Genomic DNA, 72,089 nt, shown 5'->3' on the forward strand with positions numbered 1-72,089 from the left:
TGACTCTGACCCCTGAGGGGCCAAAGGGGGGCATGGCCCCATAAGGGAAATAGAGGTAATTCCTTTAAATCGCTACTAGTCATGAAGTTATGAATGGTTTTTAACACAATTTAGTAAGAAACATCCTTTGGGAAAAGGAAACAGATTTTGCATAAATGGTGACTCTGACCCCCAAGGGGCCAAAGGGGCGGGGCCTAATGGGGAAATAGAGGCAATTCCTTCAAATCGCTACTAGTCATAAAGTTATGAATGGATTTGAACCCAATTTAATAAGAAACATCCTTTGGGGAAGGGGAACAGATTTTGCATAAATGGTGACTCTGACCCCCAAGGGGCCAAAGGGGTGGGGCCTAATGGGGAAATAGAGGTAATTCCTTAAAATCACTACTAGTCATAAAGTTATGAATGGATTTGAACCCAATTTGGTAAGAAACATTCTTGGGGGGAAGGGGAACAGATTTTGCATAAATGGTGTCTCTGACCCCCGAGGGGCAAAAGGGGCGGGGCCCCATATGGGAAATAGAGGTAATTCCTTTAAATCACTACTAGTCATAAAGTTATAAATGCATGTTGTAAACTCAGAGAGTCTGGACTTCATTATTTCTTTAAAGCAGTTGGGATCCCCACGCTATAACCATAAATAGCATTGTTTGAGGTTAACAAACAAAAGGAATTGAACATGAACATTATTTTGACATTTGGTCAAATCCAACCAGGTGAGCGATACAGGCCCCATGGGCCTCTTGTTTTTGAATGGATCCTGACCAAACTTCATATATTGGGTCAGCATGGCAATACCTCGAACGCGTCACCGCTCTTGCGACTTCATTTTTAAACGGGTTCTGACCAAACTTCATATATGGGAAAATGCTTATATATGCATTTAGATACACACATAATTATAATAACTATCAGGAAATGAAGTTGCTAGTGTGATGCGTAACCAGATACTGTTGAATGCATAACAATATATACCATATTTATCTGGCAATGAGCCGATGCCTGATAATAAGCCCATCCATGTCTATTGCAGTTCAGTGCAAATGACAACTGATGTTATTTCAATGTCCTGCAATAACCCCACCCCCCATTTTGCGTCAGAGTTCATGTGTTAGCACGCGAGGGGATTTGTATCGTTTGCGATGCCTTGTTATACGGGGCCATCTGTCGGTCCTGTGTTAACTTTTTGTTTGTCTGTAGATCTACATTTTTTACTGATCTCTTTGAAACTTTGTATGCATTATAACCATAATATGTAGTTGTGTTTCCCCAAACAGCATTTTGATTTCAGTTTTTTTCAAAAGTTACTCCCGTACTTTTATTTCAGTATTATATCTGTTATCTGGAGACCTACATCTTTTGAATGATTTCTTAAAAATTTAGTCTTTATGATCACGACATATAGCACAGGTAATTGTGTTTCCCCTAGAGGCAGTTTGATTCAACACATTTTACAAAAGTTATTGCCCTTTATTTATTTCAAGTACATGTACTTGAATATTATCCAGAGATATCTTTGAGCTTTCTTCCTTCTGTTTTTAAACTTGGTAGACTTTATAATCATGATATGTACCGGTAGTTCTGCTCAATGAATTGGAGACTAATCTCTGATTGCTTTTATTCCTCAAACTGTAAGGAAATTACACAAATAAACATTGACTAGGTACATGTAGTGAAAGATGAGAGTTATAGCATGCCACTCTTAAAGTGATAAAAATCTGATTTCAATGCACAAGATGGCACTTAACAGTGTATATGTTCCACCCTGTAGTACTCATTTTTTTAATTTCTTCTAAGGATCATGACTTTAATAGAAATAATATGAAATATGACAGAGAAGAACACTCATTTTAATCCAAATTTGAATATTTATTTCTTCAAAAGTACAAAATTTATTGGAATTCCTTCACATTTATTCTCTTAATTACCATTTCATTCCTAAAATCATACTTTTAACTTGCATGTCTTTTCTTTAACTCGTTTTTACCTCAGTCACATTCACTTTCACAGTTATCTCATGACCACTGACACATTTTTACTAAGATCATCATTTCAGTTATGAGCCTACATTGAAACTAGACAACACACTACATGAATATACTGCATTGTACATATTTCTTTGAGGGGAAAACCATTCTAACATTTTTTTTACGATTTACCAATATATGGTATATTTCACATAAATAAATACATGTAACTAAAAAGTATGAAAAGACACACAACTTATGACAGACAAAATCTATAGACAACGATAAACAAAATTTGCTTTGACTCAGATTCCTAAAAGAGATCACAGGGGCTGATTATTAATGGATTCATCATAAATGGAAGATCTCTTTTCCTGGGCCAAACATCCTTTGAATGAATTCAGGCGCACATCTATCTCTCCTTCCTCAAGCTGGAAAGATCAAAATTACAAGTTTTAGGAAAATGATTACAGAATTTCTGTTATTCCGAAATATAATGTACTAAACTGAAATCCTATAAAAACTATAAAACAGTTTGATAAGGATGTGAATAGACTCTGATATATCACAACCAATATTGGACTTCAGTGTGATGTTTTGATTATAAAAGTGTCCAAAAAAGTGTGAAAAATTACACTTAAATACTTTACCAAGTCTATTCAAATCCATTCCAACTACAGTATTATTAGGGTTATTTTAGCGAGCTGCACATTTTAGCTAATTTTAATTAGCAACTAGTTTTGAAATATGAACTATGAAATGCATAATATTAATGTCATAACACATTGTATAATGATAATCTGTATTTGAATCAAATTGAGGAAATTGTTTACTCTAATAAATGGTACTAAGAGGCAGATCCCAAAATGGGAAAAATATTTGTACTGACTTTGCTTTGCTATCACTGAAATATCCAAGTGAGTGATGCAGGCCCCATCGGCCTCTTGTCAATTTATGTTTTAAGATATTACAATAGATTTGCATTCTATTCCTCTTTTATTGATCAGAAATGAAAATCAATCTTTATTGCTTAAATAAGAACTGTATGTTAGACAATCGGTATAGTTAAACATGTTTTTATTTTTCCCTTGAAATTTGACATTAAAACACAATTTTTCACTAGCTGGAATAACCCACTATACAGTAACTATATACAACAGAATGTCATGATCCTAAAAGCATTTTGGGGGGGGGGGGGGGGGGGGGGAGGATTTTCAAGAAAAGGAAATCTTACTCATTTTATGTATGTCTGAAATATGAATAATATCAATACAATTAACAATGCTACTATACATATAGCAGTGACATTGCCATGTAGAATCACAATGACTTAAAGATTTTAGTATATCGACGGAAAAGAGCTGTCAAATGATAATTTGTTACCATGGATTTCAAACCAAAGTAGTTGTTTCACAAAACAAGGTTAATACTGGCATGTAAAGGGAATATGTATACAGTAATTAGGGCTTGGTATTGGAGATACAGGTACCCTATAGTAATCACTGTGTTTGTCTGTCTGTTCATAAACTTTACTCATGGCTATATATAACCTTGGTATTTATTGAACAATTTAAATGCAACTTGGTCAAGATGTACAGTTCACAAAAATGCACACTCAGGTAAAACGTCAAGTTCATCAGGTTCAAAGGCCAAGGTCAAATTTTGCATCGTTTCACTGATAAACATTTTGTGATGACATGATGAAACAAACTTGTTCAGATTTAAACAAGGAGTCAGTGAACACAGGTCAATGTCACTGGTTCAAAGGTCACTGTCAATTTTTTTTATCTTTTCCTTATTGAATATTTTGTTAGGTCACTAAGAAGCAATGTTGGTAATATTTTACAAGGATTTAACTGCCCAAAGGTCAATGTCACTGGGTCAAATGTGGAGTCTTTTCACTGATGAACTTTTGGTGATGATATTATGAAGCAAGTTGGAATTTAACAAAGAACTGTTTAAGGTCAAGGGCACTCGGTAAATACCATGGTCAAACTTTTTATCTTTTAATTTTTTGTTGTTTTTTTGTGATGAACATTTTGTTATGTTATTATGAACCAAAGTTGGTTAGAACTAAACAATGAGTCAACTGACCAAACGTTAGGTCACTTGGTCCAAAGGTTCATGGTCAAGGTCAGATTTAGTATTTTTCATAGATGAACATTTTGTTATGACATTATGTAGCAAAATTGGTCTGAATTAAAGAATAAGTCAACTGACCAAAGATCAAGGTCACTGGATTATAGTTTGTTTGTTGGGTTTATCACCCCCAGTAAACTGCAGATCTACTTACCGAGTCATTGCCATATAGTTCATTGTAGCAGAACTTTGATATACACTGTCTCACACATGCAGTCTGGTCAACACCATGTTGTCTCAAACACTCTGTTTTCACTTCACACACTGTCTTGGCATTCCTGTATTTTTTGTCCTGTAATCAAACAAATCATTCAGTGATAAAATTGTGAGTAAAGTTTCTATTAGATATGGTTGTTTAGAATTTGGGGACTTTGGCAAATTAAACTGAAAGAATTATGGATGTTTAAATGCATTATCTATAGATTGACAATACATTTTTATGCAATGTACACTTTTAAATCCATGTTTGCTTGTTTCATTGATTTTGAAAACTCTTAAGCAGTTTTAGAGTTTATGTAATAGATACATAATGGGTACGAGTGATGTATCGGATATATCACACGAGTGCGTAGCACGAGTGTGATATATGCGATACGTCACGAGTACCCATTTTGTATCTGTTTTATCCAATGACAGCCGAGGTTTTGTCACCCACGTGCCTAGGGGTGGAGCTATAAAATTGATCAGAACCTGTCACTGTGATATGTTTCCCGCCAATTTCTGACACGTTTTGTTTTCTGTCACAGTAGCCCATTCATTTCTAGTGAGACTGTCAACCATGACGGATCAGGTACTGATCACTGATGTCGATGTGTTCACTGACCTCGACGATATAACATTATCACAGGCCGTAGACAAGTATGAGTATGAACTGGAAGATAGTGACACGGTAGCTACTGACATTGGATTATTTGATACCAAGGAATTAACTCTACCAATTGGTGTAAATAAACTGAATGGTAATGTGAAAAACATGTGAAAGACTGCAGGATTCGAGGGAAATTACACAAACCGCTCCGGAAAGAGGACCTGCGCTACTTCCCTTTACCAAGCAGGTAAGTCTAAAATCATATCGTTTGAACAAATTGTGAAATGAAATATTTTTCGTAAATTTCGACGTTGACAATGTCACAAAATCCTTTCAAAATCTGTGAAATTATTTAAATACATCGATGAATCGGTTAATCGGTATTTTTAGCCAAGCGTCCTGTTATCATTTTCATCACTATTTTGTTTATGATAGGATTTTTGTGCAACGAAAGCATATTGTTACATTTGGCGTAATCTGTATAACCATTTTTTTTAAATGACTGAAATTTTATAATATGTATCATGTAATGTATGCGGTTTTTTACTGATCTGTTAAAAATATATATTCTACTTAATAAAATATGAACAGGATTTTATATTCTGTTTTGTCAGGTTTTGATGAACAACTCATTATGGACAGAACGGTACATCGCAGCAGGGCTGTACGTGCATACAAGGTGAAGAAAGAAGACAGAAAAAATTTAAACGGCACTCGTATTTCATTAAATTTTGTTTGAAATGCATTTCCTGTCTTTGTTCGATCATTTGTCACGCCTACATTTGAAATTGGCCCCGCCTCAAGACTGAGGCATGGACCAATCAGAAATGCCATGTGATATTTCAGATATCACATATGTGATATTTGAAATATCACATAGTATGCAATATATCGCCAACAAAAGATCAAAGAAAAACCGAGGCGTCATTGGATAAGAATAATTGTTTTCCCAACATGTTGAGGTTTTAATTAATATTGAAAGAGGGGATGGGTTTACAATTAAATGTATTCATAGATACATGTAACTCAGATTACAAACATAATGTCAAAGGACAACATAGACTTACATCTCGCTTCTTCTTGTAAGTGTAGCGTTTAAAGTTGTAAATAACACCTCCAGCCTCGGTTGAGACTTCAAACAACAGCAGTAGTGCCAGGCAACAAGACACTGCCACCAACGGCCTCATCCTGTCATCCCAGCTCCTACAACAAACAAGATCTCAATAACAAAAACATGTAATGTGGAACCCATTCATCTATCAGATCTTTGATCATAACAAATGATCAAAGAGATCTGAACAATTCAGATTATGCATTACGAAAATCCATTGTCATCTTTTCTGTTCATATTCAATATATAAAATTTAAGAAAAATCTTTCCTACATACTTCCTGTCAACCATGAAAGGAAATGTGATAGCAGTCCAGGAAAACATAGCATCTGTATTTTGTATATATTATAATTGTCGCACAATGGATGTCATTTACAGAAAAAAAATCAATGACTACTGTAGATCACGGTATTTTTCGCTTCAAATATCGGTCAAACTGTTGGACAAGAGTTGGTTCTTTTGATTGTTTATTGTTTTCAGATGAGCTTTAACAAAGATTTTCATACAGTCCGTCAAGATATATGCCTGAAATATTATATTTAAAAACAGACCAACCAGTTTGTCTGCATAAATGAACAGGACGCAGGACTCAAACCCAGGACCTCTTAAATAATAGATGCTGCACTGACCAATTAATATTAAATAGTATTTAAGTTTTTTTTTTCAATTTGGGTACCTGGTTGGACACCGTTGATTGTACAAACCTTTACTCAAGTATATAGGCCTTTTGCTGATCTGAAATATTTCAATAGAAAAAAATGTTGTGTGCAAAGAAGTTTGATTCATCATCCTACAAATTTTCTATAATTTCCAAATATCCTGAAGCTTTGGATTGTCCACTTACACGCCTTGGTGTATAATAAAAAACTAAAGAATTCAGAGAGCTTATCTAAGATGTTTTTATGTGAAACAGTTGCAATAATATCATTGTATTAGTGTTTATCTATGTTGTGCCAGGTTTTTTTTGGTAAATTTTAAACAGTTTATATGGTTTTACATAAATAACAAATAGCCGTTTTTATATGAACATTACCAATACAAGCCTGGCACAACATAGATAAACACTAATACAATGATATTTATTGTACGGTCATAAAAAATATTTTTAAGCTCTATGAATTCTGTAAATTCTTATTAATATGTACCAATTATAAACTAGGTCATTTTATTCAATTCAAATAATTTTACATTGAAATGTCTGTTTTAATGTTCTGTAACTAGCCTATCCCTTAACAAATGTACCACATGAAAACATTTGTGGATGGGTCCATCATTGATTACAAACCGTTTTGTTCTTTCTCAAATCTTGCCCGGAACTGGTGTACCTGGGCTAACTTAAGATTACACAGATATTTTAACAATAATTGCATGATGAATATATAGTAAATACAAACCCAGTAGGTATGATATAAGGACCACAGCAAGCTTAAGTGTCACTCTAAACACCTCCAAAAACGAGTCGTCTAAAACTTTATCCACATCGCCGGTCCACTTCCGCTTTCGAAATTATAGACCTGTGCAGAACTTCCGGTTGAAACATGACAACATTGAGGAACTGGGAAGGTCTTTCTGAAAAATAATGAGAACGTTACAAGGACATCCGCATGCTTCTACAGAGCTGATTTTGTCTGTGCTACTGGTATTTTTGTTAAATGTAACTGAAGTCGGTAAGTGTGATCTCTTTACCGCAGGTAGCTGTTCAATATCTGATGTGACCCATGGGTGATGACGCTCTAGATCTGACAGTCAGACACTTGCATGTCAGTGTAGGCTACCAGTAGACTGCTGCTTGCTCTTTTCCCTCGAACTATCACCATGTGAAGTTCTAAACCTTCTGACATAGTTCAATTGTCTAAAAACCAGTTACATTGATAGCTGTTATTCAGATTTTCCTGCTTAACCATTTTATTTATATAACAAAAGATGACGTTTTTTGAAGTGCCACCTCCAGCCGGTGGCAATTTATACCACAGCCATATAGCAGTTAAGCTTTGGTTTATACAGAAAAATATGCACCCAAATAATTTTGACAGATACCATGGAAGAAATTGCCTATTGTATGATGTGAAGGTTCCTGGCTTGTAGCAAAACCTTTGGAAGTCCTGTACCCTCTGTAGTATAGGTGCCTTAAAGGTAGCGGCAGACCCCATCCACAATACCAGAGTTTAGAGAAAAAGTAGAGTGGGTCATTAAGAAAACGCTATTCAACACCATAATTTCAGGCTATCTGTATTCAGCAACATCAACGTTCAAATGACATCGTTACTGTTTACAGAGTAACTCGTTACACCGCTCTCGCATAAGAACATCCAGTTGAATCCAGCAAAGCATCACCAAGGCATGTAAAACTAGAATTCTCCCTCCGCTGTCACTCTCGCCTTTTTATACAGAAATCTATCGCAGCATTCACAGGAGCACTTGGAGCAGCCCCATCCTGTGAAGAAGTGGTTGGCTCTGTTTGCTAAATAGATTGGCACCTATTAGGGCACCATGAATATTTATCTCTGCACCCAGATTGCATTTATATTGTCAATAAATACAATATAACAAGTGTTTAATTGTTATATTTACATTTATCTTTGTTAAAATCTGTATTTCTCAAATAAATGCATTCTTTTTTTTTCACCTATTTCCATGTATGTTCACTTGAAAGAATAGCATTTTTAAATCAAATTCTTTTCTGTGATTGATTTGCAACCAATCTGATACATAGTTCAAAGCCTTGCTATGGCGATTATGAACATTGTGCCAAAATGACGTCATAGTAAGTTAGTAACACAATTGTTCTTGAGCATTATCCTTACTGCATTTATTCATTTGTATAGCGCAGAATTTCCATGATGTTGATCAAAATGATATAAAAATCATGACATGTGATCTTGACTGCATCTATACGCTCATAGATGCAACCCAGATTAACATTTAGCCAATGGGCAACTGTTGTGACAAATGTAAATACAATCCAATGACTAGCTTAGTGTGGCTGTGAGGTTGGGAGTTGTGTCTACGTACTGAAGTTAAGCAGAATCAAGCATGGTCAGCTCTTGGATGGATGACCACTTCGTTAACTCCAGTGCAGGTTACATTACCCCTGGTGCATGTTACATTCAGTGGTAGCGAATGGGCCTGGTATCCTGTGGGATGCTTTCGGACAGCATGGGAAGCACAAATTATCTGTTTATAGATATGAATACTGGTGAAATGTGGTGTCTGAGGATTTTTTGGTACCTTTAAATTTGTAGAGCTTTGGCTTCAAGTTCCTTGAAATTTGTAAAAAAAGATGTAAATGCTGTGACTGAACTGCATTTTAAGCGCACCATCATCATCGTCCATTAGTCTGTCATCTGCCCATCCATCCTTGAAAATAATTGCTATCACTATTTCTTGAGAAGTACTAGATGGATCTTTCTCATATTCCAATTGTAGGTTCTCCTTGGTTCCTCCCAAGTTATGCCCTTTTGATTTTAGGATTAATCAGAAAAACAAAATGACTGACAGGTGGCCATCTTGGATTTTGTGAATGAAAATTTGTTATCACTATTTCTTGATAAGTATTGGATGGATCTTTCTCAAATTTCTTATGAAGGTTCCTTCCTCTTGGTCCCTTACTATGTCCATTGAATTTTGAGTCAGATTTGGAAATCAAGATTGAGGACAGGTGGCCATCCTGGAATTTGACAGTAGAAATATTCTATCAATATATCTAAGAGAGTTCTTGGATCTTTCTTAGACTTCACATATAGGTTCTCCATGTAATGAAATGATTAAGAGGGGAAGGGAGAAATTAGAGATCAGTCTTTCATAGAACCAATAAAGATCATTCAATGGTGGGTGCCTGCTATAGTGTTTATGGTGATATAAATCACTGCATAGAATATAAAATGTTTTCCATTGCATTTATACCACCATAAATTCAATAAAAATGAAGTCTAAACCCTATGTTTAGTTCCCATCTTCAAGGCCATAGTGCTCCAAAGTAGAGTTGTTGGATGTTTGTTAGTGTTAAGGTGATAATGAACAGGCCCACTCGATCAAGGACATCTTTATAGTGCCTCAGACTGAAATGTCATACATGGACAGAATAGTATACTAGTATGATGCCCTAACCGGCTACATTATACTGACAATAGGCTAACCTTAGTTACCTAATTGGTCTAGAGTGTAATATGTGGATGTGTGTACATATGTATATATATTGTATCATATATATCTCACTATAAGATAATGCCTACTAATAAACTCTATCGCAGTGCTGTAAAATTGCTATACTCTCCCATTTTATTTTATTTTTCAATAAACATTCTTCATACTTTGAGTGTCAAACTGATGTTTGCCCCCCTAGGCTAATTTGTATTAAATCTAGATGACAAATAAAGTAAACATATATTTTGTGTGTTTTTTTAAAACATTTCTGTGTATGAAAAGTAATTTGTTATTGTTTTTGAGTTGATTGTAATGATATTTCAATGATTTATCTTCAGAGTCTGTGTGCAGTGAAAATTGTCGCTATGGACAAGAGTTTTGCAGGGAAGAAACCTCACACTGTTTGTATGGTTGTAATGATGGCTATCTTGGGGAAGCTTGCGGTCAGGTGTGTTCAATCATATATTGTAAGGCCTGTATTTACAACAACTCAAAGGAAATATGTACAAGATGCAAAGATGGCCATTTCGGTACAGACTGTTTACAGCAGTGCAGTGACACTTGTAAAAACAGGAAATGTGACCGATTTGGACGTTGTGTTTTTGGATGTAAAGAAAATCATCATGGTTTAAGTTGTGAACATCAGAGATGTACATTTGCTGACTGCTTATCGTGTGCATACACACAATATGATTCTTATTGTTCTGAATGTGTACCAGGGAAATACTGGAATCCATATATCAATAACTGTACCAATTGCAGCGACCATTGTGTAGGCGGACAATTAGCCTGCAACTCGTCCAATGGAGTTTGTAACCAAGGCTGTGAGTCTAGGTGGTTTGGTACTTTGTGTGACAAATTCTGCCCTGTAGACAACTGCACTCAGTGCAGAGAAGTATTCCATGGAGTGCAGAAAGTTAAAGAATGTAAGATATGTGATGATGGATTTTTCACCTCACATGGAATTTGTGAGAAATGTAGTAATACATGCTTATTAGACACAGTGGATGGTAAAACATGTGATGGGCAAAATGGTAAGTGTCTCGCTGGGTGTATGGTGGGCTGGTATGGAGACAGATGTAACAAGCGATGCAACATTTCAAATTGTAGACGTTGTGAAGAAGTTAATCGGAATCATATTTATTGTGAGACTTGTGAAAATGGATTTTACTGGAGTTCCAAAGATTCAAAATGTCTTCACTGCCCACCAAACTGTACAAATGGATGTAATATTACAAATGGGCATTGTATTGGTGGTTGTAAGGACGGTTACTATGGTAACCAGTGTGATAATATGTGTGGTCACTGTTCAAATATTCCTTGTAATGATACAAATGGGTATTGTCTTCAAGGTTGTGAAAAAGGATGGTATGGAACCTGGTGTATGTCCAGTTGTCCAATACATTGTCGTAGCTGTATCGATTTTAAAAACAATACGTGTGGTTCATGTGAACCAGGATGGTATGGACCACAGTGTGAAATAAAATGTAGCGAATTTTGCAAAAGAAATTCCTACAGTAACTTCCTGTATTGTCACAAGGAAACTGGAGAGTGTTCTGAAGGATGTCGGCATAGTTACCATGGAGCATTTTGTAACATAACATGTCATGATAACTGTTTTGGTGACCTCTGTGACCTTACAGGAAACTGTTCTTATGGATGTAAACGTAATTATTATGGTCCAAATTGCAATAAACGTTGCTCAGAGAACTGTGATAATTGTCATCAAGGAGATGGTAAATGTGCTGTACCCTGTCGACAGGGATTCTATGGTGAATACTGCACTGGTGTCTGCAGCAAAACATGTCTCTTCCAGTCCTGCGATGAACAAGGAAATTGTGTGTCGGGTTGTGTAGGTGGTTTTTTTGGAAGCACATGTGAGAAAGTTTGTAACTCTAACTGCATGGATGGGATTTGTAATCTTGTGACGGGGTACTGCAGTCGTGACTGTAAATCCGGATACTATGGCAACCAATGTGACGTAGAGTGTAGCCCCAGGTGCCTGAAGGACTGCAAACGAGACCTGGGTTTCTGTCGTGGCTGTAAGGATGGTTTCTACGGTAACAGATGTGAAGAGATATGTCGGTATTGTCACAATGACACCTGTGAGCAGGGAACTGGTGTGTGTACCTACGGCTGTGAAGCGGGTCACACCGGACACAAATGTGCCAGTAGTAAGTAATAAAAATATCATGCCATCACCTAAGTTGAGTTCTGATGTAATACATCAAATAATGTTTTTGTATCTCGGAGATGAAACTGCAGAAGCAAGACTAAGGTGTTACATTTTCACTGAAATCAAGGTGAATTTTGAGAATTTTTATCAATGTTTATAAATGTTAAAGTTCACTTTCTCAAAATTGTATTTAAGTTTGTTGTATTTAAGCTTGGATGTATATACAATGACAAACAAAAGCTGGTAGTGAAAGGTCACATCTCTTTCTCATGTGACCAAAAATTCGTTCACAACACTAAGTACTTTCATTTATGATTTATTATGTTAACAGTGGTTATAATTAACACTTTCAACATTAAACTATAAAATGCTGATGTTGTAGGATGCCAGCCTGGATATTTTGGCCTTGATTGTAAAATGTCCTGCAGTAATTGTAAAGATAATACACAGTGTGACGCCATTAATGGAACTTGTTTACTGGGTTGTATCGAAGGCTGGACCAACTATAACTGTCAGCGCAGTGAGTAATAGCAATTAAGTACTTAAAATAAAGATGCTTATATTCTTTTATTTAGAAAGATTTTATTGCTTGTTTTCAAGACTAACTTGTTAAAAGACAATCTCAGTACATTGTATTCAAAAGAAACACAATAAAGAGTTGCCTACAGTTACTGGACTTTCTGACCTGAAGAGCATCACTCCAAAGTACACTGTATACATGATGTTTTCTTTATACACAGATCTGAAGGTTGATTTAGAAGTATAATTATAATAACTTAATAAGTCAATTCTATACAAAATATTGAAATTATAACTTATTTTCGAAACCAGCTCCTGTTCTTGACAGAAAGATGACAAGATTTTCAAGATTTTAGGGTAAATGTATGTAGAGGATTTTAAATGAGTTTCTCCTTAATTTGATTTTTAATAAGTCCTTAGAATTATGTATAATGGAATGATGGAATCCAATGTAAAAAGGCTAGGGGGTTCAGTACTAGAGTTGGAGGAACCCCTGCCAGCAGAAGTAGTACTTGATCCATGTAGAGGTTGATGTTCACACTATGGAATCTGCTCTAGTGAGGAAAACAGTGGGAAGCAGCCATCTGTTTAATAAATTAGGAATACACTTAGTACTCATGTGAAGCATGTTAATTTCATATACATTATATTTGCATACAATTTGAGTGTATAGGTGTGTATTGTGTATAGGTGTGTATTGAACATTATTCATAAGGAACTCATAAGGACTTGATATACGCAAAAGTGTAAAATGAGCTTTTTGATGCAACTTGTGCTTTTCACTCTCACTGTACATTAGCTATGGCAATTTTCATTGGAGCTGCAAATACACAATGTATACGAGTTTGAAGCTATATCATTCCATGTTTCCTTTAAGTCTGCTATTGTATTTCCCAATTTCATCAGGTTATGCTTAGAATATGTTAGGATTCTGCTTAAGAGTTTTGTACATGTTTAGACTGCCAAAAACCAGTGGAGCTATTGCTTTACCCCAGGTTTTGGCATCAATGGCATTAGCATCCGCAGTGTAGGCTTCTTCCATTGACTGCTAGGTTAAAGTTTTTATAAAAAAAAAATTAGGTATTTGATGTGTGTCCCCTATGGCAAGGCCTTTCCATAAGTACTACATCTCTGGACAAGATGATCACCTTGACCATGAACTTTGACCTGCTTTTAAAAAACCAATTATAAAGTTCAACCACTTGGCGAGCTATGTTGTGTTCTGACAACTCATGTTTATTAACTGAGGCAGTCACAAGTTTTAATGCATGTACCAGTAATTATCAAATCATCAAAGTTGATTGGGAATGTAAAATCACTAATGTACAGGTTTTTTCATCCTATATATTAAAAAAGTAATTGCATATATTTTCCAGAGTCACTAAGGATTGTGCATTACACACAGGAACCAGACAGTGAGAGAAGTACCATTGCTATCTCTACTAGTGCTACTGTAGGTGTCTTCCTCACCATCATTGTCATTGTCATTGGTGCTGTTTGTCACAGACGTGGTAGGTGCCCTGGAGCATGCACCCTAAAGAAGAAGAATGAAACTAGCCTTCAAGATGGCCATCAGAACTACCAGGTAGACAGCCATAGGGGCCTCTGAGGTTTAAACTGTCCCCACAAATGCAGAACCTTTCTTATACATTTTATTAATTTTGCCTGCCCAATTCTCAGTGAGAAGTTTTTCCATCTTAATTTTAGATACATTTATGCATAATCTAAAAAAGCTGTATATTTTGGTGGCTGTAAGACTGACATATTGAAAACCTGACAACAATGATACTTGTATCTACATACTGTAAACAAAGCTATTTTAGCACAATAAGATTTCAGCACATAACTAAGGTTAAATAGTCTTGTGAGATGATGAAATCAAATACCACCGATATTTGCTATAGGAGCTATCATAATATTTTGTAAGAAAATAAGTTTCATGGAGAAACATGTTAAAATATGACTTAAAAAACTTACAATTTTAAAATAGCAATGTTTTTGTTTTTGATATACAGACATCTGTAAGAAAGACTTCTGTAGAAGGAAGTGACCAGCCTATTTCCATGATATCCTCTAGTACACTAATGGGCAGTCTGACCATTGACCCCGCTGACCTCCAGCTTGGGACAACTGAGATGAAAGGGCTATTCTATATGGTCAAAATTGGTAGTCTGCAACACACACTGTCTAGGTCCACTGTGATGGTCAAGCTGCTCTGTAAAGGTAAGTCATGGTTCATTGAAAGGTTAAAGTTCTGTGTAAAAGTTCATCTGCAGTCCACTCTGATAGTCAAAAATTTGTTTTAGAATTCATGCATCCACAGTCCACTATATATAGTGATCAAGGTTCTGTGTCAAGTTAATTCACCATTCAAACTTGTGGTTATATCTAGATCTACCTCCACCAATTTAATTATCAACTTATGTGTAAAAAAAAATCCATCCAATTCTACTTTGAAGTCGAGGCTCTTGATCAAGGTCATACACCATCCACTTTAATTTAGAATTTCTGTATCAAGTCCAACTTTGATAATTGTTTCCTGCATAACCGTCTTGTGACAGGTGTCTGGTTTGACATCATTTCAATAAGTTACAAGATACTGTACTAAAAACACTCCTGATCAATTCTTACAACATTCACATACAGCACTTACTTTCTACACCCCTACTCTTACCACATTCACATACAGCACTTACTTTCTGCACCCCTAATCTTACCACATTCATATACAACACTTACTTTCTGTACCCCTAATCTTACCACATTCACATACAGCACTTACTTTCTACACCCCTACTCTTACCACATTCACATACAACACTTACTTTCTGCACCCCTAATCTTACCACATTCATATACAACACTTACTTTCTGTACCCCTAATCTTACCACATTCACATACAACACTTACTTTCTGCACCCTACTCTTACAACACTTACTTTCTGTACCCCTAATCTTACCACATTCACATACAACACTTACTTTCTGTACCCCTAATCTTACCACATTCACATACAACACTTACTTTCTGCACCCTACTCTTACAACACTTACTTTCTGTACCCCTAATCTTACCACATTCACATACAACACTTACTTTCTGTACCCCTAATCTTACCACATTCATATACAACACTTACTTTCTGTACCCCTAATCTTACCACATTCACATACAACACTTACTTTCTGTACCCCTACACTTACCACATTCACATACAACACTTACTTTCTGTACCCTTAATCTTACCACATTCATATACAACACTTACTTTCTGTACCCCTACTGTTACCACATTCATATACAACACTTACTTTCTGTACCTCTAATCTTACCACATTCATATACAACACTTACTTTCTGTACCCCTAATCTTACCACATTCATATACAACACTTACTTTCTGCACCCCTAATCTTACCACATTCACACACAACACTTACTTTCTGCACCCCTAATCTTACCACATTCATATACAACACTTACTTTCTGTACCCCTAATCTTACCACATTCATATACAACACTTACTTTCTACACCCCTAATCTTACCACATTCACACACAACACTTACTTTCTGCACCCCTAATCTTACCACATTCATATACAACACTTACTTTCTGTACCCCTACTCTTACCACATTCACACACAACACTTACTTTCTGCACCCCTAATCTTACCACATTCATATACAACACTTACTTTCTGTACCCCTAATCTTACCACATTCATATACAACACTTACTTTCTGTACCTCTACTCTTACCACATTCACATACAACACTTACTTTCTGTACCTCTACTCTTACCACATTTACATACAACACTTACTTTCTGTACCTCTACTCTTACCACATTCACATACAACAGTTACTTTCTGTACCCCTAATCTTACCACATTCACATACAACACTTACTTTCTGTACCCCTAATCTTACCACATTCACATACAACACTTACTTTCTGCACCCTACTCTTACAACACTTACTTTCTGTACCCCTAATCTTACCACATTCACATACAACACTTACTTTCTGTACCCCTAATCTTACCACATTCATATACAACACTTACTTTCTGTACCCCTAATCTTACCACATTCACATACAACACTTACTTTCTGTACCCCTAATCTTACCACATTCACATACAACACTTACTTTCTGTACCTCTACTCTTACCACATTCATATACAACACTTACTTTCTACACCCCTAATCTTACCACATTCACATACAACACTTACTTTCTGCACCCCTAATCTTACCACATTCATATACAACACTTACTTTCTGTACCCCTACTCTTACCACATTCACACACAACACTTACTTTCTGTACCTCTACTCTTACCACATTCACATACAACACTTACTTTCTGTACCTCTACTCTTACCACATTTACATACAGCACTTACTTTCTACACCCCTACTCTTACCACATTCACATACAGCACTTACTTTCTGCACCCCTAATCTTACCACATTCATATACAACACTTACTTTCTGTACCCCTTAATCTTACACATTCACATACAGCACTTACTTTCTACACCCCTACACTTACCACATTCACATACAACACTTACTTTCTGCACCCCTAATCTTACCACATTCATATACAACACTTACTTTCTGTACCCCTAATCTTACCACATTCATATACAACACTTACTTTCTGTACCCCTAATCTTACCACATTCACATACAACACTTACTTTCTGCACCCTACTCTTACAACACTTACTTTCTGTACCCCTAATCTTACCACATTCACATACAACACTTACTTTCTGTACCCCTAATCTTACCACATTCACATACAACACTTACTTTCTGCACCCTACTCTTACAACACTTACTTTCTGTATCCCTAATCTTACCACATTCACATACAACACTTACTTTCTGTACCCCTAATCTTACCACATTCATATACAACACTTACTTTCTGTACCCCTAATCTTACCACATTCACATACAACACTTACTTTCTGTACCCCTACACTTACCACATTCACATACAACACTTACTTTCTGTACCCTTAATCTTACCACATTCATATACAACACTTACTTTCTGTACCCCTACTGTTACCACATTCATATACAACACTTACTTTCTGTACCTCTAATCTTACCACATTCATATACAACACTTACTTTCTGTACCCCTAATCTTACCACATTCATATACAACACTTACTTTCTACACCCCTAATCTTACCACATTCACACACAACACTTACTTTCTGCACCCCTAATCTTACCACATTCATATACAACACTTACTTTCTGTACCCCTAATCTTACCACATTCATATACAACACTTACTTTCTACACCCCTAATCTTACCACATTCACACACAACACTTACTTTCTGCACCCCTAATCTTACCACATTCATATACAACACTTACTTTCTGTACCCCTACTCTTACCACATTCACACACAACACTTACTTTCTGTACCTCTACTCTTACCACATTCACATACAACACTTACTTTCTGTACCTCTACTCTTACCACATTTACATACAACACTTACTTTCTGTACCTCTACTCTTACCACATTTACATACAACACTTACTTTCTGTACCTCTACTCTTACCACATTCACATACAACAGTTACTTTCTGTACCCCTACTCTTACAACATTCACATACAACACTTACTTTCTGTACCCCTACTCTTACAACATTCACACACAACACTTACTTTCTGTACCCCTAATCTTACCACATTTACATACAACACTTACTTTCTGTACCTCTACTCTTACCACATTCATATACAACACTTACTTTCTGCACCCCTAATCTTACCACATTCACATACAACACTTACTTTCTGTACCCCTACTCTTACAACATTCACACACAACACTTACTTTCTGTACCCCTACTCTTACAACATTCACATACAACACTTACTTTCTGTACCTCTACTCTTACCACATTCATATACAACACTTACTTTCTGCACCCCTAATCTTACCACATTCACATACAACACTTACTTTCTGTACCCCTACTCTTACCACATTCATATACAACACTTACTTTCTGTACCCCTACTCTTACAACATTCACATACAACACTTACTTTCTGTACCCCTACTCTTACCACATTCACATACAACACTTACTTTCTGCACCCCTAATCTTACCACATTTACATACAACACTTACTTTCTGTACCCCTACTCTTACCACATTCATATACAACACTTACTTTCTGCACCCCTAATCTTACAACATTCACATACAACACTTACTTTCTACACCCCTAATCTTACCACATTCACATACAACACTTACTTTCTGTACCCCTACTCTTACCACATTTACATACAACACTTACTTTCTGTACCCCTACTCTTACCACATTCATATACAACACTTACTTTCTGTACCTCTACTCTTACCACATTCACATACAACACTTACTTTCTGTACCCCTAATCTTACCACATTCATATACAACACTTACTTTCTGTACCCTTAATCTTACCACATTCACACACAACACTTACTTTCTGTACCCTTAATCTTACCACATTCACACACAACACTTACTTTCTGCACCGCTAATCTTACCACATTCACACACAACACTTACTTTCTGCACCCCTAATCTTACCACATTTATATACAACACTTACTTTCTGCACCCTACTCTTACCACATTTACATACAACAGTAACTTTCTGCACCCCTAATCTTACCACATTCACATACAACACTTACTTTCTGCACCCTACTCTTACCACATTCATATACAACACTTACTTTCTGCACCCCTACTCTTACCACACTTACTTTCTAAACCCCTGTTCTTATCATATCCCCACAGGGGACACCACATGAACTCTGACTCAAAGAGGGGTGGGATTTCTTGCAGGACAAAGATATGCTCTATAGCCGGTTATTTTCCTGTGTATGATATTTTCGCTATTTCGTGGGCCATTGACAATTTGACATGGTCGCGTAAATTTGATCCGTAAAATAATAAGTATTAGTTAGTATTTTTCGTGACATAAATTTTAGGAAAAACGTATTGTTCAGTCATTAGCTGATATGGCCCCATACACTCACCCAAGGTTATATTTGAATTTATCCAATGGTAGACAGCCCGATAGTTACTGATCAGCTCTTGTCATGGCCTCACGATGTAGCAAATTTCTATCCAATGGTTGACAGCCCGATAGTTACTGATCAGCTCTTGTCATGGCCTCACGATGTAGCAAATTTCTATCCAATGGTAGACAGCCCGATAGTTACTGATCAGCTCTTGTCATGGCCTCACGATGTAGCAAATTTCTATCCAATGGTAGACAGCCCGATAGTTACTGATCAGCTCTTGTCATGGCCTCACGATGTAGCAAATTTCTATCCAATGGTTGACAGCCCGATAGTTACTGATCAGCTCTTGTCATAGCCTCACGATGTAGCATATTTCTATCCAATGGTTGACAGCCCGATAGTTACTGATCAGCTCTTGTCATAGCCTCACGATGTAGCATATTTCTATCCAATGGTTGACAGCCCGATAGTTACTGATCAGCTCTTGTCATAGCCTCACAATGTAGCATATTTGCCACATGGTAAGGGCCAATACCCCATGATTAGCAATTTATACCCAAAAATGAACAAAAGTTTTGAACTGCATTTCAAGTGTAGTTCATTTTCCCATTATGTAAAATATATTTACGCCTGTCCTAATAATTATTTTCAAGTTCTTGTTTTGCTATTTTTGCCATATAAAAAGTTCACAGACAGATGAGTCTCCAAACTTTACATGTGTAGACATAGTCAATTTTACACCTTTGGCTCCATGTTTGTGCAAAGTACAAGTTAGAGAATATATGTTAAACATTAATTTTCTTATCACTATTTTGTTAACAGCTACACAAAGAAGAGTTCAGGCTGACTTTCTCCATGATGTTGAAGTGATTCGAAACCTAAATCTACATAGAAACATCCTTTCCTATATAGGGCTTTGTGAAAATGAAAGTAAGTAAATTAAAATTCTGCTTAATTACGTAATTGATTTGTCAGAAGATTTTTAGGTCATCTGACCCGAAGGGTCGGGATGACCTATAGTCATCGTGCTTCGTCCGTCGTCGTCCGCCGTGCGCCGTCAGCCGTCCGCCGTCCGTAAACTTTTCACATTTCAATCTTCTTCTCAAGTTCCACCAGTGGGATTAAGATGAAACTTGCCAGAAATGAACCCGAGATGGTCCTGACCAAGTGTTGTTATTTTTCGGGTCGGTCCGAAATCCAAGATGGCCGCCATAGCCGCCATCTTGAAAAACACATTTTAAACTTCTTCTCAAGTTCCACCAGTGCTATTGAGCTGAAACTTGCCTGAAATGATCCTGATATGATCACGACCAAGTGTTGTTATTTTTCGGGTCGGTCCGAAATCCAAGATGGCCACCATAGCCATCTTGAAAAACACATTTTAAACTTCTTTTCAAGTTCCACCAGTGCTATTGAGCTGAAACCTGCCTGAAATGATCCTGATATGATCTTGACCAAGTGTTGTTATTTTTCGGGTCAGTCCGAAATCCAAGATGGCCGCCATAGCCGCCATCTTGAAAAACACATTTTAAACTTCTTCTCAAGTTCCACCAGTGCTATTGAGCTGAAACCTGCCTGAAATGATCCTGATATGATCTTGACCAAGTGTTGTTATTTTTCGGGTACGTCCAAAATCCAAGATGGCCGCCATAGCCGCCATCTTGAAAAACACATTTTAAACTTCTTCTCAAGTTCCACCAGTGGGATTGAGCTGAAACTTGCCTGAAATGATCCTGAGATGGTCCTGACCAAGTGTTGTTATTTTTCTGGTCGGTCCGAAATCCAAGATGGCCACCATAGCTGCCATTTTGAAAACACACTTTAAACTTCTTCTCATGTTCCACCAGTGCTATTGAGCTGAAACTTGCCAGAAATGATCTTGAGATGGTCCTGACCAAGTGTTGTTATTTTTTGGGTCGGTCTGAAATCCAAGATGGCCGCCATAGCCGCCATCTTGAAAAACACATTTTAAACTTCTTCTCAAGTTCCACCAGTGCTATTGAGCTGAAACTTGCCTGAAATGATCCTGAGATGATCCCGACCAAGTGTTGTTATTTTTTAGGGTCAGTCTGAAATCCAAGATGGCCACCACAGCCGCCATTTTGAAAACACATTTGAAACTACTTCTCAAGGTCCACTGTTGAGATTGAGCTGAAACTTGCCTGAAATGATCCTAGGATGGTCCTGAGGAAGTGTTGTTATTAGGTCATCTGACCCGAAGGGTCAGGATGACCTATAGTCATCATGCTTCGTCCGTCGTCGTGCGCCGTGCGTCGTGCGTAAACTTTTCACATTTCAAACTTCTTCTCAAGTTCCACCAGTGGGATTGAGCTGAAACTTGCCTGAAATGATCCTGAGATGGTCCTGACCAAGTGTTGTTATTTTTCGGGTCGGTCCGAAATCCAAGATGGCCACCATAGCCGCCATTTTGAAAACACACTTTAAACTTCTTCTCATGTTCCACCAGTGCTATTGAGCTGAAACTTGCCAGAAATGATCTTGAGATGGTCCCGACCAAGTGTTGATATTTTTTGGGTCGGTCTGAAATCCAAGATGGCCGCCATAGCCGCCATCTTGAAAAACACATTTTAAACTTCTTCTCAAGTTCCACCAGTGCTACTGAGCTGAAACTTCCTGAAATGATGCTGAGATGGTCCTGACCAAGTGTTGTTATTTTTCGGGTGGGTCCGAAATCCAAGATGGCCGCCATAGCCGCCATCTTGAAAAACACATTTTAAACTTCTTCTCAAGTTCCACCAGTGCTATTGAGCTGAAACTTGCCTGAAATGATCCTGATATAATCCCGACCAAGTGTTGTTATTTTTTGGGTCAGCCGAAATCCAAGATGGCCGCCATAGCCGCCATCTTGAAAAACACATTTTAAACTTCTTCTCAAGTTCCACCAGTGCTACTGAGCTGAAACTTGCCTGAAATGATCCTGAGATGATCCCGACCAAGTGTTGTTATTTTTTCGGGTCAGTCTGAAATCCAAGATGGCCACCACAGCCGCCATTTTGAAAACACATTTGAAACTACTTCTCAAGTTCCACTGTTGAGATTGAGCTGAAACTTGCCTGAAATGATCCTAGGATGGTCCTGAGAAAGTGTTGTTATTTTTCAGGCCTGTCAGAAATCCAAGATGGCCGCCATGGCAACCATCTTAAAAAAACACATTTTAAACTTCTTCTGCAGTTCCACTGGTGCCATTGAGCTGGAAATTGGTGAGGATGTTTAGGAAGGAGAGCCAACAAAGTGTTGTTATTTTTCAGCTTCGTAAAAACTTTGACATGACAGCCATGGCGGCCATTTTGTAACATGATTGCGCAATCATGGTTCTTCTGATCAACACCTATTTCAAACTTCTTCTCAAATTCCACCAGTGGGATTTAGTTTTAACTTACCAGAAATGATTCTAAGATGGTCCTGACCAAGTGTTGTTATTTATCTGGTCAGTCAGAAATCCAAGATGGCAGCCATCATGAAAAACACATTTTAAACTTCTGCTCCGGTTTCTCTGGTGCCATTGAGCTGGAAATTGGTGAGGATGTTAAGGAAGGAGAGCCAACAAAGTGTTGATATTTTTCGGCATCGTAGAAAGTTTGACATGGCAGCAACGGTGCCAGAAATGATCCTGAGACGGTCCTGGCCAAGTGTTGTTATTTATTTGGTCAGTCAGAAACCCAAGATGGCCACCATAGCCAACAGTGCCTCTAAACCTGCTACAGAGAATGCATACTACAATAATATAAGGGTCTTTAATTTAGAGTCAGATGACCGTTAAGGCCCCTGGGCCTCTTGTTTTTCATTATTTTTGGGTCGGTCTGAAATCCAAGATGGCCACCATAACCACCATCTTGAAAAACACATTTTAAACTTCTTCCCAAGTTCCACCAGTGCTGTTGGGCTGAAACTTGCTTGAAATGTTCCTGAGATGATCCCGACCAAGTGTTGTTATTTTGTAGATTGGTCTGAAATCCAAGATGGCCGCCATATCCACCATCTTGAAAAACACATTTTAAACTTCTTCTCCAGTTCCATTGGTGCCATTGAGCTGGAAATGGGTGAGGATGCCAAGGAAGGCGAGCCAACATAGTGTTGTTATTTTTTCGGCCTCGTAAAAACTTTGACATGTCAGCAATATGGCGGCCATTTTGTAACATGATTGGACAATCATGGTTTTCCTGAACAACACCTATTTCAAACTTCTTCTCAAATTCCACCGGTGGAATTCAGCTCTAACTTACCAGAAATGATCCTGATATGGTCCTTACCAAGTGTTCTTCTTTATCGGGTCGGCCAGAAATCCAAGATGGCTGCCATGGCAGCCATCTTGAAAAACACATTTTAAACTTCTTCTCCAGTTCCACTGGTGCCATTGAGCTGGAAATTGGTGAGGATATTAAGGAAGGAGGGCCAACAAAGTGTTGTTATTTTTTCGGCCTCGTAAAAACTTTGTTATGGCAGCAATGGTGGCCATTTTTGTAACATGATTGCGCAATTATGGTTTTCCTGAACAACACCTATTTCAAACTTCTTCTCAAATTCTACCGGTGGGATTCAGCTCTAACTTACCAGAAATTATCCTTAGATGGTCCAGACCAAGTGTTGTTATTTATTGGGTCGGTCAGAAATCCAAGATGGCCACCATGGCCAACAGTGCCACTATATACTTGCTACAGAGAATGCATACTACAATAATATAAGGGTTTTAATTTAGAGTCAGATGACCGTTAAGGCCCCTGGGCCTCTTGTTACTTTTTAATTGATAACTCAATTCACTGAAAACAAAAGTATGATTGGCCAGTGTATTAGAATTTTTTCAACAGTATTAAATATATTGGGAAAATTAGATTACTGAAAACAATATGTAATATATATTTTTATCCCAAATAAAAGAGAGTAAAACTAATTATTAATACAAAGATATTTTCATATTGTTTTAAGGTACAAGTACGGTATGACATCTTTACATACATATCGCTTATTTGAATAACCCGCTTATTTGCATAAAATTATCAGGTCCCGATTTTCTTCTTCTTTATCTTTGTATTTTAATCCCATGTATTTGCATCGACTAAAACACTGACTCCCGCTTATATGCATATTAAAATTCAAAAAAAAAAAAAAAAAAAAAATTTTAATTGATTTTAGAGTAATCCACTAATGTACTGTATTTTCTAGTCATATTTTGTTGTGAATGAACCTACCTAGGTATACTGGTTGATAAGGAACCCCCAAACAAAATACAACACTGCTGTTTGGATATATAGGGTAGCCACAAAGGTTGTACCACAAAATATCTCAATAACTAGAAACAACCAAAGAATGTACCAATGTTATACCACATATTGTAATGGTCTCCCTCCTGGTATGAGAGGACTTGTATTGAGGTGTTGTAGGGAGGGGACACATTTATTTAACTAGTTTTACGTCCGCTATTACAGCCTTCAAAGGGGACAAATCAAAACTGCAGTATTTTTATAGATCCTCAAGATCAAGTTTGGTGACTCCATTGTCCACAGGGGGAGTGGTTAAGGTGTCCCGAAGCTTTATCACTAGCCCTCCACCTCTGCGCCAGGTACTGACCGTAGGCCTGTGATTTTTCTCCCAGTACTTTCCTCCATCTCCAAAACCTGGCACGTCCTTAAATGACCCTGGCTGTTAATAGGACGTTAAACAAAATAATAATAGATAAATAAACCAAACTCCATTGTCCCCTTTGTAGGGATTTTCTATAAAGACTTGTGGTTGTTAAGTAAAGCTCTCACCATTGATGATCTGAAATACAGTAAAAGTTGTAAATAACCAATTCCAGAGGACCAGAGGAAATACTTTTGTCAAAGGATTTTAGAATATATTAATATATAAAGACTAGTATATCTTACCTGAAAATTATTTGTATATATATGTAATAGATAAATTAAAATGAAATTATAAGCAATCATAGCATACAATTTAAAGAAGAATGTTGATTATTTCAGGATTCATACACAGCGTGTTTGAAGCATGTGTTTGCGGAGATCTGAAGAAGTACTTGACCAATCTGAAGCGGTCGTCCAGTGACCCTGCCACCAATACTGTCCAGCTTTGCTATATAGAACTGGTCAAATTTGTGGTGGATGTTCTACAAGCTCTGATATTCCTACACAACAATAAGGTACATATACATTTTGTATCTCTAATTGAAATGGAATACTTTGATTTCATTTCTATTCAGTACATGTTTATGATGAAAGCAAGATTTATTCAAACATGATGGTGGTCAGCTTGAAACATCACAATCTTATCCAACTCTCTATTATAAAGAATGGAAAATGTTCAACACTTAGCCTGCAGCTTAAAACACCATTTTAGATAACTCTTGAAAATAGTAAGATGCATTGTTTTTAGATGGTTCATAGCTGTTATGTGTTTCTAGATTATTCATCGATTGGTGGGTGCCCAGAGTGTTTACCTCGACAATGACTACACTGCCAAGCTTGCCAACTTCCACTTTGCTGTCAAATATAAAGATGCAGAGAATGGAACAATTCGTGCCAAAAAAGTAACCTAATTATTTACGATACTAGATTCATTATCTAAAAGTCACATCCATATCATGTTCAGTCTTCACCATTTCATTAATTGATTAACTCACCTACCCCCTGGTCCAGTGTTGGTCTATCCAACCTTGTCTCCTTTAAGCAATTTAGTGACCTTCATTCAAGGTTGCAAAGATCAAATGTGTTGAAATATTATTTCTCAATGCCAAGAGGTTCAAGGTCATGATATTTGACCCTATGGTCCTCTTGTATTACTATAACCATTACTAAAATTTCCTTCTTGTTCCTTCAAACCAAAATTATAAAACTCCATGAATTTCATTCATAATGTGCTTTTGTAATAATTTTCCTTGTAATCTCTTGTGTCTTTTTCCAGCTACCACAGAGATACGTAGCATGGATGCCACCTGAGGCTCGAGCAGAGGATATATACTCAAATTCCACTGACATGTAAGTATTTTCCTATATACTCAAATTCCACTGACATGTATGTATTTTCCTTTATACTCAAATTCCACTGACATGTATGTATTTTCCTATATACTCAAATTCCACTGACATGTATGTATTTTCCAAAAAAACTCATTGTCACTGACATGTATGTATTTTCCTTTATACTCAAATTCCACTGACATGTATGTATTTTCCAAAAAAACTCATTGTCACTGACATGTATGTATTTTCCTATAAACTCAATGTCACTGACATGTATGTATTTTCCTATAAACTCATTGTCACTGACATTTATGTATTTTCCTATAAACTCATTGTCACTGACATGTATGTATTTTCCAATAAACTCATTGTCACTGACATGTATGTATTTTCCTATAAACTCAATGTCACTGACATGTATGTATTTTCCTATATACTCAAATTCAAATGACATGTATGTATTTTCCTATATACTCAAATTCCATTGACATGTATGTATTTTCCAATAAACTCATTGTCACTGACATGTATGTATTTTCCTATAAACTCAATGCCACTGACATGTATGTATTTTCCTATAAACTCATTGTCACTGACATGTATGTATTTTCCTATAAACTCATTGTCACTGACATGTATGTATTTTCCAATAAACTCAATGTCACTGACATGTATGTATTTTCCTATAAACTCATTGTCACTGACATGTATGTATTTTCCTATAAACTCAATGCCACTGACATGTATGTATTTTCCTATAAACTCATTGTCACTGACATGTATGTATTTTCCTATAAACTCATTGTCACTGACATGTATGTATTTTCCAATAAACTCAATGTCACTGACATGTATGTATTTTCCTATAAACTCATTGTCACTGACATGTATGTATTTTCCAATAAACTCATTGTCACTGACATGTATGTATTTTCCTATAAACTCAATGTCACTGACATGTATGTATTTTCCTATATACTCAAATTCCACTGACATGTATGTATTTTCCTATATACTCAAATTCCATTGACATGTATGTATTTTCCAATAAACTCATTGTCACTGACATGTATGTATTTTCCTATAAACTCAATGCCACTGACATGTATGTATTTTCCTATAAACTCATTGTCACTGACATGTATGTATTTTCCTATAAACTCATTGTCACTGACATGTATGTATTTTCCAATAAACTCAATGTCACTGACATGTATGTATTTTCCTATAAACTCATTGTCACTGACATGTATGTATTTTCCAATAAACTCAATGTCACTGACATGTATGTATTTTCCTATAAACTCATTGTCACTGACATGTATGTATTTTCCAATAAACTCAATGTCACTGACATGTATGTATTTTCCTATATACTCAAATTCCATTGACATGTATGTATTTTCCAATAAACTCATTGTCACTGACATGTATGTATTTTCCTATATACTCAAATTCCATTGACATGTATGTATTTTCCAATAAACTCATTGTCACTGACATGTATGTATTTTCCTATAAACTCAATGCCACTGACATGTATGTATTTTCCTATAAACTCATTGTCACTGACATGTATGTATTTTCCTATAAACTCATTGTCACTGACATGTATGTATTTTCCAATAAACTCAATGTCACTGACATGTATGTATTTTCCTATAAACTCATTGTCACTGACATGTATGTATTTTCCAATAAACTCAATGTCACTGACATGTATGTATTTTCCTATAAACTCAATGCCACTGACATGTATGTATTTTCCTATATATTTTGTACTCAAATTCCATTGACATGTATGTATTTTCCTATAAACTCAATGTCACTGACATGTATGTATTTTCCTATAAACTCAATGCCACTGACATGTATGTATTTTCCTATATATTTTGTACTCAAATTCCATTGACATGTATGTATTTTCCTATAAACTCAATGTCACTGACATGTATGTATTTTCCTATAAACTCAATGCCACTGACATGTATGTATTTTCCTATATATTTTGTACTCAAATTCCATTGACATGTATGTATTTTCCTATATACATGTACTCAAATTTAAAGTAAAAAACTACTGAAGATTTATTAAATCTGCTTAACTAGTACCCTGATAATGCAGTTTCCTATGTGATATTTTAAGTTAAGGAATATTGATGAGACTGGGGCCTGATATCCCTGATCGATACCTAATGTACCAGTAGTCACCTGTGGTACCCAAAGTTATGTGATAAGCTTTTGTTTCAATGTAAGGAGTTGTAAAATAAATATATGAAGTTGTGTTTGGAAGTGACAGGAATTACGTTAGTCCATGAAACAGCTTAAGCTTGTGATACAGCTATGTTTCATGTTGATGAAGAATATATAAGTTGTAGTTGGGAAATATGTGTGATTTCCTGTTCCAGGTGGGGAATAGGTGTGTTGCTGTGGGAAGTGGTAACTCTTGGTAGCAGCACAAATCTACAGGATGCCACTGAGCTAACCAGCCCCACAGCTAGTTCCAGTGACCAAAGCACCCCTGGGGCAAGTCCTAATCGTCATAAGACCCCTGGGGCAAGTCCTGATGATCGTCTAACCCTATGTGCAAGTCCACATGATCACAGAAACCGAGGACCAAATACTGCTCATAGAAACCCAGGACCAAGCACTGCTGATAACAAAAACCCAAGACCAAATACTGCTCATAGAAACCCAGGACCAAGTACTGCTGATCACAGAAACCCAGGACCAAGTACTGCTGATCACAGAAACCCAGGACCAAGTACTGCTGATCACAGAAACCCAGGACCAAGTACTGCTGATCACAGAAACCCAGGACCAAGTACTGCTGATCACAGAAACCCAGGACCAAGTACTGCTGATCACAGAAACCCACGGCCCGGACGGACCGGGACAGCCCCGATTGGCTACCTCACAATTCCATTGGACTGCGACAGATTTCTGTGAGTAATTAGATCAATGTTTTTACATTGTACTTAATGCTTAAACCTGTCTGGTAAGACAGCAAATCTATTTCCATGTGTAGAAAAGCATTGTGATTGTCATTTTATATTTGGAAATGCATATGTACTTTGTAAAGGTTTAAATACATTATCTATTAAAAATCTAGACCATATTTTGTGACAAGTCAATATTAGACTGTGTACACTTGTACAGTTGTCAGTTGAACCTGATTATGATATATCTTATTTTGACAATGCTTCCCTGGGTTTGTTAATGAGTATATATTGTGATATGATGTATAATTCCACAGCTCTCAGTGTATTGAGCAGTGTTGGAACACTGTCCCAGAAAACAGACCCTCCTTTACTCCAATGGTCCGCAAATTGTCAGCCTCTCTGACACGGAGATGGGTAGGTTAATTTCATTTCTTACCTCACTCTCAATATGTAAATGTAAATTAAGTATTTTTGACCATTTACCAAGAAAATTGCTAGAAACCGATTATGATGAATCGTCTTTCTAATCGTAATTGCCAACATCTGCTTCAGGACAGCTTGGTGATATATCAGGCAAGGATGTTCAAATCTGATTCTAAATTGGCTTATATATGATTAGTTTTGGTTTCATGCCTTTAAATTACTGTGGTCAACAGTCAAAACTCCTTTCCCCGAGGTGTTGGGACTGTCCCAATTAAATGTTTCCCAAGGTTGTATGCCTAAAACAACTGGGATATAACCTATCTTATTCAATATGTGTAGCCTAATGATCAAATGAGTTAAAATCTTTTAAACAACTTCTTTGTATTAACCGGGCTATGTCTTTGCAAGCTTTTTCTCACTTTGTTTTCATTGTTTTCCAGACAGGAAATGGAGAAGTGCAAATGTCTGTTAGTACTTTGGTATAATGTTCGATCAAACAATATCAAAGTGGAGCTGGTGGTTGGACAAAAATGCTGCGGCTGCTGAATCCAAGGGAATACATCATCACAGAGACATTTTATGCAGGATTTCACTTGATGAAAATGTGATAATTAATTAGCAATACTTAACCTTATTAAAAAAAGACACAGATGACTTAGAAAGGACTAAGACAGATATATAGGTCCATAAAACAAGTATCAATGTATTATCCCAACTGAACTTTTGTTCTGGTTTTACCTTAAACTCCCTTTGTTGCCATTAATATTCAGTAATTGATTGTTGTTAATGAACTGTTGTAGCAAAAGAAGATGATTTTGAATCATATTTCTGACTATACTGTACTTTTCAAATTAAAAATTATCAGTAATGTTTTGATTTAGAACATACATTTTATTGTAACTTTAGAAAATCTTTTGCTTTCCACATTCCTAAAATTTATTTGATTAATCAAAATATTATTTGCTTTAAGAAAATAATTTCATTCTTTTATTGGCTAACATGTTCCAAAAGATTGGTGAGCTTATGTCAAGGTGCAGTGTCTGTTGTCTTACTTTTCCTTAAAATCTTGACTAGTCATGTAAGACGGTGTGGATATGGACCAAATTCAGTCAGAAACATCCTTGGGTAAATGGGAACCAATTTTATCAAATAATTGGTCCGGCTCTGAATATGGTTTCACTTAAAAGATTATTACCCTCAGAGGAACAGGGCCTAATACAAAGTTTTTACCCTCAGAGGAACAGGGCCTAATAAAAAATTATTACCCTCAGAGGAACAGGGCCTAATAAAAGATTATTACCCTCAGAGGAATAGGGCATACTAAAAAATCATTACCCTCAGAGGGACAGGGCCTTATAAAAGATAATTACCCTCAGAGGAACAGGGCCTAATAAAAGATTATTACCCTCAGAGGAACAGAGCCTAATAAAAGATTTTTACCCTCAGACAGACAGAGCCTAATAAAAGATTATTACCCTCAGATGGACAGGGCCTAATAAAAGATTATTACCCTCAGAGGTACAGGGCCTAATAAAAGATTATTACCCTCAGAGGGACAGGGCCTAATAAAAGATTATTACCCTCAGACGGACAGGGACTGATAAAAGATTATTACCCTCAGAGGAACAGGGCCTAATAAAAGATTATTACCCTCAGAGGGACAGGGCCTAATAAAAGATTATTACCCTCAGAGGGACAGGGCCTAATAAAAGATTATTACCCTCAGACGGACAGGGACTGATAAAAGATTATTACCCTCAGAGGAACAGGGCCTAATAAAAGATTATTACCCTCAGAGGAACAGGGCATACTAAAAAATCATTACCCTCAGAGGGACAGGGCCTTATAAAAGATCATTACCCTCAGAGGAACAGGGCCTAATAAAAGATTATTACCCTCAGAGGAACAGAGCCTAATAAAATATTTTTACCCTCAGACAGACAGAGCCTAATAAAAGATTATTACCCTCAGATGGACAGGGCCTAATAAAAGATTATTACCCTCAGAGGGACAGGGCCTAATAAAAGATTATTACCCTCAGAGGGACAGGGCCTAATAAAAGATTATTACCCTCAGACGGACAGGGACTGATAAAAGATTATTACCCTCAGAGGAACAGGGCCTAATAAAAGATTATTACCCTCAGAGGGACAGGGCCTAATAAAAGATTATTACCCTCAGAGGGACAGGGCCTAATAAAAGATTATTACCCTCAGACGGACAGGGACTGATAAAAGATTATTACCCTCAGAGGAACAGGGCCTAATAAAAGATTATTACCCTCAGAGGGACAGGGCCTTATAAAAGATTATTACCCTCAGAGGGACAGGGCCTAATAAAAGATGAACAGGGCATAATAAAAGATAATTACCCTCAGATGGACAGGTCCTAATAAAAGATTATTACCCTCAAAGGGACAGGGCCTAATAAAAGATTATTACCCTCAGAGGGACAGGGCCTAATAAAAGATTATTACCCTCAGACAGACAGGGCCTTATAAAAGATTATTACCCTCAGACAGACAGGGCCTAATAAAAGATTATTACCCTCAGAGGGACAGGGCCTAATAAAAGATTTTTACCCTCAGAGGGACAGGGCCTAATAAAAGATTATCACCTTCAGAGGGACAGGGCCTGATAAAAAATCAGTTATTAATGTTGAGTGCTTTTCAACTTAATTTGATTTGATCATTTGCTGGTAAGTATTAGAAAGGTAAATATTAGTTAAAGGAAAGTGTTGACTGCAATGCATTGTACTGAGAGGCCCGAGCCCAAAATGGGGAAAAGTATCAATTTTGTACTGAGTAATATAACTGAAGAGTGCTTTGCCATAATCACTGAAATATCTAGGTGAGTGATGCAGGCCCTATGGGCCTCTTGTTTTGTTGTTTTTGTTATTTGTTCTTTTTTGTTATGAGAATCTAGGTGAAACCCAGAGATGTTATTTCAATTGTCTATGACATGTTATGTTTGTGTTAAGATATGACAGCCAATGAGTTATATTGTATCTGTTTAAGCTGAGCCGAGTCTTACTCTCCTAGTACATTATCAAGAGTCTCCATATCTTTGGTATGTTTAACTTTTTGATTGGAATGATGGTTTTGTTCGGTATTCTTTCGTTTGTTTGATGTGGAACAATTTCATTTTGGTGAGTGATTATTTCTTCTTGTGTCACTTAAAAAAAAAGTATACCAATAACATTTCGATTGTAACCTCAAAATAGTGCTGAAATAATTAACTTAATTGTGAGCCATGTTATGTAATTAAAATATTATTCCCATCTGTTGGAGTCACTCTCTTCTAGAGGCAATAATTATCCTCTCTTCCTGCATGGGTGCCATTGTATTCCCCGACTGTTCTGCAAGGCCACTTTGTAAGGCTCAGTAATATGAATTACTTCTGATCAGCAGATCAAAGAAAATGATTATTCCTGAATTCATAGTGAATGAAATATGTGAACATACCTGGTGAGATCAGCTAATTAGTATTATAGTGAGTTAAACATACAGGATCTACAATATATCCTAAAAAAATGTTTTAATCAATTAAACTATTTAATGTATGAAATTTTCTTTTATGTGAGAAATGCAATATATATATGTTGAAAATAGGTAAATCTTTTTGTAGTTTATTATTATTGCCAAAAACAATTGTCAAAATCTCCTTAAATACAATTATGACAATGAAAAAAAAACAATTTCAAGTATTTTTTAAATCTGTTTATTCATCTTGAGAGTAGTTTTCTGAAAACTGAATATATATTTTTCACTGGAATATTTAAGATCCTGTTTCAAGCCACTTGAACTATATGTATATAATTGATGTTGAAACACAACATTTATATGGATTCTACATGAAATCCCCTCCAATTTCCAAGCTCAGCTCAAAATTATTGTACTTAAGACAAGTTGTTTTATCCATCATTGTGTTACACTGCTGTATATGTCAGATCTGCTGTTAAATAATCAAACAACTTACCTCCCTTTATCTTAGTGAGTGGGTAGGTGGCACTGTATATAGAAAGGTATGGGAGTCACCTTCTCAGGTAGTGGGATATCTTCAGATACTCTGATTTTCTCCCACAATAACACCTCCTGGATGCTTCTAGTGAGGTCAACTAGATAGTTGATGAGCAAGGATTACCATAATGCTGTAATGGGTATGTTTACTTTATTGTGAGTTCATAAGCAGTTTCTAGCTTACTTTTTAGCTCACCGGTTACGAGTAACCGTGAGTTAATGCTGTGACCCCCGCGTCCGTGTCGGTGTCGGCATCAGCGTCAGCGTCCCACCCCAGAACTTCAATGTTTTTGGGGTAAGTTTTTGGAAAGCTTGTAAGTCCAAAAGTATACACCTCATGCCCTTCTAATTAGAGGTCTAGGAGTGATGTTATAGCAAAATCATGCAGAAAAAAATGTGAATTTTTCACATTTTACCATTTTATGGACTTAACTTTTTTGGTAGCAAAATCACTTTAAAGTTTTGGGGGTAAGTCTAAAAATATACACCTCACACCCTCCTAGAGATCCAGGAGTGATGTTGTGGCAAAATCATGCGGAAACAAATTTGTGATTTTTTTTGTGGCATTTAACCATTTAGTGGACTTAGTTTTTTTGGCACAAAAACCTACTTTAAAGATTTTGGGGGTTAGTTTTGGAAAGCTTGTAAGTCCACACCCTTCTTATTTGGTTTAAACATCCATTAGAAGTCTAGGAGCGATATTATGTGACATACAATTTCAAAATGACATGCTTATACATACATAAGAAATGAATGCATAGTGTGATTGCTGCCCCCGATGAGCTTTCGCAATCATTGATTGCACTTGTTTAAAGTTATGGAGGACTTTTTGAAATGGAAAAAAAACAACTAAGGGAGGTAATCCAGCAGTAATACAAAAAAAATTGATGTTTTATATCAAGATACATGTACATCATTTCTTCCTGTTGTTGTGATCAATTTATATATCTATGCCAGACTTTTATGATTATTTACATATTTATATATTTATCAATGAGAAATTAATATATATATATATTGTCCATAGACTAGAAACAATATACTTTTTATAATTGTAAAGAATTTAGGTTGTGCTCTGAATTATATATATTTAAAACTTAAATTTAGATAAATTTGTTTTATTATTTCAAAATTAAGTATTAGTCTTAATACATGTAGTATATTTTTATCAGGTTTTGAAAATTAGCATTAAAACTATAACAGTTTGTTAATGAGATGTTATAACTTTTGATGATAACTAGCATTGATCGTAAATATTTTATTTATAAAGAAATGATAGCTTCCCATTTTTAATACATGTAATGTACCATCTTATTTTGGCATGTTTTAATCTGATGTTGCAGAAAAAAATATAATATAATCATGGTTGTTCCAGAAATGAATACAATATGCATCTATTGGTGATAAGATGGGGTATCAATTGGTGAATGAGATGGGGTATCAATTGGTGAATGAGATAGGATATTATTTGGTGAATGAGATGGAGATATAAATTGGTAAATACAATGAGGTATCAACTGGTGAATGAGATGAAGGGGATAATTTTTTTTTTTCATTAGCCACCTCAGCAACAATCTTGAAAACTACTTCCTTTTTTGTAAGTTCTGCCAATATCTTTTTCTTTTTTTCTTTTTTTTATTCTTTAAAAGAAAGATTGAAATAACACTGAAATACATTGTATAGCATCTTATATGTGTGTTATTGATTATGTAGTAATTTACACCTAAACTTTATCATTCACATTCCAACTTCAATGTTACGAATCAGGAATTTTAAAGGATTCACTTTTATTTTTATGATTATTGAGTTCTAACATTTATCTATTAATATCAAGTTTTTTTGCTTGATGAAATATTTTACAAAAAAATAATATTTGCAAAAATATGGTGTAAATTAAAACCAACCAAAAATGTTATCACTTAGCAATATGTGTGATATACAAAATAAAAATGGTATGTGATTTAAAACCAATGACGTTTATTCCATTGACTTCAGATATGAAGGATTCAATCTAGACTTTGAGCAAGTAATCACCAGAACAGCTAACACTGGTAACATAATCACCAGAATGACTAAGACTGGTAACGTAATTATCAGAATGGCTAAGACTGGTAACGTAATTATCAGAATGGCTAAGACTGGTAACGTAATCACCAGAATGGCTAAGACTGGTAACATAATTATCAGAATGACTTAAGACTGGTAATGAAATCACCAGAATGGCTAAGACTGGTAACGTAATTATCAGAATGACTAAGACTGGTAACATAATTATCAGAATGACTAAGACTGGTAACATAATCACCAGAATGACTAAGACTGGTAATATAATTATCAGAATGACTAAGACTGGTAATGAAATCACCAGAATGGCTAAGACTGGTAACGTAATTATCAGAATGACTAAGACTGGTAACATAATTATCAGAATGACTAAGAAAGGTAACATAATCACCAGAATGGCTAAGACTGGTAACGTAATTATCAGAATGACTAAGACTGGTAACATAATTATCAGAATGACTAAGACTGGTAACATAATCACTAGAATGACTAAGAAAGGTAACATAATCACCAGAATGGCTAAGACTGGTAACATAATTATCAGAATGACTAAGACTGGTAACGTAATTATCAGAATGGCTAAGACTGGTAGGTTGAAAGACTTGTTTCTTCCTAGTTGGGCCTTGTTTAGAATAATATTTTATACACTGACAGGAAAGAGTCTCTCATGATATATAGCTTTATTCATTAAAATCATTGTATGTGATGAATATTTGAGGTATTGCAAACTTCTTGTGTCAGGGAAAAAGTTGAAACCTGGGTATGTATTTTTGTAAGTTTTTGCTCAAATTTAATCATGACATTTTGATTTTTGTGAAAAAATAATTCAACTGAAGGTTTTCCTGCAATAAGCTAAAACATTTTTGATATACCTGTTGAGACAAAATGACACAACAGGAATACTAAAATGGTATTTTGAAGATACATTGTATATTATAATAATATGTATGATAATGTGACAATGAAAACATGAGTTGTAAAATTGCATAATAGTTTAGACATTTGTCTCATAGCTCCATAATTACTCATGTTGTTGTTGGTTTTTTGTTTTTTTTTATTTGTTATAGAAAGATATGTTCATTAACAGATAAATGTCATCAAGCACATTTTTTGGTGAAACATGTTTAGGTCACCTGCCTGAAGGGCAAGTGAGCATATGCAGTGGTGAGGTGTCCATTGCCTGTTCATCTGGCATCAATTTTCCCCCTTAAATAACTTCTCAAAAACCAAGAGACTCTAGGGACACGAAGTTGAACCAGTACAAGCTAGAATGAATTACACTGACACCAACAGAATACTAACTATAGTAGACAAGACAAAATTTAGTAATAGGAGGAGTGATGTAGGTGGTATCCTGGTAACTAACTAATAAACATAGACACTCTCTTTAAAGTCAAAGGGGTTAAATGTGTTAAAATATTTGAAAGACATCTTTTCATTGATCAAGTGGACTAGGGTCATAATATTGGTCCAGTAGCATGCTTGGATGAAAGTTTGTTGAAATAACTGACCTTGACCTACTTAAGTTAACAGGGGTTAAATGTATTAAAATATTATCAGGTAAAGACTTGTCATTAATCAAGAGGCCTAAGGTAATATTTAGCCAGTGGCATGCTAAGATAAAGGGTTACCAAGTTAGTTAAATGAATTACTTTTATCTACTGTCAAAGTCGTATGGGTCAAATGTGTTATATGCAGGGTTTTTTTCTGAATATTATTATCCCTGCAGTATATGTCATGTACCAGTTACTGCACAAAAGGAATGATTATAGGCCTGTTGGGTTTCTTGTTTACACAAAAAAAACAGAGAAAGATAAAGAGCCCCTTTTCCTGTTAAGTTTGTGTTAGATCTATTCTGTGTATATTTCACATTTAGGGAGTATATATGAATATCAGATAGTATTGTAATGGAAAATCTCCCTGTGCTACAATCAATGGATAATAACATCCCTTTGGTAGAGAATGAGATGATTTCTTAAAAATATAAGCTGTAGATATATTTCATATGCACTGTTTGCTTTAAGTTGACAAGCAACTTACAAGCCAGACAAAATTAGCAGAGTTGTAGAATCGTCCATGCAGGCATGGCAGTTACTTTCACTTGACCTCATTTTGTTTAAATTTATCATTTTACTTAGCTATCTTCCTTTATTTGTAATTGTTGCTGAGCAATTTCCTAAAAATGCATTGTTTCTTATTTGTTTTTAAAGCCAGTTAATGTCTTTGATGTCTTGATATGTTTTCAGTTCAATAGGTGCTTTAATTTCTTTAAAAAAAAATTAACCACTTTGTATTGAGATGTGAGGTCTAGTCTATATACATATTTTTTTTTTCATTAAGAGCATAGTTATACTCTTAAAGATAAAGGAATGTTAGTTTTAGGAGCTTGATTTAGTTTTACTGCCTGGTTGTGATTTCTTAAAGTTGTACTTTATAAGTTAGTTAAGATGGTAAATACGTGATTGTGATATTAGAATGAGAAAATATATCTACCTTATCACTACCAGGGCCCAGTTGTTTCGAACTGTGATTAGCTTAATCACTTGATTAATGACCATCTCATTTCTCCTTTACTTAAAAACGTGTGTGTGTATATTTCTTAAAATAGCCAGGTAGGACGAGACTGACGAGTGCTGGAGTTTTCGTAAAATTTGGTCAAGTTAGTTTTACCAGAAATGATTAAAATTGTTGTTAAACTGTGATTAGCCTAATCATTGTTTGAAAAACTAGGCCCTGGTTAGTACATGTGTGAAGTAACATTATCTTGTCTCCAGATTTTTGTTAACATGCCCTCAATAGTATTTTCTATTATAAATGTACAGTAATATATATTTTACTTGTGACAAGACATACAGCAAAAGTTACTGACATTAGCGTGAATCTGTTTTATTTCTATCCGCACAGGGGACTGTAGGTTTCCACACTGTCTGTCAATCAGTCTGTTAGTCGATCAGATTGGATGTCTTGTCACTCCAGTAGACACCCTGTGACCTGTTGATGGTGTGTTAAGTGATTTTGACAGTAGGCTGGTTTTTTTAACTAAACTGGTAACATGTTTGAATGTGTCTAGACTTCATCATTATGCATGTGATAATTGATGATTGTAATTAATCGTAATATTTCTGGCTGGTCAGTGATTATCAAAACATCTAATATGGAGATAGTGTAGTCAGTAGTGACCTATTGTTTGGACGTATTCTTTAGAGTCTTCCAAGTTCAGAAACCTTAATTCCTTGCTTTCTTTTGTCATTAAAAAATTGCTACATTGGGGTTTTTTTGGGTTTTTTTTGTTTTTTTTTGTAATAAATTTTATTATAGATGTAATAATGACTGTAGGAATTCTTCACCAAGTGTTATTTTTACCACAGTATATTCTGAATAAAGCAATGCAACTCATTTTCATTCACACACATTTTTTTCAAAATATCAATAATTTGCATTCATGTTTGTGTTTGGTAATGTTGATTTGCTTGTACTATTTCCCTTAAAATGTTACTTCATTGGCAATTTGTTTCAGTTTTGGAAATGTAATCCTTGCACCATTTTGCAGTCAGTGTTGCTAGCTGTCAATGTACTGTTTAACATGAATGTTTCGTGCTATTTTCCTGATTTAAACATCAATAATTTGTATTTCAGTGTATTTATAGTGTCATACAAACATAAAAACCAAGAACGATTATATGCAAATAACTTTTATTGTTAAACATACAAAACACTTCATATTGTAAAAGGTAAACAAATAGTTCTGTTAAAGAGAATGAGCAATTACCATATCATTATTACTCACAGTACTCCGACTTCATTTGTCATATGTACAATATCTACATAAAGGACATCAGATTTTAGTTTTCTCTGAGAGAAAGCTTTTGTTACTTATTTTGTTGATATTTTTCTCTTGTCCAGCAGCATTTAGACTGGGACAGAGAAGATCATTTTTATGTTTCATTGTCCATTTTTATTTGTTTGTTTGTTTTATCATAATTATTTTGATATTACTGTTATTGAATTTTCAGAGTTGTGAGTTATCATTACAAAGCTTACTGTGTAAAGTTGGTGTGGCTTTAGGGGGGGGGGGGGCTAGGGGGGGGGGGACTCTCATTGGCTATACATGTACATGTATTCATAATTTTTACTCCAGAATGCTTTTGTACCTTATAAAAGAATAAAGCTTTTAGTAAAAGTTATTATTGTTGAATTCATTTCTATAATTGTTATATTTAGAAAGAAGGATTTTACAATTGTTAAAATAATAGTTCAGTGTAATTATATTAACATGTATAGATAATATAAGTACATTAATTTTCATTAATTGACCATCCAATGCCTTCAGGGGAACTGGACCCTATATTAACTCAAATTTCAGTTCCAAAATAAGATGATGCAAGTTGTTATCATCTATAACATCAATGGGGAGTTAATATCATTTTTTAGCTCACCTGGACCGAAGGTCCGGTGATCTTATGCCATGGTGCAGCGTCCGTCGTCCGTCCGTCCGTCGTCCGTCCCTCCGTCCGTCAACATTTGCTTAAAATCGCTACTAGTTATAAAGTTCTTATTGGATTTTGACCAATTTTGGCCAGAAACATCCTTAGCAGAATGGGAACAGATTTTGCATAAATGGTGACTCTGACCCCTGAGGGGCCAAAGGGGCGGGGCCCAATAGGGGAAATAGAGGTAATTCCTTTAAATCGCTACTTGTCATAAAGTTATGAATGGATTTCAACCCAATTTGGTCAGAAACATCCTTGGGGGAAGGGAAAGAGATTTTGCATAAATGGTGATTCTGACCCCCGAGGGGCCAAAGGGGCGGGGCCAAATATGGGAAATAGAGGTAATTCCTCTAAATCTTTACTAGTCATCAAGTTATGAATGGATTTGAACCCAATTTGGTCAGAAACATCCTTGGGGGAAGAGAAAGAGATTTTGCCTAAATGGTGGCTCTGACCCCCAAGGGGCCAAAGAGGCGGGGCCCAATAGGGGAAATAGAGGTAATTCCTTTAAATCACTACTAGTCATAAAGTTATGAATGGATTTCAACCCAATTTGGTCAGAAACATCCTTGGGGGAAGGGGAAGAGATTTTGCATAAATGGTGATTCTGACCCCGAGTGGCCAAAGGGGCAGGGCCAAATATGGGAAATAGAGGTAATTCCTCTAAATCTCTACTAGTCATAAAGATATGAATGGATTTCAACCCAATTTGGTCAGAAACATCCTTGGGGGAAGGGGAAAAGATTTTGCATAAATGGTGGCTCTGACCCCCGAGGGGCCAAAAGGGCGGGGCCCAATGGGGGAAATTAAGGTAATTCCTTTAAATCGCTACTTGTCATAAAGTTATGAATGGATTTCAACCCAATTTGGTCAGAAACATCCTTGGGGGAAGGGAAAGAGATTTTGCATAAATGGTGGCTCTGACCCCTGAGGGGCCCAAGGGGCGGGGCCCAATAGGGGAAATAGAGGTAATTCCTTTAAATCGCTACTTGTCATAAAGTTATGAATGGATTTCAACCCAATTTGGTCAGAAACATCCTTTGGGGAAGGGGAACAGATTTAGCATAAATGGTGATTCTGACCCCCGAGGGGCCAATGGGGCGGGGCCAAATATGTGAAATAGAGGTAATTCCTCTAAACCTCTACTAGTCATCAAGTTATGAATGGATTTGAACCCAATTTGGTCAGAAACATCCTTGGGGGAAGAGGAGGAGATTTTGCCTAAATGGTGGCTCTGACCCCCAAGGGGCCAAAGGGGCGGGGCCCAATAGGGGAAATAGAGGTAATTCCTTTAAATCACTACTAGTCATAAAGTTATGAATGGATTTCAACCCAATTTGGTCAGAAACATCCTTGGGGGAAGGGGAACAGATTTTGCATAAATGGTGATTCTGACCCCGAGGGGCCAAAGGGGCGGGGCCAAATATGGGAAATAGAGGTAATTCCTCTAAATCTCTACTAGTCATAAAGTTATAAATGGATTTGAACCCAATTTGGTCAGAAACATCCTTGGGGGAAGGGGAAAAGATTTTGCATAAATGGTGGCTCTGACCCCCGAGGGGCCAAAGGGGCGGGGCCCAATGGGGGAAATTAAGGTAATTCCTTTAAATCGCTACTTGTCATAAAGTTATGAATGGATTTCAACCCAATTTGGTCAGAAACATCCTTGGGGGAAGGGAAAGAGATTTTGCATAAATGGTGGCTCTGACTCCCGAGGGGCCAAAGGGGCGGGGCCCAATAGGGGAAATTAAGGTAATAGTTTAAATCGCTACTTGTCATAAGGTTATGAATGGATTTCAACCCAATTTGGTCAGAAACATCCTTGGGGAAGGGGAAAAGATTTTGCATAAATGGTGGCTCTGACCCCAATGGGACCAAACGGGCGGGGCCCAATAGGGTAAATTAAGGTGATTCCTTTAAATCGCTACTTGTCATAAAGTTATGAATGGATTTGAACCCAACTTGGTCAGAAACATCCTTGGGGGAAGGGGAAAAGATTTTGCATAAATGGTGGCTCTGACCCCCGAGGGGCAATGGGGCGGGGCCCAATATGGGAAATAGAGGTAATTCCTCTTAAATCTCTACTAGTCATCAAGTTATGAATGGATTTGAACCCAATTTAGTCAGAAACATCCTTGGGGGAAGAGGAAGAGATTTTGCATAAATGGTGGCTCTGACCCCAAAGGGGCGGGGCCCAATAGGGGAAATAGAGGTAATTCCTTTAAATCGCTACTTGTCATAAAGTTATGAATGGATTTCAACCCAATTTAGTCAGAAACATCCTTGGGGGAAGGGGAAAAGATTTTGCATAAATGGTGATTCTGACCCCCGAGGGGCCAATGGGGCGGGGCCAAATATGGGAAATAGAGGTAATTCCTCTAAATCTCTACTAGTCATCAAGTTATGAATGGACTTGAACCCAATTTAGTCAGAAACATCCTTGGGGGAAGAGGAAGAGATTTTGCCTAAATGGTGGCTCTGACCCCCAAGGGGCCAAAGGGGCGGGGCCCAATAGGGGAAATAGAGGTAATTCCTTTAAATCACTACTTGTCATAAAGTTATGAATGGATTTGAACCCAATTTGGTCAGAAACATCCTTGGGGGAAGGGGAACAGATTTTGCATAAATGGTGATTCTGACCCCGAGGGGCCAAAGAAGCGGGGCCAAATATGGGAAATAGAGGTAATTCCTCTAAATCTCTACTAGTCATAAAGTTATAAATGGATTTGAACACAATTTGGTCAGAAACATCCTTGGGGGAAGGGGAAAAGATTTTGCATAAATGGTGGCTCTGACCCCCGAGGGGCCAAAGGGGCAGGGCCCAATGGGGGAAATTAAGGTAATTCCTTTAAATCGCTACTTGTCATAAAGTTATGAATGGATTTCAACCCAATTTGGTCAGAAACATCCTTGGGGGAAGGGGAAAAGATTTTGCATTAATGGTGGCTCTGACCCCAATGGGACCAAACGGGCGGGGCCCAATAGGGTAAATTAAGGTGATTCCTTTAAATCGCTACTTGTCATAAAGTTATGAATGGATTTGAACCCAACTTGGTCAGAAACATCCTTGGGGGAAGGGGAAAAGATTTTGCATAAATGGTGGCTCTGACCCCCGAGGGGCAAAAGGGGCGGGGCCCAATAGGGGAAATAAAGGTAATTCCTTTAAATCACTACTTGTCATAAAGTTATGAATGGATTTGAACCAAATTTTATCAAAAATATCCTTGGGGGAAGGGGAACAGATTTTGCATAAATGGTGATTCCGACCCCTGAGGGGCCAAAGGGATGGGCCAAATATGGAAAATAGAGGTAATTCCTCTAAATCTCTACTTGTCATAAAGTTATGAATGGATTTGAACCCAATTTGGTCAGAAACATCCTTGGGGGAAGGGGAAGAGATTTTGCATAAATGGTGGCTCTGACCCCCGAGGGGCCAAAGGGGCGGGGCCCAATAGGGGTAATAGAGGTAATTCATTTAAATCACTACTAGTCATAAAGTTATGAATGGATTTGAACCCAATTTGGTCAGAAACATCCTTGGGGAAAGGGGAACAGATTTGCATAAATGGTGATTCTGACCCCCGAGGGGCCAAAGGGGCGGGGCCAAATATGGTAAATAGAGGTAATTCCTCTAGATCTCTACTAGTCATAAAGTTGTGAAGGGATTTGAACCCAATTTGGTCAGAAACATCCTTGGGGGAAGGGGAACAGATTTTGCATAAATGGTGGCTCTGATTCTAAAGGGGCCAAAAGGGAGGGGCCCAGTGGGGGAAATAGAGGTAATTCCTTTGAATCGCTACTAGTCATCAAGTTATGAATGGATTTGAACCCAATTTGGTCAGAAACAGGGGAACAAATTTTGCATAGATGGTGACTCTGACCCCCGAATGGCCAAAGGGGCGGGCCCAATAGGTGAAATAGAGGTAATTCCTTTAAATCGCTACTAGTCATAAAGTGATGAATGCATGTTCTATAAACAATTCTTGAGGTCTTTCAGACCTTAGAGAGTCTGGACTTCATTAATCTTTAAAGCAGTTCGGATTCCCACACTATAACCATATATAGCATTGTTAGAGTTTTACAAATAAAACAATTTGAATATGAACATTATTTCAACATTTGGTCTAATCCAACCAGGTGAGCGATACAGGCCCCATGGGCCTCTTGTTTTCAATTATGATATGCCAGTCAAAGTTGTTTTACTTTTTCATGTTTTCAATATTTTTCATTTTATGCTAATAAACTTAATGAATTGGCTTAGTGAACTGATTTCCAATGTAATTTCTAACTCATTTTCATTCTTTCCTTCTTGAACCAAATACACTTGCTTTATGTTAAATATATTTTATGAGAATCAACACTGAAGAAAATCAAATTTTTGTTTTATTTTCAACCTGATGCATACTGCACATTTTCAGAGCACCCCTTTAGAAATCGTATAGCATTATCATCTGTTAGATTGTCGCACCAGCAGGTTTCATTATATACAGTCTTAATCCATTAAGATGAAGACTTCGGGACATAGGTGTATTTGATTGACAATGAATCCAAATACACTAGTTGATAGCTACAAGTATTCTCAAATTATTCTCTTATTTCACCCCAATTGATTAATAAAATAAAACAAGAAGCCCATGGGCCTTAACGGTCACCCGAGTTTTGAAATATTCAAGTTAATTTAATTGACCCTTTGTGACCCCGCCCATCAGCCCCTGAGGGTCAGTCAGGGCCAGCATGTGCATACCATCAAGATGTCATCCAATGCTGATAATGTTAACAAAGTTAGAACCAATTCTAATAGAAATCAAACAAATAATTGTCAAAAATGTGATTTCCCTACAATAGATATCCCATAATGATAATTATTGCAATTAAAGCAAATAATGCTCAAAAATGGGATTTCCCTATATAAACTGTAGTAAACTTTATTTCCTCTCCAGGGGGAAACGTGAGACTCCAGGGTCATGGAATTCGGTAGAGAACATTAATACCTTTCTATCTGTGAAGAGTATTTGATTCTACCATATCTGGAATTTGAGAGATATTTGGAACATTTTTAGTTATTTTGACCATTTTTGGCCCTGCCCTTCAGGCCCCTGATCGATCGGGACTATATAATTCACAATTTTGGTTAACCTTTGGCCATGGAAGCTTCCTGTCAAATTTCATTGAATTTTGTTAAGCGGTTTTGGGGGAGAAGTCGAAAATGTAAATGGTTTACTGACGCTTACAGACAAAAGGCAGTTAGAATAGGTCACTTGAGACATCGTCTCCGGTGACCTAATTAACACTAGGTGCTACAGAAGGACAAAAAATACTATTTGAAATATAGATATTATTTCATGAAACAAAATTTGCACATTATGACTACAAACAATATAAAGAAATTGTGCAAAAGGAGCTAGCAGTAATAGCAGAGTCATGTTATAATAACTATATATATATATATATATCACAAAAGATCCCGAATAACTATCGCCAGTCACGGAAAAAGATTCTAATAACTATCGCCAGTCACGAAAAAAGATTCTAATAACTATCTCCAATCACGGGGAAGGATTCTAATGACTATCGACAATCACGGGAAAAGATTCTAAAAACTATCGCCAATCACGGAAAAAGATTTTAATGACTATCGCCAATCACGGAAAAAGATTCTAATGACTATCGCCAATCACGGAAAAAGATTCTAATAACTATCACAATCACATACAAATATTCCAATAACTATCGCCAATCAAGGAAAAGGATTCTAATAACTATCGCCAACCACGGAAAAAGATTCTAATAACTATCGCCAGTCACGAAAAAAGATTCTAATAACTATCGCCAATCACGGAAAAGGATTCTAATAACTATCGCCAGTCACGAAAAAAGATTCTAATAACTATCGCCAATCACGGAAAAAGCTTCTAATAACTATCGCCAGTCACGAAAAAAGATTCTAATAACTATCGCCAATCACGGAAAAAGCTTCTATTAACTATCGCCAATCAAGGAAAAGGATTCTAATAACTATCGCCAGTCACGAAAAAAGATTCTAATAACTATCGCCAATCACGGAAAAAGCTTCTAATAACTATCGCCAGTCACGAAAAAAGATTCTAATAACTATCGCCAATCACGGAAAAAGCTTCTAATAACTATCGCCAATCACGGAAACGGTTTCTAATAACTATCGCCAATCAAGGAAAAGGATTCTAATAACTATCGCCAGTCACGAAAAAAGATTCTAATAACTATCGCCAATCACGGAAAGGATTCTAATAGCTATCGCCAACCACGGAAAAAGATTCTAATAACTATCGCCAATCATGGAAAGGGTTTCTAATAACTATCGCCAATCACGGAAAAAGATTCTAATAACTATCGCCAATCACGGAAAAGATTCTAATAACTATCGCCAATTACGTAAAAACATTCTAATAACTATCGCCAATCACGGGAAAGGGTTTCTAATAACTATCGCCAATCACGGAAAAGGATTCTAATGTCTATCGTCAATCACGGTAAAGGATTCTAATAACTATCGCCAATCACAGAAAAAGATTCTAATAACTATCGCCAATCACGGAAAAAGATTCTAATAACTATCGCCAATCACGGAAAAAGATTCTAATAACTATCGCCAATTACGGAAAAGGATTCTAATAACTATCGCCAATCACGGAAAAAGATTCTAATAACTATCGCCAACCACGGAAAAAGCTTCTTATAACTATCGCCAATTACGGAAAAAGATTCTAATAACTATCGCCAATCACAGGAAAGGATTCTAATAACTATCGCCAATTACGGAAAAAGATTCTAATAACTATCGCCAATCACGGAAAAAGATTCTAATAACTATCGCCAATCACGGAAAAAGATTCTAATGACTATCGCCAATCACAGGAAAGGATTCTAATAACTATCGCCAATCACGGAAAAAGATTCTAATAACTATCGGCAATCACGGGAAAGGATTCTAATAACTATCCCCAATCATGGAAAGGGTTTCTTATACATGTAGCTATCGCCAATCACGGAAAAACATTCTAATAACTATCGCCAATCACGGAAAAACATTCTAATAACTATCGCCAATCACGAAAATATTCTAATGACTAAAACCAATCACGGAAAAAGATTCGAATAACTATCGTCAATCACATTAAGGGATCTCGAGAATAACCATCGCCAATCGCATTAAAAGGAGCTCACGATTAACTATCGCAAATTGCATTAAAGGATCTAAAAGGATCTAAAAATAACTATCGCAAATCGCATTAAAGGGAACTAGAATAACTATCGCCAATCACATTAAAAAGAACTCGATTTACTATCGCCAATTACATTCAAAGGATCGTACGAATAACATTGAAAAGATTTCACGAATAATTTTCGCAAATCACATTAAAAGATTTCACAAATAACTTTCGCAAATCACATTAAAAACATTCTACGAGTAACTATCGCCGATCACATTTAAATGATTTCATGATTAACTTTTCGCCCATCACTTTAAACAGAACTCACGATTGACTATCGCCAATCACACTAAAATTATTTCACCATTGACTACTATCGCCAATCACACTAAAATTATTTCACCATTGACTATCGCCAATCACATTAAAAGGAGCTCACGATTGACTATTGTCAATCACATTAAAAGAATTTCACGATTGACTATTGTCAATCACATTAAAAGGAGCTCACGATTAACTATTGTCAATCACATTAAAAGGAGCTCACGATTAACTATTGTCAATCACATTAAAAGAATTTCACGATTGACTATTGTCAATCACATTAAAAGGAGCTCATACTTGACTATTGTCAATCACATTAAAAGGAGCTCACGATTGACTATTGTCAATCACATTAAAAGGAGCTCACGATTAACTATTGTCAATCACATTAAAAGGAGCTCACGATTGACTATTGTCAATCACATTAAAAGGAGCTCACGATTGACTATTGTCAATCACATTAAAAGGAGCTCACGATTAACTATTGTCAATCACATTAAAAGGAGCTCACGATTAACTATTGTCAATCACATTAAAAGGAGCTCATACTTGACTATCATCATTCACATTAAAAGAAAATCGAATAACTATCGCCAGTCATATTAAAATGAACTAACGATTGACTATTGTCAATCACATGAAAACATCTCGTTTAACGATTGCCAATCACTACAAGAGCTCTACTAACTATCGCCAGTCACATTTAAAGGAACTCACGATTGACTATCGCCAATCACATTTGAAAAACCCTCACGAAAAACTTTCGCCAATCACATTAGAAATAAATTGATTAACTATTGCCGACCACATGAACTGCAATAACTATCGCCAATCAAATTAAAAATAAACAAAAACAAAAAAAACAAAAAACTCACATATAACTATCGCCAATCAAATTAAAAGGACTCGATAAATTATCGTCAATCAAATTAAAAGGAACTCGATTAACTATCGTCATCAAATTAAAAGGAACTCGATTAACTATCGCCAATCAAATTAAAAGGAACTCGATTAACTATCGCCAATCAAATCAAAAGGAACTCGATTGACTATCACCAATCAAATTAAAAGGATCTCGATTAACTATCGTCATCAAATTAAAATGAACTCGATTAACTATCGCCAATCAAATTAAAAGGAACTCGATTCACTATCGCCAATCAAATTAAAATGAACTCGATTAACTGTCGCCATTCTAATTAAAATAAACTCGATTAACAATCGCCAATCAAATTAAAAGGAACTCGATTAACTATCGCCAATCAAATTAAAATGAACTCGATTAACTGTCGCCATTCTAATTAAAATAAACTCGATTAACAATCGCCAATCAAATTAAAAGGAACTCGATTAACAATCGCCAATCAAATTAAAAGGAACTCGATTAACTATCGTCAAACAAATTAAAAGGAACTCGATAAACTATCGCCAATCAAATTAAAATGAACTCGATTAACTATCGCCATTCTAATTAAAATGAACTCGATTAACTATCACCAATCAAATTAAAAGGAACTCGATTAGCTATCGTCAATCAAATTAAAAGGAACTAAATTAACTATCGCCAATCAAATTAAAAGGAACTCGATCAACTATCACCAATCAAATTAAAAGGAACTCGATTAACTATCGTCAATCAAATTAAAAGGAACTCAATTAACTATCGCCAATCAAATTAAAAGGAACTCGATTAACTATCGTCATCAAATTAAAAGGATCTCGATTAACCATCGTCATAAAATTAAAAGGAACTCGATTAACTATCGTCAATCAAATTAAAAGGAACTCGATTAACCATCGCCAATTAAATAAAAAGAAACTCGATTAACTATCGTCAATCAAATAAAAAGGAACTCTATTAACTATCGCCAATCAAATTAAAAGGATCTCGATTAACTATCGCCAATCAAATTAAAAGGAACTCGATTAACTATCGTCAATCAAATTAAAAGGAACTCGATTAACTATCGTCATCAAATTAAAAGGATCTCGATTAACTCTCGTCATTCTAATCAAAATGAACTCGATTAACTATTGCCAACCAAATTAAAAGTAACTCGATTAACTATCGCCATTCTAATTAAAATGAACCAGATTAACTATCACCAATCAAATTAAAAGGAACTCGATTCACTATCGCCAATCAAATTAAAAGGAACTCGATTCACTATCGCCAATCAAATTAAAAGGAACTCGATTCACTATCGCCAATCAAATTAAAAAGAACTCGATTAACTATCGCCAATCAAATTAAAAGGAACTCGATTCACTATCGCCAATCAAATTAAAAGGATCTCGATTAACTATCGTCATTCTAATCAAAATGAACTCGATTAACTATTGCCAATCAAATTAAAAGGATCTCGATTCACTATCGCCAATCAAATTAAAAGGAACTCGATTCACTATCGCCAATCAAATTAAAAGGAACTCGATTCACTATCGCCAATCAAATTAAAAGGAACTCGATTCACTATCGCCAATCAAATTAAAAGGAACTCTATTCACTATCGCCAATCAAATTAAAAGGAACTCTATTCACTATCGGCAATCAAATTAAAAGGAACTCCATTAACTATCGCCATTCTAATTAAAATGAACTCAATTAACTATCGCAAATCAAATTAAAAGGAACTCGATTAACTATCGTCATCAAATTAAAAGGAACTCGATTAACTATCGCCATTCTAATTAAAATGAACCCGATTAACTATCACCAATCAAATTAAAAGGAACTCGATTAAGTATCGCCAATCCAATTAAAAGGAACTCGATTAACTATCGTCAATCAAATTAAAAGGAACCCGATTAACTATCGCCAATCCAATTAAAAAGAACTCGATTAAATGTCACCAATCAGATTAAAAGGAACTCGATTAACTATTGCCAATCAAATTAAAAGGAACTCGATTAACTATCGTCATCAAATTAAAAGGATCTCGATTAACCATCGTAATAAAATTAAAAGGAACTCGATTAACTATCGTCAATCAAATTAAAAGGAACTCGATTAACCATCGCCAATTAAATAAAAAGGAACTCGATTAACTATTGCCAATCAAATAAAAAAGAACTCGATTAACTATCGTCATCAAATTAAGAAGATTTCAATTAACTATTGTCATCAGATTAAAAGGAACTCGATTAACTATCGTCAATCAAATCAAAAGGAACTCGATTAACTATCGCCAATCAAATTAAAAGGAACTCGATTAACTATCGCCAATCAAATTAAAAGGAACTCGATTAACTATCGTCAATCAAATTAAAAGGAACTCGATTAACTATCGTCATTCTAATCAAAATGAACTCGATTATCTATCGCCAATCAAATCAAAATGAACTCGATTAACTATCGCCAATCAAATTAAAAGGAACTCGATTAACTATCGTCATCAAATTAAAAGGAACTCGATTAACTATCGCCATTCTAATTAAAATGAACCCGATTAACTATCACCAATCAAATTAAAAGGAACTCGATTAACTATCGTCATCAAATTAAAAGGAACTCGATTAACTATCGCCAATCAAATTAAAAGGAACTCGATTAACTATCACCAATCAAATTAAAAGGAACTCGATAAACTATCGTCAATCAAATTAAAAGGAACTCGATTAACCATCGCCAATTAAATTAAAAGGAACTCGATTAACTATCTTAAATCAATTTAAAAGGAACTCGATTAACCATCGCCAATTAAATTAAAAGGAACTCGATTAACTATCGCCAATCAAATTAAAAGGAACTCAGATTTCTGATGAGCAATATTATCTCTCAATATATTTCTGGTCGACGACTTAATTGAAATGACACACAAATGATATTTATTATAAAATTTTAAGACGTCATAATTCAACGTTTAGATAGGTAGAATGAGAAATTCAATACAAAACAAAACCAAAACTGAAGACTCATATACGGCATAAGATATATGGTAATCACATACTTTAATCATACTTTGCTACAATCATTTCTCCTGTGTCGCTATCTCTCCTATAGTAATCTTCCTGTATTTTAAACAAGCTAGAGGGTCTTTTCCGCTGATGTTTTGCTCTCGATTCCCTGAAAAGTCCTCCAGGTGCCATGGAAATCAAATATTGTTTTGATGACGCTATTCCGATGAAATTGACATGGACGCTGGATATATCATGCTCCGTATCATGCATTACGCTACCGTGCATTTGCATGACATTGTCCTTTTGAACCATTTGAAAGGATTTTGCCCAGTTATTTTCAGAAGACTTGCGTCTCTGCGATTTACTGCATTTGATTTGTTCGTATGGATGCGAAATACGCGTTGTCTCGTTGATAGAATGTTGCTGGACGTTTTCGATGTTAGCTTCTGTTCCTTTCGATAAGACATTGTCGACATTTTCAATTCCATTCGGACTAGGACTACACGTAGAGACGTAGCTATATACGTCTGATAGTGATCCAAACTCGACAGGAGACGAATGGGCATTGCTATCGCTAACGGACAAATCGTACCTATTCTGATTGTCAATAATGGATGATTCCGTCTTGTTTCCTGATGCGTCCTCTGGAATATCATCATTGTCCCCGGTCACTGCATCCATGTCAATAGTGTCTTCATTTGTCGCGTCCGTATTTGAGGAAAGACTGTCGCTTATAGAGGGAATCGGTTCCGTTTCATTCATTACACGTAAAGGAGGAGACGATTGCACAGACGTTGTAGTAGTACGAGAAAAGCTAATAACGAAAGCTTCAGTGATATTGTTGTTCAAGACATTCTTTGAAAAAACGAAGGCCAGCGGTTGCATTGCATATGTTATGACATCGCATATTAATGCAAAGAATAAAAGCAATGAATCGTAGTTGAAAACGCTACCCAAGAGGCGCATAAGTGACGCAAATATACACAATGCTGGTACTGTTATCAGAATCCGCGCTGTAGAAATTGTGGCATTCGGTACATTGGTCGAAAACAGAGTAGGGCGGTTGTCAGTAGATGTCGACAGCCCACTGTTTGTGCGTCCATCCTTCCTGATGTAGACTGCGTATGTCGTGATAAAGATAATGATCATACAGGGGACAATATAAGAACCAATTTCGTACGTTACCGTCAGCCAATCCAGAGGAAGCAGACAAATATATATACTTCTTTTGGCGATGTACTTGTCTCTCTGAAGGACGGTAAAACTGGACACCAAAACTGAAGTGAAAAGAAGAACTGTGTTGACTTAACTGGATCGGGATACGATAGTCTCTTATGGAAAAGACAAATTTAATAAATAAAATCTGCGTTTAGATATTGTATTTTGATCTATCTTTTTTTTTCTCAGAAGGTTTTTCATAAAAATTACATTGTGTGAACATGACCTTGAAAGCATAAGGGACAAGTTGGGAATGACAGTCAGTGATAATAACAAACAGTTCCACTTGTCCACTTGGTTGTAAGAGATATAGTCTACTGTTTAGGGACATTCCAAGAGTACAAAGCAACTCGAAAAAACCCACAGTTCATTGGACAATGAATTGCAGTTCTCAAGTCATTGCTTCCTTAACCAGTTTGCTGGAAACAAGTACCATTTTCAGATAAGAAGTCTATTTAAATCTACAATAAGTGAAAGTGAAAAATTTGCAATACAATTCATATTTTTATCTGGTAATACTTCAATCCTACTTATTCATTAAACCTGTATGTACCTTTATGAATAATCCATGTGAAAACATCGTTTGTTTATTTATAACTAATTTATAGCCTAATTACTACATAAATCATGACCATGTTAAAGTTGACTTGAATTGGATTAATATAAATACAAATACATTTAACAGAGTGCATGATTTATTAAATTCAACCACTGGCTTCACTAGGGATTGAACCCAGGACCTCTGGCTTACGCTCAACCGATAGAGCTAAAGAGACGATCTCTCTAGCCGTGCGGTATATTGAGACAAGTATTTACCAGGGTTACATACTCCCCCTCAAGGAAAGAACTCGTTCTCAAATTTCCAGGGATTACAATGAACGCTTTCGGAAATAGATACGAAATTGATATGGGAGGTGCACTAGTCCGATTACACATGTGAATATTCGGAACAGTGTCATAATTCAAATGAATTACATATTACTGCAAACCTCTGGGACTGAATTCCACCAACAGGGTCTACCACCTGTCATCTCAAGTTACTGTACAATATAGTATTCGATATGTCATTTACTATGTTTCCTGGAACATCTTATTATTGTATCAGTTACTGTTTGAAAGAAAAAATATTTGATATACCCGAGAAGACGAGTAGCCCAAACAGCACAGCACACAGCGCAGACGGTCGTAACCGAAGTCCTCGTTTGCCAACCAAAATGCAGAATCTAGCGAAAAAAAAAGAGGAATGACAACAACATCTTCTCTAAACAATTCGGTGTGTTAATTAATTAAAAGTATTAATATGATAAGGTAAAACAAGTAAATGATAATAGGTAATTATCAGGAAATAATCATTTAAACCAATCAATACGTCCAACGAACGATGTTGTCAAAGGTATCAACCTATTTACAGACAAACAATGTACAAATATTTATTTTTCTATGCAGTAGCTCGATTAAGTCGATATTTGTTTTTGAATAAATGTTTACCAACTTTATCGATAAAAAAAAAAGCAATCATACATGCGTTTATTCAGATGACCGATGTAACCAAAGAATTAAAAAGAAAATAGTACAATGTATGTTGCTGAGTTAGAAATTGTCTTAGTTCCTAAATTAAAGGTAGAGTGATATATTAACATCATAATACCATTCCAATTCAGCAGGGACACCATTTTTTTTCTTTACTTATTTTTTTTCTCTGCTTATTTTTTTTTTTTTTTTCTCTCTTTTTTTTTTTTTTTTTGTCGAGTTTTCATGAAACATTGTCATCAATATATAATAAAATACCCAACATGTTTAAGAATTCATGCTTACAGAACTCAAGCTTTATCTTTAATACACTCTCCAAATAACAATGAAAATTATGTCGCTGCTGTGAATCGGGATCTACAATATATAAAACTTACTGTTCTATGACAAGCAGCAACAGAAGCAATCTGTTTGCCACGCTGGATGTCTGCACGACCAGGTTATAATATACACAGCCATCACGACTTAATATCCTGGTCCCTCTTAAGGTTGTCATGGCGGCTGGCATCATAGAAAGCAGACCATACAGGATGCTACACATAGCCGTGTATTTTACGAGTTGTGCTAATAACACAAAACCGACAAGAGTATTATTATTTAGTTGTTGATTGATAAGCTGTCCTAAAGCGCCTTGTCATAAAAATTAAAGCAATATAAATCTAAACAGTGAACAACAGAAATATCACTAATTATAATTGACTAATAAGTACTTCGGCAAACTACAGTAAAAAAGCTGAAGATAAAGTTATCCGAAACCCCTGGTTTGTATCCCTAAATGAGTTAGATATTTGGCGGATTACATATTACATTAACGGACGTTCTAGAGCAGGTCACACGTAAGGATTTGTTTGTGCATTTTGATAAACCTAATCCTGCATTTGATTATCTTTCTAATGGAAAATATTCCAATCATGTTAAGGCGATCTTCGATTGAAAGTAAACCAAGTGTATTGTAAAGCTCCATTTTCCTACATAAACTCTAATCAAGGTAGGAAAGTTAACATTGACGTTATAAAATTCACAGGTTTGGGGATAGCAATGGTGTGGGAAATAATAGCACAAACTTAGTTCATGATTTCCTCGAAATGTATGAGAAAATCCTAGTTGGTTCGAAACGTCAAATTCAATTGATAATATGATTTTTGTTTTGTTTTCGTTTTTTGTTTGTTTGTTTGTTTGTTTTTTTGTTGTTTTTTTTCGAGAACTAAGGTTGGCCAAGAACGTGACGACAACTATTAGCTGTAGGTCGGATACCTCAAAGAAGAAGCATGCTTATAGTAACACAAAAGTAAGAGAAAAGGACCACAGTAAGTAGACACTGCCTTAAATATTGTCATTTCTGATTTCTGATATAGCAAAGTCGACTCCTATGATTTTATATTGTTAAAAGTGACGAATCGCTCAAGCAGAAAGGAGGACAATACCCACATGACTTACATGTCTAATCTAAGTTTGCAAAGAATACTATTTGTCAACATATTCAAATACAGAGGCCGGTTATAATTGGATACACGATATATGTCTTAAACTAAAGAAATCCTTAATATTTCGTTTTTAGCAACGATACTCTTAAATATAATATTAATAAATGGGATGTAGTTACAAATTGTGTTAATGAGTTTTATATTAAGAATGATGTATATATATATATACTGCAATATATATATATGATAATTACATGTACAGTATAGTTCTATTTTCAAGGAAGGAATGGATTGAAATCATTTCTATTCGTACACAAAACGGAGTTTCTGAAATATAAAGTGAAATTCCATGATTACGATATTATTGTAGCATTAAACAATGTATACATGCATAATATGAACCTTAATGATATACATAATTTTCTACTCACCGCTTTTAACTCAACTCACCAATGGCAAATGACCATGTGACCTTAAACCGTGGCGCAGCGTCTGTCATTTGTCCGTCAACGTTTTGTTTAAAGAACTTCTCAAGAAAGATTTAATTTAATTTTGTTTGTATACATAAATACATTCACATCAAAATATCACATATGAGGTATCCAATAATATTCTATCATTATATCTATAATTTTGTTATGATTCTTAATTAGTATAAATGTACGACTTTGAGGGAAAACTCCTCAGTTTTTAATTCTAATTTATTTTTACAATAAAAAACATTGAAATTCTAATCACAATTCTTTATCTTTCTCAAAAAACGTGTGAGTGATTTATATCTTTTGTTTGCTTTCACTTATGTGCATGATGGGAAGAGTATATAGAACACCCTGTAAAATTCTGCAATATAAGTTTTAGAATTTGTGCCCAGAAAAAAAAAATCATGTTACCTAATCCTTTAAAACAGTGAATACAAGTACATGTAGTTCAGTTACATTTGTTATCAATCGTCTTCAACAGGACTATGTTCAATGCTTACTGATGCAATACTTTAATACAAATATTGAGGGAATATGTTGTTTTTCAATCATTTATTGATTTACTTTTATTGTTGATTTATATATCTATCATTGTTTATTTTACAAGTCATTAGACTTGACCAACACGAGAAGATTGTCGATGATAGACAATATGTATTTCATCGTCCCATTATGACTTAAACATAGTGAAAACATATCTGCAGTGACCTATGTTAATTATGTTTTTGATATTTAACATTTGACGTCATGCCTCGAGTGGCATCAATAGTTGTGATTCAGATTGACATTATCGGACTGTCGATCAAACAGGAGGTAAGATGAAATGAGGGTACACAACGAGTGATTGTTGGATAAGGAATTCTTTTGCAACTTTAAAAAATAACTTACTCGTGTGAAATAAATTTCATATCCAACAATCATGAGTCGTGTGACCTGTTTCTACCACAGTAATAACGGATTGAATCAAAGGGAAACGTGGCCAAGTATACTTTCTTGCATGTAAATAAAATGTACCGGTGACGTCCGGGACCATGTGATGTGACGTCATTCGATTATTGATGACGTCAATAACAGTTGCAGTTTGGATCAAAGTTCGAATTATTAAATTAAGTGGTATATGACCTTCCGGTCTTTTGATTGGTCAAAAAATCGAACTTTGAACCAAGCTACAGTTGTTATTGACGTCATCAATAATCGAATAACGTCACATCACCGGGCCCCGGACGTCCCGGTACACTTTGTCTGCATACACGAAATTAAACTTGGCCACGTTTCCCTTTGATTCAAGTCGATATTATTGTGGTAGAACAGGTAACACAACTCGTGATTGTTGAATATGGAAAGCTCGTGTCTTTTGTAACTTTAAAAAAATACTTTACTCGTGTGAAATAAATTACATATCCAACAATCACTCGTTGTGTAACCTCTATTTATCCAACAGTCGGGACATTTATACAATGGCTTGAGAGTGGAATAACAGCGTATTGTGGTAGAAACCATGTTCATGTGATGCACATAGTATTTCTTAATGTTAATTTCTATTCAAAACAAAAAACAAAACAAAAACAAAAAACTTTGATGATGAATATTAAAACATTATCTTCTGTTACAAATTAATCTTCTATCAAACTTATCATTAATCATACTATTTCAACATTCATCACCGTTTCACAATTTAATACAACTTTACCATTCATCGCCATTGCACCATTCATTACCATTTCTCCATTCATTACCATTTCACCATTCATTACCATTTCACCATTCATTACCATTTCACCATTCATTACTATTTCACCATTCATCATCAATTCACCATTCATTGCCATTTCACCATTCATCATCAATTCACCATTCACCATCGTTTCACAATTCATAACCATTTTACCATTCATTTCCATCTAATCATTAATTACCATTTCACCATTAATTACCATTTCACCATTCATTACCATTTCAATATCCATTGCCATTTCACCATTAATTACTATTCATTACCATTTCACCATTCATTGCCATTTCGCATTTCATTGCCATTTCACCATTTATTACCATTTTACCATTATTTCATCATTCATTGCTATTTCACAATTCTTTACCATTTCATCATTCATTTAAGCTTTGATGTCATATTTTTAGTTTCATCGGGGTATGAAACAAATTTTGTTTGCAAACTTCTGTAAGAATCCGATTCTTACAGAAGTTTGCAAACAAAATTTGTTTCATACCCCGATGAAACTAAAAAAAATGATATCAACGCTTATAATTAATTTTTGAAAATGATTTTCTAATTTAAAATATGTTTTATGTACAATTTTACTGGTTTTAAATGGGATTATTTTTCTCAAATCAATACGCAACGTCAATTGTCGTATTGTGACGTCACATTTTTCACGCCATTCTCGGAATTTCTTTCATAGAAGAATCAGAAGAATTTTTCGACCAATCACATTTGAGTATTTGCCATGAAAACAATGAAAAATTAATTATTACCATTTCACCATTATTTGCCATTTTACCATCCATTACCATTTCACAATGCATTACCATTTCACCTTTCATTACCATTTCACCTTTCATTACCATTTCACGATTAATTACCATTTCACCATTCATTATCATTTCGCCGTTCATTACCATTTCACCATTCTTTACCATTTCACGATTCATTAATACCGTTATGCATACAGTATAACAGCTACAAAGCAATCTAGTTTAATAAGTATGTAATGTTCAGTGATTATCCTTCCTCCTTCCATATTCATAAATAGAATTTCAACAATATGTACTTCAAAGTAGAAACTTAATGGAGTAAATATAGAGGCACAATGCAGTTACTATCGGTTAATATCTTGAGGTTTGCATGATACATCTATAAGCTGAAAGTTTCAAAATGATTAAATACGTTAAAGATAATTTGCGTTCTTACCGCTCACAGTTTTCATTTTCTTTTTCCATATTCTGTACAAGAGTGTGGTGTTAATCACTTCCGTCGCAATGAAGATGAGGAGCAGGCCACCCGCAAGAGCAAAGTTCCATGGCTCAAATCGATGTAGGTCCTGGAACAAACGGAGAATAATGCAAAAAGTACATAAAAATATTATCCGTTCACATTGCTAGGGATGTGTTTTAAACAGAACTGTAATCAATCATGCTTTGCAGTTTTGATATAAATGCGTTGATCAATTATTGAATGATTTTGTTACTTTCTTTTACTTATCTTTTTTTTTATCTTTTCTTAGCGAATGAGATTATCAGAAATATATATTACATAAGAAATTATCTTATGTGGAAAATAAGACAATGCGTATACAAACATTTCCTAAATCCGAGCCTGTTTCGTTTTCCATCGCCATCTTTTTTAAACGAGTTTAGTATGATCTTGCTCTGTTCAGAGAATTCTTCGTTAAACTGAAACTGTGGCTTGCTGTGATGACATTTTATATGTTTTTGGTTCCGAAGCTGTTAATTATAACTTCCTAGTCTGGCGACAGTTTGACGTTCTAAATTCTCACTGTTTCTGTTCTACCAATCGAATTGCTAATTATTTCATCCTGTGAAACATCACAAAACTTCACGACTTTGTCTTCAGTGTCATAACACTTCGAGTTGGATTTTCGATACGAACAAAATGAAATTGTAAAGTTGTTCACAGTATCACCGTTTTGATACACCTGCGAAAACAGGTTACGAAAACGTTGACCTTTCCGTTAGCATGGACTGTGACAACAACCATCTCCTCAGATTCATCCAGTATCACCAAATAAGAAAACATGAGGTTGAACAGGAGGACCCAGTAAATTGGCAGGAAATAGTAGAACACTTTGGGGAAAAACTAAGATTTTGATAAAGATACTAACCAGTCGGCTAGCGATGAACTTGCATTTAATTAAATCTCTTCTCTTAAATAGGGGAAATTGCAGGTAAGACTATTACCATTAAAAGAGCTCAGTTATACTGTAAACACTCTCAAATGCATAAAAAATCATGCAGACCAGCACGTCGATAAAACATTCAAATACAGGAGAAGACAGATAGAAAATGGAAAGGACAGACATGACAAGTTAGTAAGACATCAAACATGTTCTCTGTTATAATTTTTTTTTAGAAAAGTGACGTTTGAATTTGGTTATGAATTATAAAATCTGACGCCTACGTTAGTACCACTTATTGATGCTTAATGGAGACTTTCTCTTTGATTACCAGGGGATACCCAAGCTTATGCCTAGACGATACCATCAGCTACTGTATACAGATTTGGTCTTTGAAAGATGGACTGGACAGGAGCGCATAGAATGTAGAGTGGCAATGCAAATCTGGATTTTTGTTTATTATACATTAAAAAAAATAAGAATACTATAGTATACCTAGCTTGTGCCTGCTATAACTTACAATATGAATTTTAGCCTATTATGCTACATTAAAGATTCTATAACAGGGAGGTCACTCAGCTCCCTATTTATCCAAATATACGAACCTATTCATCAAGCAAAATCAATATGTAGCTCCACCTGCATTTAAATGTTGTTTTGCAGATTACCTTCGTATAGTTAAAATATATATACCGTCCAAAGTTATTAAGTTGAGGAAATGTCATGTTTCAGGCTTTGAATTCTAAAGAATTAATCACTACATCTGAATTTTTAACATACACTTTTTGTTAGTAACTTATTATTAGACATGTTATTTTTTTAGATGCAGGAAAGAAAATAAAAATGTCATCAAAAATATAACGTATAATTATAGAGATGACCTTTTTTCATTTTTGATCCTTAGTCTTAAACGTTAAAAACTACAACTATAATGGAAAATAAGTAAATAAAAATTATAAAAATTGGATGTGCAAATAGTGTAAGATCAATAATAGAACACAAAACAATAAGTAGTACAGCTAATAAAGAAATGGGAAGGGGACATGCTCCTTTATAGCACGACAGGGAACAGTCCAATTGATACATGGATCTGTATCAAAATTTACTAGTGCCAAGATAAGAACTGATGTAAATGGTAAAACTGACAAATCATCCGTCTAACAAGTAACAAGAGGCCCAAGGGCCTTAACGGTCATCTGACTCTAAAGATCCTTGTACTATTGTAGTATACATATTCAGTGGCAAGTATAGTGACACTGTAATGGCCATGGCGGCCATTGTGGATTTTGGACCGAGCAGAAAATTGATCAGGATCATCTCAGGATCATTTCAGGTAAGTTTGAGCTGAATCCCACTGGTGGAACTTGAGAAGAAGTTTGAAATGGGTGTTGTTAAAAAAAATATGATTGCTCATTCATATTACGAAATGGCCGCTGTGCCTGCAATGTCAAAGTTTTCACGACGCCTAAAATAACAACACTTTGTTGGATCCCATTCCTTAACATCCTCACCCATTTCCAGTTCAATGACACCAGTGGAATTGGAGAAGAAGTTTGAAATGTGTTTTTCAATATGGCGGGCATGGCGACCACCCTGGATCTCAAACCGACCCGGAAAATAACAACACTTGGTCAGGATCATCTCAGGGTCATTTCAGGTAAGTTATAATATATAGTACTTAATTCCACTATTGGAACTTGAGAAGAAGTACGAAATAGGTGTTGTGCAGGAAAACCATGATTGCATAATCATTATACAAAATGGCCGCCGTGGCTGCCATGTCAAACTTTTTACGAGGCCGAAAAATAACAACACTTTGTCGGCTCCCCTTCCTTAACATCCATACCAATTTCGAGTTCAATGGCACCAGTGGAACTGGAGAAGAAGTTTAAATGTGTTTTTCAAGATGGTGGTCATGGCGGCCATCTTGGATTTTAGACCGATCCGAAAGATAACAACACATGGTCAGGATCATATCGGGATCATTTCAGACAAGTTTTAGTTCAATAGCACTGGCGGAACTTGAGAACATGTTTAAAATGTGTTTTTCAAGATGGCGGCTATGTCGGCCATCTTAGATATCAGACCGACCCGAAAAATAACTACACTTGATCAGGACCATCTCAGGATCATTTCTGGCAAGTTTCAACTCAGTAACACTGGTGGAACTTGAGAGGAAGTTTGCAATGTGAAAAGTTTACGGACGGCGGACGACGACGGACGGAGCACGATGGCTATAGGTCATCAAGGCCCGTCTAGCAAGTAAAACTGGTAAACCTTTAACCTATCATACATTGACAAAACACCCGTCTAGCAAGTAAAAATGGTAAACCTTTAACCTATCCTACATTGACAAAACACCCGTCTAACAAGTACTAATAGTCAACCTTTAACCTATCCTACATTGACAAAACACCCGTCTAACAAGTACTAATAGTAAACCTTTAACTTATCCTTCAATGACAAATCACCCGTCTAACAAGTACTAATAGTAAACTTTAAACTAACATATCCTACATTGACAAATCACCCGTCTAACAAGTACTAATAGTAAACCTTTAACTTATCCTACATTGACAAATCATCCGTGTAACAAGTACAAATAGTCAACCTTTAACTTATCCTACACTGACAAATCATCCGTCTAACAAGTACAAATAGTCAACCTTTAACTTATCCTACACTGACAAATCACCCGTCTAACAAGTACTAATAGTCAACCTTTAACTTATCCTACAATGACAAATCAGCCGTCTAACAAGTACTAATAGTAAACCTTTAACCTATCATACACTGACAAATCACCCGTCTAACAAGTACTAATAGTCAACCTTTAACTTATCCTACACGGACAAATCACCCGTCTAACAAGTACTAATAGTAAACCTTTAACTTATCCTACAATGACAAATCAGCCGTCTAACAAGTACTAATAGTAAACCTTTAACTTATCCTACAGTGACAAATCATCCGTCTAACAAGTACTAAAAGTAAACCTTTAACCTATCCTACATTGACAAGTCACCCGTCTAACAAGTACTAATAGTAAACCTTAAACTAACTTATCCTACAATGACAAATCACCCGTCTAACAAGTACTAATAGTAAACCTTTAACCTATCCTACACTGACAAATCACCCGTCTAACAAGTACTAATAGTAAACTTTTAACTTATCTTACACTGGCAAATCACCCGTCTAACAAGTACTAATAGTAAACCTTTAACTTATCCTACAATGACAAATCACCCGTCTAACAAGTACTTATAGTAAACCTTTAACTTATCCTACATTGACAAATCATCCGTCTAACAAGTACTAATAGTAAACCTTTAACTTATCCTACATTGACAAATCATCCGTCTAACAAGTACTTATAGTAAACTTTTAACCTATCCTACATCGACACATCACCCGTCTAACAAGTACAAATGCTAAAGCGTTAACCCAGAGACGAATCCTGTCGAAAGCTTCAGTTGTTCTTTAAGATACATAATCATATTATTCCCGACTATATTCACAATTAACAATTCTCAACACAATCCTCGTAATGCAGAAAACTACAACATGCCCATTAACAGATTAGAATCATTAAACATATCCTTCTTTCTCTTTACAAAAAGACAGCGGACTCAATTTCTCCTTGATACCAGACACAGTGTATTAATTCTGCTTTTTAAAATGTCATTCATATACACATTTACACCAAGTACCAAACTCGTATTTCTACAGAGAAAGAAAAATAACAATAGTCTACAAACACGATTAAGAAACCATCCAAAAAATTCGTACATTGAACCGTATCTGTTGGCGACGGAAGTATTTCACTACCTTGACGAGTGTTGTATTGGATGCACTGACACAACCAGTAATCCTCATCCCACTCATGTTACGGTCGTGGTGGTTGGCTTTACTTGAGGTAGGTAATATGTTTAAAAGCATACCTTTATCTGCGCTCCCGCCACGTCAAGAGTCAATATGTGCATATATTATCAAACTGCTAGCACATAATAATCCTTGAAGTTTTAATTATTTTTCATTTAAAAATGAACACAATTTGCTAGGTTACTTATTTTTCCTATATACTTTCACAGGGGGGCCATAACTCTAGTTAAGAGCCTAGAGACCTTACCATCAATTATACTTTTATTTGATTTTACCACATCTGATTATATAATTAAGGCTTACCGAGAATTTTTTTAACATATGACGATTCCATCCCTTTCGGTCACTCGAACAGGGGATCAGACAAGGTAACTACATACACAATATTAGAACGCTATCACATACAAATAATTATGATCAAGTTTTAAACAAATATTACTCATAAATGAATCAAATCTACATCTACATAATTGTATGCATGTATATTAATTACCATGTAGCTACAATTTGTATGATGTGAAACTTGTCGATAGCAACTATGGACACATTCAACATTCATATGGAAACGAGATCGCAACAAAACATCGACAACTAGTGTTTCTGGGGATGCATATAGTAATGTAGTCTAGGCAACCATCTTGAATCAATTTGTCTATGGCGCCACACGAGCCTGTAAATACAATTTAGTGAATTATATAAGAACACAAATTATGTTAATGTATGGCTATAGTCAATTTTAGGAAGTATTGATATTATATTGACCGTAAAATTCATCTACATAGTGTTGATATTATTTCTGAATATTTACTACGCAACGGATGCAGAGGCGTTTGGTGTAAATTAAATTCTTTTCCATTAACACATACATATGCTTGTATCTCATAGTCAATCAGATTTAACATCCAGTGTACAATAATTAATTTTAACTATCAATTGATATAAATAGACTATGCTTATTTGTTTTTTGTAAAAAGAGAAGAAAAAAATCAGGGTTCAATGGCAGTAAGAAATCACTTATTTATAGCCAACCATGTTGCTCACCAACGCTGTCATTGTGGTCTTCCTATCGAAGACAGCTACCGTTTCCTTTTTAACTGTAAAACTTATGCTGAATATAGAATAACGTTCTCACGTTCATATATTCCTCTCACCACAGGGGTCTTCTTCTAGTTATAATGTACAGAAATATATAAGTCTCCACTCCTACTCTAACACGTACACATCAGAAATGTACCTTCGTTTAGAAGCCTAAAATGCTTATACTAAAAAACAGCGGAGTTTCGATTTTAGTAGAACAATCTTTAAGTAATAATGTGCTGAATTATAAAGTGACAAAAGAAGGAATGCATGTATTACTTAATCTGGAGATAGATAATACTATCATTACGTTAGTGAACGTTTATGCGTCAAATGAAGGCAAAAAATCAGAATCCTTACTTCAAAAATATGAAAACTGAAATAGAAAACTTCAAAGGTATTTTGTTACTTTTCCTGTCGTTTTCATTAAATACGTCATAGAAATCTCGCCTATCATTACGAATCCTATTTTAAAGTTTTCTATTTCTGTTTTCAATTTTTGTCGTTCATTAAAATAATAATATTATTGTCTATCTCCAGATTAAGAAATACATACATGCCTTTGTAATTCACAACATTAGAAATACATATGGTTTAAAACAGATAAGACAGTCGTACAAATTGTTAGACATTTTGAGAGATAGAAATAAGCAAAGTTATCAATACACATTGAGACGAAACAGATATTTAGCAAGCAGGATAGGTTATGTTTTGCTAGAATTTAAAAATTAGACCTGCAGAGATAAAAATTTACTGATCACCAAGCAATAGCAATGGAATTACTAATAAAAAAAATATAGGAAAATTATGGGAAAATATAGCTAGTCAAAGAATTTGGAAAATCAAAATTAGCATTTTGGACAACAAAGAATACAAAGATATCATGCACAAAGGTATTGGACAAACAAGAAAGTAGAGAGTGGGGACTGAACAAAAGGCAAACATGGGACTACTGTAAAACATTTTGTATTAAAGATAGCTAAAGAAAAAAGATCAGAAACCAACAAGTTAAATGGTAGGTTAAAATTCTTGAAGAATAAAAAATAATATTTCTGCAGAAGAGCAAAGAGACACCGACACTTTGGCAAAATGATCTAGAACTATTGTCTGAGGCGTGCGAAAAATGGTTAGCACAGTCCGAGCCTTGAAGGAGACAATTTTAAAGTGCGATTCGCAGTGTTATAGACGTAACAGGAAATGTAGTATAGGAACTTGTGAAGTCTTAAGAGCAAAACATAATTTCTATAAACAATTATACATATACTTATCTAAGAAAAACCGAAACTGATGAACATACCCATAATAGAGTATTAGATTCTTAATTAACAATAATGAAAGTAAAGATGTATTTAGTCTTGAAAATTGGAGACCAATATCTTAACTAAACATTGATTATGAAATTGCTGCATTTGTTTAACTTTGAGATTATCCACAGACCAAAATGGTTATATAAAAACAAATATATATAACATTAGACAAATTCAAGATATTATAGATTATTCAGACACGTTATATATAGACGCGTGTACACCCTTTCTTTCAAAATTAGGTGTTGGGAACTCTTTTATCAATAAGATGAAAACATTTTATATAAAAAAATAAAGGGACGCGTTAAAAATAATAACTGCATAACGGAAGATCTTGAAGTAACAAGAGGTATTCGGTAAGGTTGTCCACTTCCATGTCTTATTTTTGTCATAGCAGTGGAGGTGATGGCCTGCAGAATCAGAAATGATATAAATATATCGGGTTTTAATATAAACAGAAAACAAACAGAAATTGGGCAGTTTTTGGCAGACGACACAACATTGTTTTTGAAATTCTTAGACATGCCCAAAGCAATAAAGATTATAGACGATTGTGTAAAAGTTTAATAAGGGAAAACGGAAGGTTTGTGTTTGGAAATAAACAAAAGCAAAAGAAAAACACACGCGGGAATTAAATGGCACGTGACAAAGTTAAGTGTTTTGGGTATAATCCTAATAGTAAAGTCACTACTCATATAACTTGCGCACCTCCCTAATACACAAACAATTACAAGGGTAGTGAAAGAACTTCAGCGAATGATCTATACTTCATATGGGATAATAGGAGAGACACAGATAAGAGAAATACAATGATTGGAAATTACGATCAAAGAGGGCTACATGTTAGAGATGTTAAGACTTAACGACGAAAATTTAACCAATTGGAAAATAATTTAAATTATTTTCACAATTCTGAAACATACAAACTGTGGATTTAAGTGTAATCATTTAAAATTCGAGTACTTTCGTACTTTGTGCTGCATAGCAAACTTCACACCAATAAATGATATTGGTAGAATAATGTGACTTTACAACAATCTCAATAGAATAAAAACTGTATAAAAGCAGATATCTCCATTCATATACCGCATTATTGACAAGCATTGACGGCTGATATTTAAAAACATTATCAATAACTCTATCAGTTACGAACATGAATTCATATGTCAACGACAGTGGTTACATGATTAACTTAAAGAGCGTCTTACAGAATAAAGGGCATGTGACATTCATAGAAATCTTTTAAACATCACAAAGAAATCTTCACCTTCATACCGTTTTAAAAAGTTTCCCCGCTTCGAGCTCATCAGCTCGTGGTACAAACTCAGGCAGTTGTACAGATCCATTAGACACTGTCGTCTCTGGCTTATAACTTTGTAACTAATCAAATTTAAGATGCGTTATACCCATACCCTAAGGGTGTGTCATGACTTTGACCAAAGGTCATGTCTACGGAGTCAAGGAAATTGACCATCAGCATCTTCAGTCTTCAGACGAGGCAAAGTTTTGATTTTTTCCCTCTAGATCTACATCATACTTTGAAATATTGTTTCCTATAACCTACAGGTGTGTTTCATCATCTATGAGGGCAAGGTCGTGAAGTTTAACACCAAATCAAGGATCACTAATAGTTTTATTTGAATATAAAATGATATTAATTTAGAGATTAACAAGTGAATAAAAATTAAAAAACTTTTCCGAATCCGATAGCAGAAGTTTACACTATTCGCTTTTCAAATTACTCCGTAATTTCTAAAGTTCGTCACGTCCTGTGCCATGTGTTGCTTTCTCCTTTCGCTTCATTGCCATCTGGAAATCTGTTTCTCTTTTACCACGGCATCGGAATAGTTTTGATAAACACACATAAATTTACACACACATTTACACATATTTCACAACATACCGATCAAAGAGGAGAAAAAGGAAATTAAAATCTATTTGAATCAAGGATGTGTTTCTGAGTATTTTGGCGTATCGTAACATTATCCTTTACAGATAATCACCGTTTCCATATAATAATAGCTGCAGATGTAGCGGTATAAAATTGTTAAGATTCCGGCGAAGTATATATGGTAAAGTGAAGCCCATGCTAAAGTGAATCGCAGTTCACTTTACCATTATGATGAAGAGAACCCCCATGATAAAGTGAAGCATTTCACTATTTTCTTACTAATTCGCTTTTTTAGCAAATCCTTTTTAGATTACCTTGTTTCATTTCTCTAAACACAATAACACACAAAAAAGGTTTGGGGTCAGGAAATTTAGGAGGGGACAGGGCGCTTCACTTTACCATGGCCATGGCCTTTTGATGTACCTGATATATAGGTGTAGTATAATGATGAGTTTTAGTGTAATACAGGACTGACAGGTGTAGTATAGTGTAATACAGGACTGACAGGTGTAGTATAGTGTAATACTGTACTGACAGGTGTAGTATAGACAGTACTGACAGGTGTAGTATAGTGTATATAATTGAGTCAGGTCCAGCCCTTGGGGAAAGAAGTGTGGCGCCCAAAATTAGCACTTAGGTTAAATATTGCTTTAAAACGTTACTCCACCTTTAAGCCGTAATTGATTACAACCTCATTAGTGTGAGAAATCATTAGGGAAGGGCAATCCTAATTTAGATAAATGAGGCTGGTCCGACACATGGGTTTAAAGGGGCGTGGACCCAAACTGGGAGCTTGGCTGGAATTTTGCTTTAAAGCCACATACTCCCGAAGAAACATATATCAATGTTTACATTTTGAGCTTTTTACAGTTTTCGGACTTGATACATACCTAATAGATTATCGTGAATCAGAAACTTAAGGACGATGTGTATTTATGAAAGTATACGGGGAATTCCCAAAAATAATAACTGTGGCTGCCGGACCAAATTTCTCTGAAAATTAGTCCCACAATGCAACGGCGGGTTTTATAGTCCATACAAAATGGCGGAACGCCGCAAGCGTGGAACTGCGAAAATGAAGACAGATTCTGCCAAAAAAAAGACACAAATGTGTGTGAAGTATTTCCTTAGGAAAGAAAATGATTTACAGCCATTCACATTGTTTGGTATTTTATATTCTGCAACTTTGGAGCAAACAGAGCTCGAGGATTGGACCAGTTTTTGTAGTAGTTTTATAATCTTTAACTTTAGCAGGACAAAAATGATCCGTGTGAACTTAACGAGTCTTCCTGGATTGCTGGTTAGCTTTTGAACATTGTCAACTTCACCGATATAAGATTTCATCGATGTTTTTTTGTATGCATATTGCTACATTTTAAAATTAAGTATTTAAATGTAAACTATGTTTCTTTATTTTGTTCAGTTACCTGGGTATTACGTGAATATTCTGTTAATATGTTTAGATGAAAGTATTGTTAGGCAAAGTTTACGTATGCTCGATATGTAAACAACGTCCATGTGTGGAGGTTATGTGCAGTGCACTTTGTTATAGCCTCGTTCTCGGCTCCGTGACATATCTCGCGATAAATACAAATGCGGCGAGTTATTTTTATACACTGATGTCTCAAGGACTCCCCCGGTCAAGCGTCCAGGCTAGTGGTCATTTTAATGTTGGTAGAGCGTGAATGAGCAACTTGAATTGCCATAAATACACGTGTGCAACTAGAATTTTAGGTTGTTCTGGAGTATGTGGCTTTCAGATGCTACTTTTCTTCAAGCCAAAATTGATAAAAAACCAAATTTGTTCTGAAACATAATTGTCTGTGAACAGACAATTTATGGTAATGATGCTGGATTGAGGGTGTGTCCCTGCTGTAAGTGTTTGTCAGACGGCCGTTTAGGCCCACGGGCCTCTTGTTCTAGATAATCATTGTAAAGAACAAAGTTCTTTTATTTCTTTTATTTGATTTGTAGGTCAATTCTAAAAATGGGAAGAACCACTTCCGAAGTAAAATCAAGTCATACTTCATTGAAGATGGAACTCTTGTCTACCATCATAAGAAATACGGCGTTGCTCGAGTGATAAAAGAAAATGACAAGGAAACAATTCTGAGAAGATACCACACCAGCAAAGAGTCAAAGTGAACAGAACAGAGAGAAAAATAACAGAACGTTATTTTTGGCCTGGCAAGACAACAGATATTAGGATGTGACGGATGTCAAGACAGAAGATGAGGCTTTTGCCATGGTAGGAATCGACCTTGTAGGACTTTTGCATGAGACAAAGAATGGTAACAAGTATTCAGCTGTCCTCACAGACTGCTTTACTAAATGTCCTGAGGTGAAAGCCATACCAAGCAAGTCAGCTTCTGAAATCTCTGAATTCATAACCGAAGTAATATGCCGCAGGGAGTTTTGTAATCAGGTAAATGTAGACCTGTGCCAGCGACTAGATATTAATCACAAGGTAACAAGTGCCTATCATCAACAGACAAATGGTTTCACTGAACGTTTCAATAAGACATTGTGTGAATATCTTGTCAAGTACGTGAATGATGATCAAGACAGCTGGGAAAGGTTTTTGCAGAGGGTGGCATTTGCCACGCGAACCTGTCTACAAAGGTCAACAAAGGAGACCCCCTTTTTCCTGATGAATGGCAGGAAAGCAGTCCTTCCTGTTCAGGTGGTCATTCCGACATCATTAGGAGACCATCTGAAGCTTTGTCTGATGAAGACTGGGATGAAGTGATAACCGACAGAACGACTTCATTTGTTCAACTTTTAAAAGTCAGGGAAAGGCTCTGACTTCGATTGCTGATGCGCAGAGGAAGCAGAAGGCTTATCATGGTAAGAGGCAAAAGAAGGTTTCCCTTCAGCCAGGTGATCAAGTCTTGTTGAAAAATCTAAGTAAGTTACAGAGGAGAAAGGCATTACAGAACATACGCAGATATGTTGTACCAAAGAAGGCTTCTTCACCCTCCAAAAAGGCATCCAGTAAGTCTCAACATATGCAAAGCGATGACAGCACAAAGACAGAAATCATTCTGTCTAGTAAAAAGATGCCCTCTACAAGGAAACTAAGAACCAGGCTGGAAAGACTGAAAACACAAAAAGGAAAGCGACAAAA

The 72,089-nt window shown here is 35.7% G+C and overlaps 3 protein-coding genes and 1 long non-coding RNA gene across 5 annotated transcripts; 1 reads left to right on the forward strand and 3 right to left on the reverse strand.

The window, feature by feature from the left end:
- Positions 1-1,845: 1,845 nt before the first annotated feature.
- On the reverse strand, positions 1,846-7,539 carry LOC117325489. 2 transcript variants are annotated; one of them, XM_033881746.1, is made up of 5 exons: positions 7,420-7,512; positions 6,730-6,760; positions 5,982-6,117; positions 4,261-4,398; positions 1,846-2,398 (listed from the first exon to the last, which is right to left on the reverse strand). In XM_033881746.1, exons 3-5 carry the CDS (start codon positions 6,099-6,101, stop codon positions 2,291-2,293), a joined length of 366 nt encoding a protein of 121 aa, XP_033737637.1. In that variant the 5' UTR covers positions 6,102-6,117; positions 6,730-6,760; positions 7,420-7,512; the 3' UTR covers positions 1,846-2,290. The 2 variants fall into 2 exon arrangements, with proteins under 2 accessions (XP_033737637.1, XP_033737636.1); XM_033881745.1 differs by lacking the exon at positions 6,730-6,760 and having other exon boundaries at positions 7,420-7,539.
- Positions 7,540-7,582: 43 nt separating this feature from the next.
- On the forward strand, positions 7,583-34,694 carry LOC117325488 (multiple epidermal growth factor-like domains protein 11). The gene is made up of 12 exons (XM_033881743.1): positions 7,583-7,692; positions 10,507-12,342; positions 12,727-12,864; positions 14,240-14,448; positions 14,879-15,086; positions 20,775-20,882; positions 25,934-26,109; positions 26,371-26,496; positions 26,871-26,944; positions 29,337-29,873; positions 30,185-30,284; positions 30,734-34,694. The coding sequence occupies exons 1-12, from the start codon at positions 7,605-7,607 to the stop codon at positions 30,776-30,778; spliced, it is 3,645 nt and encodes a 1,214-aa protein (XP_033737634.1). The 5' UTR covers positions 7,583-7,604; the 3' UTR covers positions 30,779-34,694.
- LOC117325490 lies at positions 16,437-19,674 on the reverse strand. Its single transcript, XR_004532274.1, has 4 exons — positions 19,626-19,674; positions 17,620-17,706; positions 16,860-17,246; positions 16,437-16,658 (listed from the first exon to the last, which is right to left on the reverse strand). It is a non-coding gene; the product is annotated as an uncharacterized LOC117325490 (long non-coding RNA).
- A 17,600-nt stretch (positions 34,695-52,294) lies between the features above and the next one.
- Positions 52,295-57,825, reverse strand: LOC117325491. The gene is made up of 3 exons (XM_033881747.1): positions 55,405-57,825; positions 54,635-54,720; positions 52,295-53,556 (listed from the first exon to the last, which is right to left on the reverse strand). Exons 1-3 carry the CDS (start codon positions 55,566-55,568, stop codon positions 52,331-52,333), a joined length of 1,476 nt encoding a protein of 491 aa, XP_033737638.1. The 5' UTR covers positions 55,569-57,825; the 3' UTR covers positions 52,295-52,330.
- Between the last annotated feature and the right edge of the window lie 14,264 nt (positions 57,826-72,089).

Source organism: Pecten maximus, chromosome 4 (assembly GCF_902652985.1).
Source record: "Pecten maximus chromosome 4, xPecMax1.1, whole genome shotgun sequence".
Lineage (NCBI taxonomy): Eukaryota > Metazoa > Mollusca > Bivalvia > Pectinida > Pectinidae > Pecten > Pecten maximus.

Excerpts from the sequence above, each read along its gene's own strand:
- LOC117325489 (XM_033881745.1), bottom strand. The coding sequence starts at position 6,101 with ATGAGGCCGTTGGTGGCAGTGTCTTGTTGCCTGGCACTACTGCTGTTG. Across the intron at positions 4,399-5,981 it reads CTTACAAGAAGAAGCGAGAT|GACAAAAAATACAGGAATGC; the intron begins GTAAGTCTATGT and ends GTTTGATTACAG. Across the intron at positions 2,399-4,260 it reads AACTATATGGCAATGACTCG|CTTGAGGAAGGAGAGATAGA; the intron begins GTAAGTAGATCT and ends TGATCTTTCCAG.
- LOC117325488 (XM_033881743.1), top strand. The coding sequence starts at position 7,605 with ATGAGAACGTTACAAGGACATCCGCATGCTTCTACAGAGCTGATTTTG. Across the intron at positions 12,865-14,239 it reads CAACTATAACTGTCAGCGCA|AGTCACTAAGGATTGTGCAT; the intron begins GTGAGTAATAGC and ends TATATTTTCCAG. Across the intron at positions 26,945-29,336 it reads TACTCAAATTCCACTGACAT|GTGGGGAATAGGTGTGTTGC; the intron begins GTAAGTATTTTC and ends TTCCTGTTCCAG.
- LOC117325491 (XM_033881747.1), bottom strand. The coding sequence starts at position 55,568 with ATGTGTAGCATCCTGTATGGTCTGCTTTCTATGATGCCAGCCGCCATG. Across the intron at positions 54,721-55,404 it reads TTGCTGCTTGTCATAGAACA|ATTCTGCATTTTGGTTGGCA; the intron begins GTAAGTTTTATA and ends TTTTTTCGCTAG. Across the intron at positions 53,557-54,634 it reads TGGGCTACTCGTCTTCTCGG|TTTTGGTGTCCAGTTTTACC; the intron begins GTATATCAAATA and ends TTTTCACTTCAG.